The 72089-nt window shown below is 40.5% G+C and overlaps 1 protein-coding gene across 2 annotated transcripts; it reads right to left on the bottom strand.

Moving 5' to 3' along the window:
• Positions 1-19324: 19324 nt before the first annotated feature.
• CASR (calcium sensing receptor) lies at positions 19325-46307 on the bottom strand (the record flags this gene model as incomplete). 2 transcript variants are annotated; one of them, XM_084230984.1, is made up of 6 exons in its annotated part: positions 46073-46307; positions 43263-43569; positions 39272-40150; positions 24144-24378; positions 22355-22504; positions 19325-20820 (listed from the first exon to the last, which is right to left on the bottom strand). In XM_084230984.1, exons 1-6 carry the CDS (start codon positions 46255-46257, stop codon positions 19325-19327), a joined length of 3252 nt encoding a protein of 1083 aa, XP_084087110.1. In that variant the 5' UTR covers positions 46258-46307. The 2 variants fall into 2 exon arrangements, with proteins under 2 accessions (XP_084087110.1, XP_084087111.1); XM_084230985.1 differs by having other exon boundaries at positions 22355-22478; positions 24148-24378.
• Between the last annotated feature and the right edge of the window lie 25782 nt (positions 46308-72089).

Raw genomic sequence — 72089 nt, 5'->3', positions numbered from 1 at the left:
TGGTGAAAAGAGGCACCTGCATAGTCACAGGTGGGCAGAGGGAGTGCTGCTCTGTGTTTCTTTAAGTGTCATTTAATCTTTCCCATTCATGTATCTTCTTTGGTGACTGATCTATTTAAACAGTTTGCCCATTTTTGAGGGGAGATCTTTTTATTTTCTTACCAGTAAATTTTGAGAGTTTTTAAAATATATTTTGAAATATATTATGGATACAAGTCTGTCAGATATATGATTTACAAATATTTTCTCTCAGAAAAAATTCTAAGACAAGACAAAAAAAAAAAAAAGTCTGGCCACAGAAGTCTCTGTCTTTCCATTGAGGGTGGTTTCCAGTAATGGGTGGAGTGAGATCCCAAATAGATCCCCAAAAGATGAATGCTGAGCCTTCCTAAGTAAGAAGTTAGTACCATTTAGTGGGTTAGGGGTAGAGAGGCATTAAGGGGAAGAAAGACTAGGGTTCAGATGTGGGGTAATTGTTTAACTTATTCTTACTTCTATGGTCTTTGACTTGGCTAACTCAATGAGGCCTTGGAGATATGCTGAGACTGAAGGTGGGGACTAAAGTAGCTAAAGTCGATGAGTCTGGATACCTTGCCTGGCTGGGACACTTCTTTGTTGGCAGGAATCTAAGGGTGAGGGTGGGAGCATTGTAGAAAAAATGTAGAAAATATGCTGTTGTCAAGCAGTCTTCAAGAACAAAGCTTTCAGCAACATGTTTTTATTGCTTCAAAAATCCGTGGCAAATCAATAAAATCCTATTAAAAAGAAATGAAAGTGAATGTACGAGCAATCTTCTCCTCCTTCCTCACAGGATGAAGAAGCTATGATCTCAGTAACCCCAGAGGATTTGGGGACTCAGAACAACACAGAAAGCTAGTGTGACTGCACACATCACTCAAACTTTGACTCAGTAGGCTGATCTATGAATTGAATTTTTCTTTTTGCCCTTTGAGGGGAATAGGGAAGGAAGTTCCTGTCCTAGATACTCTTCAAGTAGCTTGGCCATATTGGAGTTGACGCAGTCAGTTTTTATGAGTAATCATAAATGCCAGTAATAATATGAAGTAATAGTATACAGTCAATATTACTGCACCTCCCCTAGGGAGAAAATTTGCCCCTGCTAACATTACCCACTGGGATCAGAGGCATCTCCCAGAATGACTTTGCCTCAGCTCAGGCCCTGTTCAAAGCAGACTTATTCACAAACACAGGCCATGCTCTCACAAGCTTCTTCTTTTTTTTTTTTTTTAAAGATTTATTTATTTATGAATACAACAGAGAGGGTATAGGCCAGAGATATTGGGGATGAGAGGATTCACCAGAGACAGAGTAGGGAATGGAACAGGCAGACTGACTGAAATATACTGCTGAGGGGAGCAGTGGGCGAGACAGGAGAGGGCTGCCTCACCGTGTGGGTTGCTCCCTGGCTGGCTGGGGATCGAATTCATGCTACAGAAGCTGTGGATTGCTCATAGTGAGGTGCTTAACCACTGTGCCACCAGGGAGGCCCTCACAAGCTTCTTGATAATGTTAACTTATGAGTTTAACTTTGGGATGGATTAATTGTGTTGCTGGATTCAACCTAAGCAGTGTTTCCCAACATATGATTAGGGAACCACATACACCAGAACACCCTGGGATGCGTGTTTAATGAAGATTCCTGACCCCCATCCCAATTTATTAAATTACAGTCCCATGGGGGTTAAGTCCTAGAATCTGCATTCAAAGAAAGCTCCCTAGGTGATTCTTGTGTGTATTAAAGTTGCTAATGTTGGAAAATTTTAATGTTGGCATCCTTTAATGTTGGCATCCTACGCTTACAGATGGAGTAAGGAGGTGAAAAGGTGGAAATCTGGAAGAGCTGTCCATTTCAGATGGAAACCATTTTCACAAAGAGAAAACAAATGGAAAGAACCCAAGGAAAGAGTTAAAGCAAATATTGGCAAAATGATACTCATATGACATTAGATGCAAGTCCATTCTGGGTTCATGTTATAGAACACCAGCAAGGGGCATGTTCTGAGCCTGTTAGAAGTATTTGCCTGGCCCAATGGCCTTACCCCCAGTCCTGCTGAGGACCCTGTGTCTAGGCAAGTGGAGCTCTGTAAGCTGCAGGGAATAGACAATGGTCACAGCATCATAGCAGCACCACACAGTCAATAAAAAAATCAAACTGATCACTATTTTCCACAACCAGTAGATTTCCTTGGTTTTCTGTGTCATTTGCATTTTAAACTTCCTAGTATTCTTTACCCCTGCACTGATCCAACCCTCTGGGAAGGAAGGGAAGGCAGAGTTAAACGTTAAATCTTCTCTTAATATACATTCATTGACATTTAAATGTAATGTATTCTTATAGAGACCTTTTAAAGACTGAAATAGAACATTAGCAACTCAAACTTTACATCAAATTGAATAAATGAGGTGTTGGCATAATACTTCTGAGATGCTGGAAATTCCAACTTAATGGTTCATTGCATAGAAACCCAGGAATAATATTACTAGGAATTACCCAAATATTCTGGCAATTATGATTCCACAAGGTGTCTCAAATTCTCCCCTTCTAACATGTTTTAGTATGTCACTCCATCAAAGTTTTCATCACCCCCTTACTGGATTCTTGCTGACACTTCCTTTCTGGGTCACTCTTCTTGTTTCTCCTGAAAATCAAACTCTTTCTTCCTCACCTTTAAAAAATATTTGCTTTGTAAGTTGGGAATTTCCTGTTATCTATCTAATCCATTCTAAAATCCTAAGAATTGCACTCAAGAATAGCAACCCAGCATGAGCTGGGCAGCAGGCCAGAACTGAGAAACCTGAGGAACAGCTGAAGCAGGTTTTGAAATTTCAAACTGATTATCATTTCTTACATATGTGGATTTAATAGAATTCACAACACCCTAATGACAATTTCTTGTCTAGAATTGATTATTTATTGCAATCATGCAATATTCTACAAAGGATTTGAGTCAGCATATCTAGGTGCTTAAAACACAGCAACAAGATAAACTTGTACTATATGTAGTCTGGGGAAATTAGGTATGAAAGACGAAAGAAAATAAGGGCAAGAAGAAAAAACACTGACGCCAAGGTGAGGTTATTCCAGTAAATGCTGGTTTTTCTAAGGTAGGGTTATTTGCCAGAGCCATCCTACAGATTTGGCTTTTAATGTTCTTGGATCCAAAGAAAAGAGAGGAAAAAAGTCAAGTTCACAATTCATAAAAAATAAATAAATAAAACTTGTTTCTTATTATAAGCAGAGCTACTTTCTAATTACAAGACTTGATGGACACTTCTCCCACAGTCCTGGAAAGAGGAGATACCCAAAGTAGTGAGGGCTGTCTTCAATACATCCCTATGCTCAATGCAAATCCCACAAGACTTAGAAATTCTGTTTCTTACATATGGGTTGGAGGCAGTTCAGAAAAAGCTGTTTAGAGTAGCAAAATGATGACTGTGAAAATCCCTTGAACTAGCTTAGTCCAAAGATAAAAGTATCTAGAGTATCTAGATACTAGTATCTAGATAAAAGTATCTAAAGTTTTTAGAAAAATGGATTCATTGGATCTCCTTTAGGCAGTCTTCCATAAATATCTCACAGGTAGGCAGCCAAGAGTTCAAGATTATACCTACTAGTGAATCAGGGGCCTTCTGGTTTTCTGCAGTAGATCTGCTGGCCAAGGGCTAGTCCAGATGGCTTGGCAGTTTGATCTGTCATTCATCTGATCTGTTCTTATAAACTGTTGTTTGGCAGTCTGTATGCTTTGTCCGAATTGAAATAGTTTGATCCAAGCCAGTGCAGAGCCGAGGCTAGAGGCACAGTTCCAGGGGTTATCATTCATGCTGCAGTCTGCAATGAGCTCAGGTAAAGATTTTTAAAGATTTATTTTATTTGTTTATACATATAAAACCTGGGGTGTAGGCCAGTGGCTCAGGAGGTGAGAGGATTCACCCGAGACAGAATGGGGAGCAAACAGGCAGATCTACTGAAATACACTGTTGAGGGGAGCAGCGGGCCAGTCAGGGCACAGCAGCGGTTGTGCCATGTGTGTTAGCTTCTTGGCTGGGGATCTAACTGGTGCTGCAGTGACTGGGGATATCTTCACAGTGCTGAGACTTAACCCCTTGCGCCACCAGGGCGGCCCCTACATGTCTGTACAAAGCATACTGTCTTACTTTTCAGAAAAAGTATATGTGAAGGGCAAGAAATCTTTTATGAGTTAGACTGAAATTCATCCTAGTTCTCAAAGGAGGACTCACTGCAGATACAATAGCACAGAGATTAATATAGTGGGTTTTGGAGTCAGAGGTGGTTGGAATTAAGAATCTATGTGGTTCTGTGATCTCAGGTAAATGACTTCATCTTTCTGAGCATTAACTCCTTATCTGTTAAATGTAAATAATAATAAGTACCTCACAGGGTTGTGAGGATTTTTTAAAAAAAAAAATGTAGATAGAAGATTCACCTCAGTTTCTGGCATGTACATTGATAAAGTTTCACAAATGGAAGTTAGCTGCATTTTGATTTCCAGACATCATTACATTTTGCATCCACAGCTGCATCTTGAAAGAACTAGAAATGTTAAGAGAGAAGAGAGTAAAACAGGATAAAAGAATACATTTTAATTTTGGATTCATTTTTAAAATTTGAAATAGATGGGGTTAAAAGTCTCAGAGATTATAAAGTCTCTGTTATAATCAAAGTAAGCTGGGCACTGGAGCACCTGAGTACTTTTTTTTCTTCATATGAGTGCGGACCTTAGTGGAGGTGTTGCATGGGTAATGCTGAATGGGTTACAGCACTTTGCTATGGTAGCTCTAACTGTTAAAAGGCCTAAGCCATTTGGACACCCTCCCCTCACTGCCCCTCCCCTATCTCTGCCTCTGCTGCATTTGCCTGTAGCACTTTATTATAATTTAATTTCTCTATCAGAGCTCTGTTTTTAAAAAATATTTTTATTGTTTATTTTGTATTTGCTTTTTGGTCTGTACTCCTATCTAAGGCCTAAGCTTCAAAGGCAAGGCCTGTGTCTGTTTTGCTCATTGTTTCATTCAGTGGTAATTAAGGGAAAATGAGTGGCTCACGTGGTGCCTTGCACATTCCAGGCATTCAAATAATAGTTGAATGAATTGAGAATATCTAAAATCCTAGAAGTTAAACTGATGTTCATCAAAATTCACCTATATCTCGAGACCCAGGATGTACTTTTGAGGCTTTCTCTAAAGAGTCAGGGTCAAGAAATAAGTTAAAAGAACATTAACAAGGTTATGGTTCTCAGCACCAGTGATAGAAATCATCCCCTTTCTACCACTGGTTGTACACTAACCCTAAAACCAAACAGAAGAAAGCAGAGGATGGCATTGATCTACTTTATAAATGGAGCAAAAGATAAATAATTCAGATAAAGAAGAAAAATAAAGTGGTTATAGGTAAAGGCAGGCTGAGCTCCAGATGAAATCATACTCTTCACAGCCATATTTCTTCTCTAGAGTGCTGGGAAGTGCCATTCTACCTTCTGAGAACCATTGCTCTTCATTCAGCCTGTAAACCTATGAGAAGGTGGGGCTGTCAGACAGAGAAGAGTCTGGAGACAGAGGGTAGAGTCAGGAATTATGAAATCCAAGACAAGTAGTCAGACCAGGTTTTGATCCAACAGGTTCTCAATGACTCACTTAACCTCTGAATCAGGATATTTATAACCTGCAAGATTGTACAGGCTTTTCCTGGTTCTTCAATCACCTATTGGGAAACTCTGCAATCTAGTACAGCTCTTCTTTGGATCAGCAGTTAGTGAATATGTGATTTGCAAAATGCTTTTATTAAGACATTATTATCTGCAAATTTTAAAAAAGCACATTTTTTTACTATGGGACAGCCAAGAAATTTAATTAGCACAAAAGGTTTTTTGGTGAGCAATGAAGACCAACCAGGACTAAGACTATCTCGAGACATTTTTTCTTTTCCTTTCTTATTCTTATTGATGAAGGTCCTTGCTCTTGTTTATTTTCCAAAAAACTTTTATTGTGATATAGCACATACATGATACGCAAATCACAAGCTCAATAAATGTGTGTTGCTTTTCAATAGCATTACTTTATTTCTCTGTTTATGAAAACAAGATATGTGTATTGTAGAAATATTTGAAAATATGGAAAGAAAAGTGATCTCATTCGTAAACTCACCACACAGAGATCCATTTTAATATTCTGCTAAGGAAATTTCCAGCCTTTTCCTATAGGCTCTATTGAAGTATATACTTTAGAAAATTGTGATTGTACAATTCAAAGCTGCTTTTATTAATTTTATGGTGAATATTTTCCTATATTATCAATATTCTACAACTTAATGTTTAACAGTTTGACATAGAATTCAACCAATTCTTATTATTGAAATCTGTTTCTAATGTCCTGCCAATATAAATAATACTGCTTAAACATGATTTAAACTCCTATTCACATGTTTATTAGAGGATATTAGCATTTCAGTTTCTTCAGTGAAGATGATTGGATACCCTGATTTTTTTAGGTCAGGTTTAATTTATGTAGTGATGGGAATTTTGTTGCCCCTTTGTAGCAGGAATGCAATGAGGGACACAGCAGTCGTGGAGCAGGTTTGCAAGGCAAGACTCTGCTACTTGAGCAGAAGTTCTTGTGCCATTTATTGAAAGCGTACAGGCTGGTAAAAGCTGATCATACAACAATGGTATGAGGAATTAGGTCTGGAGGATGGGGTAGGAATGGGGACAAAGTTTTACCAGGGACAGGGAAGGAGACATCGTGACCATTCGTTAAGAGAAGTTTGCATCAGCAAAGTATTTGATGTTACCAAGGGCCAAGTTATCCCAAGACCACCATGAAGATAGTCACATAATCAGGTCTAGGCTTCCCAGGCCTGCCTCATGATGCAGCTATACTCCCTAGGTAGTCAAGGAATGCTCTGCTGTGATTTGCAGATAGCAAATAGATCACAGTTGCCCATGAGTGGCCAGCTTGTAGCCAGCTCATAGGAACCCACAAATTTATGCTTGTAAGACCCAGGATTCTTGGTATTGTGGTATTATGGCCAGAGTAGGGAGAAATACTGAATTGAGAAAAATGGGATTAGAAGTAGAAAGCAAGGGCCTCCCTAGTGGTGCAAGGGGTTAAGCATCAGCACTATGAAGCTATTGGCAGCTACTGAAGCACAAGTTCCATCCCCAGCCAGGGAGCTACCCATCTGTTGCAGCAGACCTCTCCTGTCTTGCCTGCTGCGCCCCTCAGCAGTGTATTTCAGTCAGTCTGCCTGTTCTGTTCCCCACTCTGTCTCTGGTGAATCCTCTCACCACCACCACCCCTACCCCCCCGGCTCATACCTCTGGCCTGTACCCGAGCTCTTCTATGCATAAATAAATAAATCTTTTTTAAAAAAAAGAAGTAGAAAGTGAATTTACCAACTTATTTTAGTAGAGATGATAAGAGGTACAAAATTGTGTGAGCCAGGCATCTAAGGACCAATGAAAATGCTGCAAAATAAAAGTGTGATCAGATAATATTTCAGATATTTACCTATATTTTTGCTCTTCCTAATATCTCACCTGCCCATTCAAGTCACTGGACACCCTGTCCTCACTGTCTCAGAGACAGAGAGGACTGTTACATGTTAGAAAGAGAAGTCTGTAAGACTTCTAGGAGGTTAAATTTTAGAGAAAGGGGAGGCTGGACTAGGTATCTGAAATAAAAGTGAGAATTTTTTCCTGGCTACAGGGAAGGGAAGTGTTGAATGAGCAAAGACCTCTGGATCTAAGCAAAATGGGTGGTAGCAAAACCCTGAAAAAAAAGTAGCCTCAAGAAGTAGCACTCAGGCATGTGGGATGCCAGGCAACATGCAAAGATCCCACAGGATCTAACACTCATCTAATTTTATCCATTTTTCTATGAGGAGTGTTCTGTTTAAATTTTTTGGTCTCTATTGTAGTCAATTTTTTTTTTTTAATGGAGGCATGTTTTATTTATTTATTTATTTATTTGTTTGTTTGTTCATGCACTGGGTACAGTCAGAAGCGCAGGAGGGTGAGAGAATTCACCAGAGCCAGAGCGGGGAGCAGAGCAGGCAGAAGGACCGAAGGACACTGCTGAGGGGAGCAGCGGGCGGCAGGAGAGGTCTGCGAGCCATGCGGGACCCTCCTCTGGTGGCCGGGAAGCAGCCGGGAATCGAACCGGCTCTGCAGAGGTCTCGGGCAGCCTCGCAACCCAGCGCTCAACCGCTGCGCCGCCGGGGAGGCCTTCTATTGTAGTCAATTTTGATAGACACGAGTTTAGGAGGAGATAATCCATTTCATGCGACTTTACAAATGTATTTGAATAGAGAGGTATAAAGCAGTTGCTTATGATTTAAAAAAACAATTTTCTGCTTTGATGGTTATTTCCCTTTAGTAATTTATTATTTTGTTTTATTTCTGTTAGTTTTTCAGAAGACCAGAATTTTGATTTTTGAATTAGTTCTCCCTTGCCAACTCTCCTCAGGTTTTTCCTGTAATTCAGTAGTGCCCCACTAGGTGGTAGCAGATATCTTGACTGTGCCATTAATGAGCTCAAATTATAAATTTTTTTACTTAAATTCCACTGTAGATGAAAATAAATTCTGGTTTATTTTATTTTTTAATTTATTTACTTGCTATTTGGAAGTGCTATTTGAAAATACAAATTGTATTTTATAAACTAATTTCTGGCCTCTGGTGCTCAGCTTTTTAATTCATGGCACCAGGCCCTGACATTGTCCAGGTGAAGCAGGTTGACCAGTGCTATTTTCCAGAGCTATGGAAGCATCAGCATCTTCTGAAGTTTTGTTGTCATTGTCATTTTCCTGTGCTGTCTTTGGTTTACAAAAAGCTTTGTCCTCTTTCACACATCTTTTTGCTGGTCTACTTTGTTGAGATTCTTTTATAGTTAATGTCCTTTCACTCAAAGTCCTCTCTCTACTGACACATGTCTTGTTGGGAAGATTTTCTTCCCCAACTTTGTGGAGTTCCACTCCTTGCCTTTTGAATTCTCCATACTCAGAAAAGAAGTTGAGGCTAATATAAACTTCTCAGTTCTGAAATGACCAATGAATGGCCCAAGATGGTTCTTTAAAAGCCTCCTCATTTTCAAATAAAAATGAACTTTATTTTAGTAAAAAAACCTTAAATTATTAAGTATTGCTTTAACATAATTAGAATCAGTATTAACCAATCATAGGTTTTTTTAAAAAAAAGGCTAATGGGCAAACTGTTCAAAATTATTTTTCATGTTTTAACTAGTTAATCCTGTTTTTATGTCTCAACTGATTACAATGCTATTCCTAATTCTGATGTTCTCTTACAGTACTCTGTCAGTAAGAAATGGCTGACACAGCTCTGGGATCCCAGTTTAACTGGGTAACACAAACTTTCTGCAGTTTCTTCCTGTGGCCGGTTCTAGGATATTGGGGTTTAGGGGATAACTTTTTTTTAAAAAAGATTTATTTATGCATACAAGAGCTGGGGTACAGGCCAGAGGTGTGGGAGGTGAGAGGATTCACCAGAGACAGAGTGGGGAACAGAACAGGCAGATCAATAGAAATACACTGCTGAGGGGAGCAGCGGGTGAGCCAGGAGAGGTCTGCTGCACCATGTGGGTAGCTACCAGGCCAGCCAGGGGATCAAACTCGTGCTGCAGAGGCTGCAGACAGCTTCATAGGTTGCATCTTAGCCCCTTGAGCCACCAGGGAGGCCTGGGAAGAACTTCTTTTGTTTACCTTCTTTTACTTGTCTATAAGTTTCCATTTCTCAGTTTTAGAACTTTGCTTTGATCCTTTCTACTGACAAAAATCAAGAAATGAAAATCTTCAATCTTTTGTGACCAAAAATCCCCATTCCACCAGGTTACTTTCTTCAATTAGAAGGCAGTAATTTTCCACTGATTCACAGAATGACATCACTTTCTTTCCCACCAGCTTTCTCACTGAAAACTCACTTAAGACTATTTTACATGTAATAGCACATATCTTGCTACATCTTACCTGCAAATCTGAGTTGCTACAAAAAATTTTCAGAAAGTTCTATACAAAGAGAGCATTTTAAGCCAAAATACAAAAGTTCCTGAGCAATAGTTCAACAAACATTTATAAACAGTTTTTAAAAAATAATTCCCTAACTTTATTATAAAATGTCTAAACATTCAGATAGTGGAATAAGCCCTCCTATACCACCACTCAGATTAAACAATTAATATTTTGCTATCTATTCTAATATAAATCTATATATTCTTGTGAAACATTTAAAAGTATATTGTAGATATTGTGACCTTTTAAAGTAAGGACATTCTCCTATATAACCACATTATTATCCTTAAGAAAATTAACAGTGCTTCCTTAATTTTATTTAATAATCAGTCCATATTCATATTACTCCAATTTTCCTCATATTCAAGTTTTACACATTTCTTTTGGTTGCTATTTAGAATTTTAGAATCTAAAAAGGCCTATTAAAAATATATTGACTTTTTGAATAAACCAGAACAGGTGTCTAACTTTTTCTGGCAGTTTCATTTAATTCTAACAGCATGTTGTCAAATTAATTTTATGACAACCAACTGCTATTCTTTTTGCAAATTTTTCAGAAGTTGTAGTGACTTGAAGCACAAGTCTTGGTCTGACTAATTCTCAGTTCAGGAAGAACTGCAACTATAGAAAGTCAAGAACAGGAACACCTGCTCCCCACTGACATATCAGAAAGGGGTAATTTTAACAGCTTCCTATTGTTGCTGTAACAGGTTGTGCCAAACACAATGGTAGAAAACAGTAAGAGGTTTTGCCAATCACAGTGGTAGAAAACAGCACAAATTTGTTATCTTATAGTTCTGGAGGTCAGAATTCCAAAAAAGGCCTCCCTGGGCTAGAACCAAAGTGATGTCAAGGCTGTGTTCCTTTCTGGACACTAAGCAGAAACTGTTCTGTGCTTTTCCCAGCTTCTAGAGACCTCCTGCTGTCCTTGGTTTGGGGTCCCTTTCACTGTCTTCAAAGCTAAGAGTGCAGGTTTTCAAATATCTGATTCTGACCCTGAATTTCCTGTTTCCCTCTTCCACTTAAGGACTCTTGTGATTACATTGGGCCCACCTGAATAATCCAGGATAGGTCCCTATCTCAAGGTCTGTTGATTAGCAATCTTAATTACATATATTTAAATACATATACAACTTAACTCTTCCTTGCTGTGTACATAACATCACAGGTTCTGGGGACTAGGGTGTAGACTTCTTGGGGTTATTATTCTGCCTACTACAGGAAGTGACCTGATAGAGATTTGTAAGTTACTCACAAGAGTACTTTCTGCAACTTTGTTTGTTTGTTTTGCATTAGAATTCTGTAAAAGTTGATGCTATGTTGAATTCTATTTGAGTCTGATAAAAGAGATGTTAGAAGGCTTTTCTTATAAAATTACATTCTCAAGTGGATCTACAAATTGGTTCTGGAGGATAGATTTGTACATGATTTATCTGAAGTCAAATTTTTCACTTGTCAGTTTTGTTTCATTTTGATAAAATAGTTAAGTGCTCAGGCCTCTCTGGTGGCGCAAGGGGTTAAGACACAACCTATGAAGCTACCAGCAGCCACTGCAACATGAGTTCGATCCCCGGCCAGGGAGAAACCCACATGACACAGCAGACCTCTCCTGACTTGCCTGCTGCTCCCCTCAGCAGTGTATTTCCATTGATCTGCCTGTTCTGTTCCCCACTCTGTCTCTGGTGAATCCTCTCACCCACCACACCTTTGGCCTGGACCCCAGTTCTTGTATGCATAAATAAATAAATCTTAAAAAAAATAGTTAAGTGCTCTCTGTGACACTCAATAGAGAATCCAAATGGCTTAAATCTTATTGAATTCACTTTAACTCAGCACTTTAAATTCTAGTTCTCTTCTTCTATCATTTCAAAATATAGTAGAAGAGTCCAAAAATGTAGGTGGGGTCATGTACATCTCCTCCTGGGTTCAAATCTGATCAGAGGTGGATCATCCTGCTGACAACCCAGGTTCATGTTGTATGACCTTGGCCCACTCAGTGCCCAAAGGGATCACAGGAGGTCCTCTAATTTTTATAACTGTTAATGCAAAAGAAAATTTTGTTTCTGTTTCAAATATTTTGATCAGCTTTAAGAAAAATCAGACTCTGATGTCTCATTAAATACAATAAAATCTGTCCCACTAATGCTGGTGGCCTTTTTTGATGTAGTTAAGTGAAAATTTGGGGGTATTATTGATCAGGTAGGGAATCTAGTTTATTGACAAAGGGAGATTAAGTGGTTTTAGTTAGCAGAAGGGAAATACTTTAAGTTAGTGAATACAGAGGGGTTATTGGGAGTCAGAAAGTATAAGAGACTCCAGAATCTTACACAGCAGGGAGCTGAACTGAGAAAATAGAGTTGAACCAGGTGGATTTTAGTTCAGTTCTACTTCAAAATCTCCATTGTTGAGTGCCTGAGTACGAGGCCTACTCTACATTATGACAGCATGGAAAGGAAAAAGCCACACTGTAGGGTAAAGAAAATGTCAGGCTTTTCTGCCCTTCCGCCATCAGGATAGATGATGGATCCTTGAGGTCCTGAATGCATGCCTGATGGCGGGCACCTGGAGTAGGGTGTGGGCATACGTAGATGGGATTCACCTGGGCTAAGACTGTGCTTTTAAGGGCGGCGTCACGGGGACGCCAGCAGAAGCTGAGACAGCAGCAGTAGTGATCGACAGGGCTAGGGGGCAGTTGTAGCAGGAACAACCCCATATGTCATGTGCAAAGTTCCAGTTCTCCAGGCCAGAAACCCCAGCCACACAGCCCCCCTACTTGGCTGGCAACCGCAGGGGGTACGTGGACTCGGCACAGGGACGAGGCTAGGCCCAGAGACAGGTGACGCGGCCACCCAGCCCGCCAGGCCACCCCATCACCCAGTGGCAGCAGAAGCCGAAGAGAAGCCAAGAGAGAAGCAAAGAAGCAGAAGCAGAGAACGCCAGAGAGCCCAGATAGAGTGAGGATTTGCTGGGGGCTGGGAGGACTGCCTGCCTCCCGGCCCCCCAGCACCCCTGCCTGCCATGTGCCTGGTGAACCCCAATAAAAGACCTGCAAAAAACCCACGGAGGACTCTGATTCCTCCTTTACCCGGTCTGCATGAGATCAGAAAACCTGCACCGTGTCCAGTCCTGCCCCTTACACACACCTTTTATGGGAAGCCTGGAAGGAGACGGGGCGGTGGGTGGGGGTGTGTGGCTTTTGCTGTGGACCAACCGGGTGATCTTAAGGGTAAATAAAGGTGATTATGTTACTGGCAATAGGCCAGGGGTCTGCTGCATGTCTCTACCAAAAAGCCAACAAGCAGAGATGGAACTGAATCTCTAAGTGCTTTTATTTTTCAGAATCGCTGACCATTGATCTGAGATAACACAGGGACCGTTCTGCCATGTCATCGTGAGCTGGCCTTTCTACAATGACTTAAACAGAAACACTCATAAGCAAACAGCCCATCAGAACAGCCCATCATAGTAGATGTTCTTGGTATACTTCACTTTCTGCTTCCAGAACTTGTAATCAACCTCCAGGTTATCTTGATCCTGCTACATGGGTGGTATCCACATCTGGTTCTCATTCAGCATCATCAGGGCAGGAATTTCAGTTTTACAGCAAGAGTTTTAATTTAAAGATCATTACTCATATAGTGTATACGTGCAGTCTGTGTCGTGTGTGCAGATTCCTACACTAGGTATGGTGCCTTCCCTTCCTCCTTAGCCCCTGTCACAATCACTAGTATGCATTTGTCTCCAGGCTATTAAACAGGCATAAATACTCCCCTCCACCCCCGCCCCATACACACACAAACAAGCATATGCATACCATGTAAAAAGTCCAGTAGTACTAATGGGCTTATAACAAAACACGGGTTCCTGTCCTCCCATCCCCTAAACCACTTGCCCCTGTTTGCTTTCTTCTCTGCCAGCAGGCTATCTCTCCTGGCAAAATGCCAGCTGCAGCTGTGTTTTCAGCATACTAGCCTTCTGATTCAGCATAGTATCTTTCTGATCTACCACAGTTGTTAAGATGAAAGGACATCCTTTTGTTTCTTTTTCTCTGGGGAAAGTTTTTTATTTTGTGTTTGATCTTAAAAATACTTTGTGGGTGGTGCATGTTCAGATTGGCTTATTCATCACCTCCATTGACCCTCCAGCATGTCTTCCTATTCTATAGAGGCAGGAAGCAAAAGCCACACTTCCAGACTCCCTGATAGTTAAGGGTCCGCGAGTGACTGATGTGAAACTTGGAAGGTGGAGTGAGGAGAGCGAAGCACAATGGCAGGGGCTTTGGTTCTCTAGCTACAAAGGTTTTGGTGTCTAGTTCTTTGTGTCATGGGTGCTAAGTGGAAGGCAGGGGACATAGTGAGGTTTTTGCCAGAATGAGCCCATGATTATGCATTTCTCTTGGCTGTTGTTTCTGATTGTGTAGCATCCGCCCTTGTGTCATGGGATATTCATAGTCTTCCTAATTCCCTATAATAAATCCTTTTCTGTTAAATGAGCCAGTGGATTCTATTATTTCCAAATAAGAAACTCTATAGCAGAAATCACTGAACTCTACGATAATTCTCAAGTATTCAAAAGCAAACCCTCTACCTTTCACTCCACTGTGGTTTTAATGATCATCCATATTTTATCTATGGTCCTAAAGGTGATATTTTCACATAAATTATTTTTGTTTTCAAATAACTATAGTTGATAATTATGTCAGATAATATTATAGTTACATTATATAAGAAACTGAAACAAAGAACTCGAATACCTTGGGGGGAAGCTGCCTTTGCTGGCCTGCAAGAGACACAACTGCATAGGCACAGGTGGGCAGAGGGACTGCTGCCCTTGCCAGTGCAGAAATTACACTGATACAGTCTTCTTTCTTCGGGAGGGGCTAATTCCTTCGTGGAGTCGTTAACTTCTGTTAATCTAATTACTTCTAGGGTGTGACTGGGTTGATTTGTAAGGACCATTCATTCATTCTCTACAATGGCACTCCATCTCCCCACCTCTGCCCTGCGCCTGCCTCATCCTACTTTCTGTAGCACCCTGATATTTCCTCTAACAGTTGGCGCCTAAGGGGCTTTAGTTTCTATAACTGGGTTAATAGTTTTCATTTCCACAGCTGGTTTAATGACTATGTTAATCACTTCTACCCCCACCACCAGCTTTTGGACTTATGTGACCCACGTTTCTGTCTTGTGATGCCTCCTTTCCCAATTTTCTATTCTTAACCTCTATCACTTCGATACACAGGCCTCCCAGAGGCCCCACCTGAAAATGTACCACACTGGTGATTTGTATCTTGGTATTGGCATTTGAGCGCTGTTGGTGCTCGTGATGTATACACATGGTTTCCTGAATAGACTTGCTCACACATTACAGCCACAACTAAACTGTAAACTTTCAAGAGTCATGAAGCCTGTGATCCTTCAAGAAGGTGAGTGTAGTCATTATTTGGAACCAACAGTAATTGTAGTAAAAGAAGATGGTGGGTGTAAGGGGCTCAGGTGTGCTGTGCCTGCTTTTGTTACAGGGAGCGAGAGGGGCACCCCAAACCCCGCAAACCTGCCTGCTCTAAATAGGTTCTGCCATCCTCTGTATCAACACAAAACATATGAGACTTTAATGGGAAGGAACTTTAATATAATTAGGAAACAATACAGGAAAGGCAAAGAATCTAGTTTCTAAATCAAGTACCCAAAGTTACCCATCCCCTCGTGGGTAAAAGTTCACCCAAGCAGTATTGGCCCAGAACAAGGCCCCAAAGCCTGCCCTAAGTCTAAAGCATTTTTTAGTGGGGACCCACAGAAAAGGATCAGAAACAACCAGACAAGTCTGGAAGGAAAAGAGCAAAATAAAAATCAAGACAAAAACCGCCATTGTCACCTCCCCACGGGTCTCTCACCCACATCTGTGTCACCCAACCCACAACAAAAAGGCCAGTGTAGTTTCTTCACGTATCTTTCAGATCCACATGCCTCCTCCAGGTTTCCTTCTGGCTCTCCATCCTGCTTCCTTCCCAGTCTCCTCTGCAGCTTCTTCTCTGCTCAGCTCCACCCTCCTTTTCGGTGGGGCAAGAAACCTGGAACCTCCCCCTTTCCTGGGGACCACCCTGTTACACTTTCTCTATTGTACTGATACTAAGTGTAGGTCTGGGGGAACAACATCAGCACAAACAGGGAACTTGTTAAAGATGCCAATTCATGGGTCTTGCTCCACACCTGCAGATTTACTTTTGTTTTATGAAGCCTGGAACACAAAATAATTTCTATACGCATTAAAAGTTGAAACACAAACTTATATTAGTGATCTCAGTCCTGACTTACAATAAAGAGCAGATAGTGAGTTTTAAGAATGACCATCACTTATGCCCTCCCTCGCCAATTCTGTTTTGGTCTGGGTAGGAGCAAATGTCATTCAGTGTTACAGGTGGAGATTTTAAGTGAGTATGGGTTAAGCCCTTCATATCTTTCCATCCACTTTAACTCACTGTGCCCATTGTGTTCCCCAGCCTCTCTCTTACCCTGCGCCACTTTCCCTTCTGGTTGAAGCACTAAATTAACCTGGGATTCCATTCACAGCCAGGCATCCCCCTTCCATCCCTATGATTTTTTTAAAAAAGATTTATTTATTTATGCATACAAGAACTGGGGTGTAAGCCAGAGGTGTGAGGGGTGAGAGGATTCACCAGAGACAGATTTGGGAGCAGAACAGGCAGAGTGACTGAAATACACTGCTGAGGGGAGCTGAGGGCAAGACAGGAGAGGTCTGCTGAACCAAGTGGGTAGCTCCCTGGCCGGCTGGGATTGAACTTGTGCTGCAGTGGCTGCAGACAGCTTCACAATGCTGTGCTCAACCCCTTACGCCACCTGGGAGGACCCCTAATGATTCTTCATCCTTACAGATGTTAAAATTGCTGGGCCTTGTAACCAAACTTGCCTGAGAGTTGTGCTGCTACATATACCTGAGGACAATGATGTCAAGGCCACCTTTCTGACGGGATTATTGGGAGAGACTACTTTTATTTGCAAACACTCAGTGAAGTTGAGTTTAATGTAAGTGTATTTTCCTGGGCCAGCTTCCTTCTCTAGATCAGCTCCATGGGGGAGCAACACACAGGAGCAGCACTTGGGACAGTTGAGGGTATGACATTTTGCACAGCTAAATAGGTATTTCCATAGAGCTATTTTGACACATAAAAGCCAATCCATAAAACTTTCATGTTTTTGTTCTTTTTTTTCCAAAAGGTCACGTAAAATGTTAGATATAATTCTTCACTCAGCTCTGCTGCCTTGCTCAGAGGCATGACCAGGGTGGCAGAGGCAGGCTGGGCCTGGCTGGACCTGGCAGCCCCTCCTGCCCTGGAGAAGCAGATGCCCCTCCAGGATCTTCCTGTGGGAGACTGTGTCTCACATGGCACCCTCTGCTGCCTTTTCATCTAAATGAACAACCAACACACAAAAAAGTTACAGCAAAAATCATGGAAAGGCAGCCCTTTGGAAGAAAGTGCTCAGAGGAAGAAGTCACGAGGAACTGCATATTCTGAGGCCTCACACAGATTTAATTACCACAGTTTGGCCTCCACTTAAAAGCATCATTTAGAGTGATCTGAGAAACTACCATGAGACGGGTGACAGTGTTCTTTGGTGATGGAGACGTGGGTGTGGACACCATGGACGCGTGGAGCATGCGGCCTTCGGGGGACTGATTTTCTGACTTCTTCACCATGAGAAATGTCACTAGGACTGACCCCCGTATCCCAGAATTCTTGGGTTTATTATGGAGAAATGTATTGCCATCTGTGGGCTTGTCATTAAAATCTGAATGGTAAATAAGCTTAGTACTCTAAACAAGTGAAAAACAATAATTACAACATTAGTAGTAATCGTAACTAATATTTATTGAGTGCTTACTATGTGCTAGGCACCATGCTAAAGTACTTTACATACATTATCTCTTTTAATCCACATAAGAGCTCTGAGGGAAAAGAATGATTACCTCCATTTAAGAGACGAAGAATCTGGAGCTGAGTGAGGTTAAGGTTCCTGGCTGTGGTCACCCAATTTGTCAGAAAGAACCCAGATCCCTCTGACTCCAGAGCCTGGATGCTCAGCAGTATGGCACTCAAGCCTTTTAACCACCCTGGGACATGCTCTGCTGGCGGCAATGTAGTTATGGCACTTGGGGGTGAAGCGCTGGGTGACTGGCCTGTGAGAGCTCTCTTGGAACCACATATTCTTACCCCAACAACTAGCAGGGGGCCATGGACTGAGAGCTTATTCTTGTGAAGTCAAGGACAGGTGTAGATCTGGCTACCAGAAGCCTTGCAGTCAGGGGTGGGGGAGCCTCTGGACCACTGGGGTTCACAGAGGGCTTAGTTCATGGATGGAGGGTGGGGGGCAGGGAGAATGGAGCTCAATAATACTGCCTCATATAAACCAGACCGTGACATTTTTTGCAGTTTATAGTGTCCATGGATTATTATAACAGAAACATTTTTAAAAGGATAAAGCTACATACAGCAATATTAATTAAAGATACAGCTCATTGGATTCGTGTAGTCCCGCCCCAACAATTTGAGGTGATTCTTGTGATCCTGCAATCTAAACACGGCATCACTATCACATTCTGGACAACAGCAGGTGCTCTGATACAGAAGGGACGCTAATCTAGATGTCACATGATAGCAGCAGCAAGTAAGAAACCAAGTATCTATGGTCTTCATAAATAGGAGGGGACACACAGCCTTAAGATCTTGAACATTCATTCTGTTGTCAAGGTGTTGGGCAGCATTGGTGACAGTCTATCTTTTGGTGTCTCAACTTAAGTGGGGAGCAGACCTGGCATCCTGCCCCTCTGCACATGTTTGTTTCTGGGCCAGGCTGTCCACAGCTTCAGGGCAGGTATTTCAATATGAAACAGGGAGGGGCTAGGCAGGCAGCCTAAAGCCTTGGTTTCATCACTGGGCCGTTGGGTGGGAAACACAGAGGAAGAGAACAGAGGAAGAAACATAAACAGCAAATCTGTCTATGGTGTTTTCACCTCCCTTACAAACCTGACCACAGAAGCACAAGGCTCTTCTTTTTATTTTAAACTTTAAAGGGAACATTAGTCAACTCACTGTCATTTAAAGCAGTGCAACTATGCTTAGGTCGTTTGGCTGTCTATCATCGCTCCTTCCCCTGAGGAAAGGAGTCTGGCGCAATTCTTCACTCTGGTTGGAGAGGGTGATACCAGGAAACTTCTTGGATTCTTCTGGATTCGCCTTTGTCTAGATTACGAATGCAGTATGTTTTCTGTGACAGTGCTGCCTCCGCCGCTGATGACAAAGCTCTGTGAACTGGACACAACTAGTGCCGGGGACATATCGTCAGGGTCCTTCATCTCTGGTTGACAGTCCCCACCTACAGGTCCTGGGAGGCCTGGCTCCTGGGGGCTCGGTTCTGAGTCTACCTCCCCACACTGCAGTGGGAGCAACGCCTGGTGTTTGGTAAAGGTATCGTTGCTTTTCTGGGCCTCTAGGGAGTTCTGGTGTGTGGAATTCCCATGAGCCATGGCGCTCTTCTGAGGCTCATCAAAGCTCAGCGAGAAGGTGACTGTGCCACTGCCGAAGATGACCTTCTGCTTGCATCTGGGCTGCTCCTGCTGCTGGAGGGTCAAGGGCTGCTGTGGCTGCGGCTCTTGCTGGGTCAGGGCGAGAGGCTGCTGCTGTTTCTGCCTCTCGGGCGGTGGGAAGGGGTCTTCGCTGTTGCTCTTGCTGCTGATGGAGGAGGAGGGTGTGGATCCCGTGGAGCCCCCCAGGCTGCTGGACCGCTTGCGGGAGACGTTGCTGCGGCGCAGTGTGGCCCGGGCTGCCACCTTGAAAGCGTGAGCAGCGGTGCTGCAGCGCACCTCCTCGATGGTGTTACGGGATGGCTTGAAGAGAATGATGTAGACCTTGTTGAAGAAGATGCAGGCCAACAAGCCAAAGCTGGCTGCCAAGATGGCGATCACCTCCACAGCAGAGACAAACTTGCCATAGGTGCTGGCGTAGGCAGGAATGAAGGAGATCCAGACGATGAAGAAGATAAGCATGCTAAAGGTGATGAACTTGGCTTCGTTGAAGTTCTCTGGCAGCTTCCGGGACTTGAAGGCAAAAAAGAAGCAGATGGCAGCCAGCAGGCAGGTGTAGCCAATCAGGAAGCCCAGGGCCATGAGGGAGCCCTCGTGGCATGTGATGAAGATGATCTCGTCCTCCAGCTCATGGTTGCGGTAGCTGGAAGGGGGCGCAGTGTAGAGCCAGATCACACAGATGACGATCTGCATGAAAGTGCAGAGGAAGACCAGCAGGAACTGCAGGTTGAGCCCCCACCACTTGCGGTGGAAGCTGGTGGGGATCTTGGCCTCAAACACCAGGAGAACACGGTTGGTTTTCACCAGGATGCACGAGATGCAGAGCACAAAGCTGATGCCAAAGGCTGGCTGGCGCAGGCGGCACGTCCAGTCCTGAGGCTCACCGATGAAGAACAGGGAGCTGGAGAAACAGCAGAGCAGGGAGAAGAGGAGGAGGTAGGAGAGCTCCCGGTTGGTGGCCTTGACAATGGGCGTGTTGCGGAACTTGATGAAAACACCCAGCACGAAGGCTGTCAGTAAAATGCCCAGCACTGCAAAAAGGGTGAGTGCAATGCCAAAAGGCTCCGTCCACGACAGAAACTCAATCTCCTTGGCGATACAAGAAGTGTGGTTCTCATTGGACCAGAAGTCACTAGGGCACTTGTCACAGGCACTTGCATCTATAAAATGTCCCAGTGAAGAATTAGTTACTGTGTGGACTAGAGTAACCTCTGTTAGTGAGGATGTGGTGGTTGAGTGTACACAGGCTGTTGGATGCAGTCACCTTAAATTTCTTTATTGATAAAATAATTATTATTTCTTTACATTATCAAATAATATATTAAGGCCTGACTTATGTTTATTAATATACTTAGTTAATTTTAATTTTCCCCTTTGTCCAAGAGGTGAGGGCAGAGAGCTAGCAGGTTTCTTTTAGTACTACCTGCATATGATCAATTTTGCTGGAAAGGAGGCTGTCTGAATACCAAAGATCTGGCATAGTCCATGCACTTTCATAGTGATTCAGGCTCAGTTTGGGTTATTCTGGATATAGGGATGGAATTTGTAGTAGTAGACATGCCAGAGCAGACGTCCTTTTAATCAAGGGAATACATCCTCCACAGATGACCTGTGCCAACCTCATTCCACATCCGTGGTTTTCCAGTGAGGAAGGCTTCAGACACAGTCAATGAACACTTATTAAGTCTGCTATGTCCCAGAGAGCATGCGTGCCTGGGTGTGAAAGAGGCATGGTTTTGTGGTCCGAGATCTGGATGGGAATCCTGTGGCTTTGGTCAAGCTCCTTAACCTCTCTGAGCCCCAGTTTCCTCAGGTGTGAAATGGAAGCAATCATAACCCCATCATTGTGATGAGAATGAAATAATGATAGTAATAATAACTATAGGTAATTTCTATGGAATGCTTCTAATATGGCAGTTGAGGTTTTTATTTAATAAATATTTGTCTAGAATTTACTATATGCTTCACTAATATTAACTAATTTAATCCCCAAACTCTATAAGATAGAGTCATTATTATTCCTACTTTATAGAAGAAGAAATTGAGGCATAGGAATAAACATAAGATAGCAAGTGAAGTGCCCACCACCCAGCAGGCAATCACAGCCTAGTAACTCTGGAGGCTGGAATAGACAGAACCTTGCTTATACAGAGCCACTGAGCTATAAGAAAAGGAAATCAATATGGGGAGCATCATGACAGTGAAAGAAAGATGTAGAACAGATGTGTTTATAAGCTCTTATACAAAAGGACTATTCCTTTTTTTTTTAAAGATTTATTTATTTGTGCATACAAGAGCTGGGGTGCAGGCCAGAGGTGTGTGGGGGGGATGTGTGTGAGAGGATTCACCAGAGACAGAGTGGGGAGCAGAACAGGCAGAGTGACTGAAGTACACTGCTGGGGGGAGCAGCGGGCCAGTCAGGAGAGGTCTGCTGCGCCATGTGGGTTGCTCTCTGGCCGGCCAGGAATCGAACTTGTGCTGCAGAGGCTGCAGACAGCTTCATAGGTTGAATCTTAACCCCTTGCACTACCAGAGAGGCCCTTTTTGATCCCCTATCTGTGCCAGCCCAGCATGATCCATGGGCTTGGCCTGTCAAATGAACATCAACTCAGTTTCGTCCTTCTAGGGACTTTACTGACCCCATGACCCCAAAGTGGAACAATCCCTGAAAGGATTCATGGGCTGTTCCTTTACCTGTCTCATCACTGTACTCCCCATCTGGACACGCTACACATTCAAAGCAGCAGGTGGGCTCCCCCTCAATGATTCCTTTCCTGGTCCCTGCCAGGCAGTCTCTGCTGCAGTTGGAGAAAGGCACCTGAAGGACAGAGAGCACACAAGTGAGTGTTTGCAGTTTTGGGGTGAGTCTTACAGTTCTTTTGACATATATAGCAGGGATTTGTTGGGCACAAGGACCAGGATGGAAGATTTGAGTTCCTTCCAGGCAGTTCTTACTTTTGTTGTTTATGAAGGAAGGGGAATGCCTATGGGCAAGTGCATGCACGTGCATGTGCATGTGTGCACGCGTGCGCACACACACACACATTCACACTCACACTCCTTACTCACATCCATGAGATGCTAGGAAGATTACTTGTTGGGAATCTACAGAATGACCCAAATTCTCTTTAAATACTCTCTCCTTTTATGCCTTTCAGGTCCCAGAATGAGACACCCAGTCACTCTCCATGGAAGTAGTGGGCAGAAGAATACACTCGCTGGTATCCCCAAATCTTTGGAAAATGTCTTGGTGTTTATATTTGAGATTTTACCCTCTGAGGCAGAAGCTAATGAAGACTTACTGGAACAAGTAAGTCCTGTGTGGGTGAGTTTCACTATCTATAGACTCTCACTCACTTGGGTAATCTCTCCTATATGTTGAGAAACAATGAAATTGTATCATCTTATCAGAAACCCATCAACCTAAAAAGTATTTGGTAAAAAAATGAAATTGAGTTTAGACATGTTATAAAAGAATAGTCTAAAATTAGCAGCTCCAAAGAAATCATTTAAGGTAAAAGCAAAGCAAAATGTAATCAGTCTCATGCAGTCTTCTTGGGACAGTTAAAAATAGATGACTTTTTCAGGGACCATTCCCACAGAAAATCTGACTACCAGGCAGCCTACTGCATTCTAAGACACAGCCATTACAGAACGGCCATTGATTCAGCATAGTGTGTCTTTTCCCGAAGTGCAAATTCATGAGGTTATGGGTTTCTCATTGTTAATCAGGCATCTAGCTTCAGTGATATTCAGGGAAGGGGGTTCCTGATCATGGTCATAAGCATCATCCTATTTTTTTTTAAAGATTTTATTTTTGCATAGAAGAACTGGGGTGTAGGCCAGAGGTGCAGGTAGAAAAGAGGATTCACCATACAGAGCGGGGAGCCGAGCAGGCAGATTTACTGAAATACACTGCTAAGGGGAGCAGCAGGCAAGACAGGAAAGGTCTGCTGCACCATATGTGGGTTAGCTCCCTGGACGGGGATCGAACTCAATCGGTGGAGGTGACAGTGCTGAGACTTAAGCTCCTAGGCCACCAGGGAGGCCCCATCATCCTATTTGTTACAGATCTCCCATAGTAGGAAAATAAATTGTCCTTTGATTTACAACGTAGCCCTACGCCTTTTGGATGATAGGGAATGACCTCATGTGAATTATCAAGGCCCTCCCTCGAGTAATGTTTATGTTTGCTTAAATAATTTGCTGTTGTTGGAAAAAGTTTTAGCCAAGGAAACTGTTACTAACCAGAGAGTCATATTTGTAAAGAGTAAAACAGTTTTAGTCTTGGGGCTCAGATTCCAAGGAATCTGTACACTAAACACTCATGGATTCCACAAGGAGCCCTGGAAATGTGGAGTTAATGTGTTGCAGGAAATGGACTTATCATTTTGGAAGTCCAGTCGTGAAACTCAAAGCCCTCCCAAAGGCCCAGCAGTCTCCTGTGCACAGTGGTGGCATCTGGCGTTCTCATGGACAGCACATACCTCCCTGGAGAACCCACTCCACAAGATTTTCTCCTCATTGATGAAGAGCCTTTCTCCCTTCTTTGCATAAACGTTGTAATATCCGACCTCCTTAAACACAATGGAACCATCCTCGGGGGAGAGGTGCCAGTTGATGATGGAGTAGTTCCCCATCAGGTCACCACACTCATCGAAAGTCACTTGTTCTCCCATGTTGTTGGTAAAGTTTAGGTGCCGAAGGTGCTTCAGGACCTAAAGAGGAGCAAAGTGGATGTTCTGAGGATAAGCCACAAGGCTGCCAAGTATAGTTACACAGGTTGTGTACTGCACAAGGACAATAAACAATCTTGTTCTAAAAAAGTGGAAGGAACATGACTTGAAGAAGAGGTGTCTTTTTCTAATTAACTAAGGATTTGCCTGTGTAAGTAGCAACCCTGGCAAACCATGGACTTTACTTACCTTGGCCATTGGCCAAATTAAGGCTTCTGCAGGTGCACCATCACCTGGTGATGCCTTAGGATGCCAGGATGGGTGGGGTTTGTAAGCCAGAGTCCATTCCTGGCATCTTCTGAGATGAGCTTTGGGGAAGGGCTGAAGGTGCTAAGTACTCTATGACCTGCACTGTCCTTCCCTATGATACTGCTTCTGTGGAAGTGTCTTGCTGCCCGAAATCACAAAGAAGGGAATGGAAGGAAGAAAGAGATGAGGCTATGGGTAGAGCCCTGACAATCACTATTGCAATGGTCATGACTCATTCCTTAATTTTTACATGGTTTTTATGAGTCACAACACCCTTGTATGAAACAAATAATGATAATCATCGCTAAATTTTACTACTAGTCATTTTACTCACTTTGAGGCACAATGCAAATATTCACCACCTAATCTAATCCTCACAACAAATAGTACTATTACCCCATTTTATTGATGGGGAAACTGAGGCATAGAAAATGGAAGCCTTGCCTAGGTTCACACAGCTAACAAGTGGTGCAAAACTTGTGTTCACAGCTGTTCTCTAAGGCAGTATCCACTGGCTCCTGGCTCTCCATGCCAGCCACTCACAGGGGTCAAGAGGAGGCTGTGGGCACTCAGCAGGTTGTATTTTATATGGGACCTGTTAGGATCAAGGGGTCATGGAGGCGCAGAGAGAGAGAGAGAGAGAGAGAGACAGGGACATGGTCGACCTTGTGATTGTGGGGGCGTTTGCACTTCACCTCCTGAGTTACCAAGGCTCAGCACTCTGGCTCTCAGCAGAGTGCAATGGGCCAGAGAGGCTATAGGCTATAGAAGCTCTAGTACTTTTAGAGATTCTAGAATGTCTCTCTGTTTTGTGGTTTGGAAGCCCCAGGAGTACATATAGAGGCATCCTCTTCCTCTTGTCAGATTCATTATATTTAAGGTACCTAAAAATCTGACATCTAATTTGACCCTGGGGGAAAGCTTTCGTGGAGTCCAGCTGCTGGGTGGCCTCCCTGGGCCTCTCTGAGGCTCAGCCCCAGCTCCTATTATCCACACTGATCTAATGCCCATGACAAACTGACTGAGCTAAAACTCCAAGGGCACTTTTCATGCTCCACTTGACTCTGGAGTTGCCACTGCTTTTTGGCAATTTGCATCTATATTGATTTTATTTTTAAATAAACATTTATATAAGGAAAATTACTTAATGGAGGAGTCACCTGAATTTGCCCATGAACACCTCTGGAATGAGATGGGGGAGGAGTCTGTGGCAGACAAGACATGGGTGCCTCACACTGTTGCATTGGGCAACACCACACTGACAAAGTAACGGGAGTTGGGGAGCAGGCCACATAATGCAGGATGCTGCCGAAGAGCAAGATCCTGGCCTTTTTATTGATAGAAGAATTTTACAGCATCAGTTGAAAGGAAGGAGGACATAGAGAAAAGGGAGGGGTGAAACTAGAAAAGGTGCTCTGTCATCTATAGTATCAGGGGTCATGAGTCTGTCCTCCCTGCGGCACCTGTCAGCTGCTTGATGACTTGGTATTGTAATTGAGATTAAGTGCTATTTCCCCAGCCATGGTTTCAATCTTATCAACAAGGCTTTCCACTAATCAGCTTCTGGGGTTCCTTGTATACATCAGACCTTGGCCCCACTGGGCGTTCATACCCCTTGATGCATAGCCTTCCCAGCGTAATCCAACTTCGTGCTCTTGATTGATTCGAAAGCACCTTGCAGGGTTGGGCTCCTGTACCTAACTGACTGGGCCCTTCTGACATTGCTTAGGATTTAGAACGTAGGTAACAAAATGGTGGCCAAACTGGCCACTTAGGATTAGCAGACCCACATCACATCACTGTGTAGAGTTTATTCTTTCAGTGTCCTCACTGCTACCCTGGCTGCCCTGGCTTTTGTTCCAGCCTACAAAGGACTAGGGTCCCTCAGTTCCTGTTACCAGGTTCTTCTGTTTTGCAACCAGAGTTGCCAAAGCATCCTCAAAAAGGGTGGTGAATGCATCCTACTGGGCTGGCTGTGTTCTTCAGATCTTCCTTGATAGTCATCAATATCATATTTTTTCCTTAATTTTTACTGAATCCTTGGGTTCACTTGGCTTCCTCCTGTTTTGTTCTCCTCTTTTCTCTGCCCCAACACATCCCTGTCCTGTCATATCCTTCTTTCCCTTAGAGAAGTGCACAGCCTTTGTGCTCTATGAGACAGACCCTCTCTTGTAGCACTTAGTACCTCACTTCTCCCACCTACTCTGGGACCTGTTTGCACAGCCAATGGTGCTTCTCCCTGCCAAAGTCATACCCTCCCACTTCCTGCTGGGGACCTACCATAGTTCAAATGACATAAGCTTCAAATTTCTCTAGGTATCTTCCAAAGACTCCCATATTTGGGGTCCACATACCTACCATGACTTGTCAGTGCAATTATTTTTTTAAATCATTATTCCACTATCCTTTCCACAATTATGCTAACTCTGTTTTTTCTCTGATATGTGTAAAATGACATGAGAAGAGTGGCAAGGAGAGGTGATACATCTTATTTGCAATTCCTGTGTGCCAGTCACTATACGAATGCTTTACTACACTATTCCATTCAGTTCTCACAGCTCTGTGGATAGGAACTATTATCATCTTCATTTTGTAGTTGAAGAAACAAAGGCATAGCGATGTCAAGAAACTTACCACCATCACAGAACTATTAAGTGCTGGCTGGAGTTGTGATGTAAGCCTGGTGTCTCTGTGACACCGTTAGCTTCCAATATAAATTGTTTAGAGTGCCCATGGCAAGTGCTTGTCAAAGGTCAGTAATTTTCCCTCTCTCGCTGTCTTGGCATACACACACACACACACACACACATTTAAAGTTTTCTTCAAATAAAAGTGAATTTATACAAGCATCACTTTTATTTGTGGGCATATGTACAGTAAAAAGCATATACAGTAGAATTTGAGTATTAGCATAAAATTCCTTCCTCCTTAGTTCTTTGTTTCTTAAGGTATCTAGTAACACAGGTATCTCTCCACAGGTTCTCTGCAATGAAACTCTCCAGACACAATGGGTGTATAGGGAGGGGACCTGAAATTAGATATTTTCATAATTTTCCATAGTGATCAGACTAAAAAGATAGGTATCTTAAAGATCATCACTGACTATAAATATTATGCCTTGCTATTGGCATGGACTGGAGATTTCCCCATAATCCTGCTATGAAAGAAAGAACCAATAACAAATCATTTTCTTAAAGTTAAAAAGAAGACCATAATATAAGGTTAGTACATGGTATACTGTTGGAATCAATCAATAAGCAAATATTTATGCATGTTCTTAACTTGGCTGCAGAAGAACAAAACAGAGTAATATAGTTTTCATGGCATTTACATATGAACTAGTGTGATAAGATATGACATAAATATTGACCGAAATAGCAAATAGTGCAATAGAAAATATAGTCAAGGATTAACTTAAGGGATCTCAATTCTAAGGACAGAAATTCAGAGGAGATAGAGATTAAAAAGGGCTGAAATAGTCAATGCAGGCTTAAGGCTTAAAACATGGAAGAAACTTGGACTAGCAAAGGACAGAAAGGTGTTTAAAACAGTGGAAACAGCATGGGAAAGACATCAAATTAGAAGTGAGTGATGTACTGTGAGGATAGAAAAGACACTTCTCAAAAATTACATGGGTTCTAGAGAACAGGGAGAAAAGCAGTACACAGGTAAAAAGAAACAAAATCAACAGAATCAACAAAGATATAAAAGACCTGAATAATACTATCAACCAACTTGTCTTTATATACAACACTCAACCTCACAGTAACAGAAAATACATTCCTTTCAAGGGCACACAGAATATTTACCAAGATAAGTCAAATTCCAGTTCATAAAACACGGTTAAATAAATTTAAAGAATATTCAAACTAAGTATGTTCTTTGCCTCCAATGGAATGAAATTAGAAATCATTTTGGTGAATCCTCTCACCCCCCAGCACCTCTGGCTTACACCCCAGCTCTTGTATGCATAAATAAATCTTTTTTTAAAAAAAGAAATCATTAACAGAAAGATAATTGGAAAATTTCTAGATACTTGAAAAACCAAATAACACACTTCTAAATAACCCATGGGGCATCCCTGGTGGCGCAAGGGGTTAAGACGCAACCTATGAAGCTTTCCACAGCCTCTGCAGCACGAGTTCGATTCCCCAGCCAGCCAGGGAGCAACCCACATGGTGCGGAAGACCTCTCCTGACTCACCTGCTGCTCCCCTCAGCAGTGTATTTCCATCGATCTGCCTGTTCTGTTCCCCACTCTGTGTCTGGTGAATCATCTCACCCCCCACACCTCTGGCTTGTACCCCAGCTCTTGTCTGCATAAGTAAATAAATCTTTAAAAAAAAAAATAACCTGTGGGTTAAAGAAGAAATAGAAAGGGAAGTTAGAATGTATTTTGAACTGAATGAAAATAAAAACACAGAAAGCAACATTTAGAGGGAAGTTTACAGTACCAGGTGTGTATATTAGGAGAGACGGTCACAAAACAATGACCTCAGTTTCCAGGTTCAGAAACAGATAAAGAAGAATAAATAAAACTCAAGGCAGCAGAAAGAAAATAATACATATTAGAACTGAAATCACTGAAATAGAAAACAGAAAAATAATAGTGATAATTGCTAAAACTGAAGGTTACTTATTTGGTAATGTCAATAAAATTAATGAACTGTTAGATTGATGAGAAAAAGTGGGAAGTTGCATATTTCCAATATGAGGAATGAGGTAGGTGACACCACCACGGATCTTGTTATAAAGCCTTATAACAAGACATTATAAGGATGATCTGATTATACTGTAGATAACTTAATTAACAATATTCTAAGCAAATTTTTTTTCCAGTAAATTTGATGACTTAGACAGTGTGGACAAACTATCAAAGCTGCTTCACAGATAACTGGAATAGTCCCATGTCTATTAAAGTAAGGAATCTGCAGTTCAGAGTTTCCCACCAAGAAAAGAAATTAAAGGTACCTTCATTGATGAATTTTGCCAAACATTTAAGAAAGAAGAAATACCAATTCTACACAAACTCTTCTAGAATGTCAAAAGAAAAGCAATACTACCCTACTCATTCTAGAAAGTCAGCATTAGATACCAAACCCAGATAATGACATTACAAAATTTCTTAACCAAATTTAAGTAAATCAAATCCAGCTATCAATAAAAAGGAAAATACACAGTGACCAACTAGAGTTTACCTTCGGGAATGTAAGATTAGTTTAACAATCGACTATATTAACATACTACAAAAGAGAAATCATATGATTATCTTAATAGACATAGAAAAAGCATCTTTTCTGATAATATTGAATTTCTGTTCCTGATAGAAAGTCTATATAATCTAGAAATAAAATAGAAGTTCCTTAACCCTATAAAGGGAAGAGCATCTATCAAAAACCTACAATTGACACCAAAGTTAATAGCGAAAGACTGAATGCTTTCCCCCTAAGACAAGGAATAAGACAAAAATGCCCATCACTATATGACTTTGTTCTGGAGATTCTAGCCAATGCAGTTAGGCTGAATCAGGCTGATTCAGAGTGAAAATATAAAGATCTAAACTCTATACTCAAAAAGACATAAATAAGCAAACAAACAAAATAACTTTTAGATAAAATGAAAAAGCTAACTTTTTGAAAAAGTTACCATTTGAGAACCAAAAAAATTAAGGCTTATAAATATATAATTAAATGAAACTTAAAATTATATATTAAAAAACAAAATACTTAAAATTACACTAAGGAATAAATGCAATTTTTCCCTTTGAAGTTTAACTGTACCTTATTTTTTTTTTTTTCTGATTTGAAAAGAAACCCTCTAGAAAAGCAAACAGGCAAACAAGTGAGCAGGGAAATATTAGCAGAATGTTTTGAAATGTGCTAAAAGATTTTATTTAAGAGTGGTATGGTAGACATATCAGAAGAATTGTTGTTTTCATAAGGTAGAATGTCAATTTTCTCTTCATAAAGGAAAAAAGAGGAGCTTTGGATTTTTCTGGGAAAATAATTCCTTTGTTATATGTTTTTTTTTTTTTTTTAGAAAGGTCAGCTAAATATATTTTGCATGTCACAGTTTTGGTTATAGGCATACATTTAATTCTCAGTAAATATTCAAAACATGGAATGAACTGATGATAATACTTCCTCTAATTTGTTGAGGAAAAGAGAAGTTGGACTCACCATAGTAAGAGAATGTTGGAGTAATGGCTAAGAATTGCCTAAGAGAAGGGTGTTTCCAAAAAACAACTGTTCTATGTAAGAATGATGACAGGAATACTCCAGAAAATGAAGGGAGCAATCAGCACCTGAAATCTAGAACTGAAGTCTCTTAACATAGAGAGAAAACAAAATTATTCAATTAGCTATAATAAATTAATTCAGACCAGTTACAGGAAAAACCAGCCCTAAATTTTTAAATGAAAAAGGCCAAAATAGATTTAAAACATTTTCTTTTCTGTTTATAGGTGTGTTTATAAGGAAAAATTAAGTCAACAAATTGTTCCTGATAAAGATTCAATGTAAAAATTAAGCATATTTTCAAATAATTATAAAATTAAATTAAGTTTAATCTAAGGGTTTCTCTCAAACTGAATTGGGAAAAAGACAAATCTTGCAAGTTGACCATATAGCTGAGGCATATAGCAGGGGAGGGGGAGGGAGAGGAGCCAAAACAGGGGAGGGAAGAGCACAAGGGTTTATGGTGATGGATCATGGGGGTGATGATGGAGGGAAAATTATGGGGACTACACCTGAAGGGAGAAATCAAATATTTTCAAAAATTAACAATGATTTAAGAAAATAATAGGATTTTTTTTGCATTTTTTTATTTTATATAATTCTTACATCATTTTTCATTTTTGCACAATGTATGCATTTTCATTTTGGTTATTTTTTAAAAATTAATGGTTTTCAGTCTTTATGTCTATCTCAATAGACTTGCTTATACTCTTTTTTTTTATTTTTCATTTTTTCATTTTTTTAGATTTATTTATTTATACAAGCACTGGGTACAGTCAGAAGCGCAGGAGGGTGAGAGAATTCACCAGAGCCAGAGCGGGGAGCAGAGCAGGCAGAAGGACCATAGCACACTGCTGAGGGGAGCAGCGGGCAGCAGGAGAGATCTGCGGGCCATGTGGGACCCTCCTCTGGTGGCCGGGGAGCAGCCGGGGATAGAACTGGCGCTGCAGAGGCTGCGGGCAGCTTCGCAACTCAGCGCTCAACTGCTGCGCCACCAGGGAGGCCCGACTTGCTTATACTCTTTACATTCTTACCAGTGATATTTCTCTCTTTCATTTACTTCATTGGTAGTGAAGAGGTAAGTTTCAGTCCATATTCATGAAGCCAGAAGTACTGGGGTTTTATCGCATGGGAGTTTTCTCAGAGAAGCACGCTCACCTCCTTTATCTATGCCTGTATCCATGTACTATCCACGTAAGCCATCTTCTCAGTATTTACCTCTGCCTCTTTCTCTTCCTTTAGTTATGTGTTCATTCAACAAGCATTTATTAAACAATCAATATGGCCCTAGCAGGCACTTTTATTAGGGACAAGAGATACAAAAGTATTCAAGATGGACACAGAGAGATGTTCAATATAATCTAACTCAGTCAGTTGTGCCCATTGTCACCTACTGCTTTCTCTTTGTGTCTGTGTATGATCAGAGTTTTGGGACCATCAGTGACCTCTAATGAACATCCAGAGTTTTAGGCTATGAACCGGGGTCTTCACTCTGAAAGCACTGGCCGACCTGACCACCTCTGGGGAGCTAGAAAGCTTATGTCCAGAGCGACAAACTGGATACCTGATCCCTTTACCAGTAACCTTGGCTCCATCAAGGAACAGATAACCTCTGGCAGAGGTAGGCTTTCTTACTCGCTAAATATATGAACATAGGCAAATCATTATTTGCTTCTCTGGATCTTACTTTCCTCACCAAAGAAAGAATACTCAGGACTAACATTTACTGAATATGTGTTATGTATATCATAAACACTATACATAGTAATTACTAGCATCTTCATAATTGACTTATAAGTTTCATTATCTCCATTTTTCAGGTGAGGAAAGTGAGGCCCGGGCACATTAAATGACCACACAAGGCCTTCAAGCTGTTAGGCATCAACTGGGATTTAAATCCAGTTGGTCTGGCTCTAGAGTTCAAACTCTGTCATTTCACTATATACCATGGACCCTGATGCAGAAGTATGATCAGATAGTCTCTCTCTAGTTACAACAGGGTAAATATTATAAAATTTAGGTTGAGAAGATGGACATAACTTGCAGATGAGACAGTGGGGAGATGAATAATACTTATAGCAACACAAGAGGTTGTGATTAGAAAAGTGGTCCGAATCAAATAACATCCTGATCTCCATGCATGCATGGCCTGTACTGTTCCACAGGGACTTTGCCAATGCTTTCTAATTTAATCAGTTTTATTGTGGTATAGTTTACATAGGATAAAATGTACCCATTTTAAGAGTATAGTTCTGAACTTTGGCAAATGTGTATGCTTGGGTAAATACCACTACCATCACCCCAATGGGTTCTGTGATGTTCCTTCTGAACCAATCCCCATCCCACTTGCAGCCCTAGGCACCACTGATCTATTTTCTTTTTATCATTAGAGATAAAACTTACATGAATAAGTCATACCGTATGTACTTTTTGTGTGTGTAGGATGTTTTTGTGATTCATTTATGTTGTATATGTTGCCTTCACATTTGACAGTTCCTGCAAGGAATCACACACACCTAGATGGTCACATATTATCTTGTACGTGGTAATATTTCCATCTAGTGGCTTCTTATGGTATTTCCTCTAAAGGGTTTTAAAGTTAAAAATTGTTACTCATTGTAAGCATACGTGGCAATCACCTCTTGGCTTATACGCAATTTAATTAAGTCAAAGACTAGAGCTCAGAAAGAAATTCCACTGGAGCCCAGAATTCTCCACTCTTACACTCTTACACATGGCATCACTTCACAGCACCCCATTCACACTGATAAAGTTCCCCACAGATGAGGACTGTATTGCTTTTTGTGCTATATCACTTAATGTGCTATGAGTGTAGGGAAGACACAGGACAAATTCCCTTTTCTAACCTCACTAATTTTTTCTTCTTTCTCTTCCATCTGTTCTGGCTCTTATCCCAATAATCAGAAAGTGTGTGTGGGAGTATGATTTGAAAAGACTTCAAGGACAAAGTAAATTTTGAAAGTGATTTAAAAGTTTGTGGTGGATAATGACAAAGGAGACAAAAACTGATAACCTTTCTAGTGCAGGATACTATCTAAGAAAATATGCTATGCCAAAAGCTAGTAAGTGATTGGTGGGGTGGTGCCAGGCAGATTGGCTTACAAGAGAATAATTGAGAGAAGGTAGAGTGAAAATCCAGGCTAAAATGCGTGGATTAGATTGTACAGGTAATAGGTTTCCATGTAGATCTTGAGTGAATTATTGACAGCTCATTTCTTGATCAATAGAGACATGATCAATATCTTAATTCCAGAATGCCCACTCAACTGTCTGGCTTTCTGAGGCTCTCATGAGATTTACAGCAAGTACACAGGACATTCTGGGAAATGTCCATATGTTATTCCTCACTAGAGCTCTGACTCCCTGTTCTTTCTGTTTCCTCTCCTGGATGGACAGTGCGGGACAGTGCCTTATGTGAGCCAGGAGGACATATCTTTACTTGTATTAGGGTCAGCTGAAGGGTCCATGTAGTAGATACTTTTTATTTTGGCCTCTTTTCTTCTCTTTCTTTTTAAAAATTTTTTTTTTTCATTGAGGTAACTGGTTTGAACACTAAATGTCATTTGGAAGTATGGGTTCATGTCTCTTCTGATGTATGTTACCACATCCACCGCCAAAGCAGATTGGTATGCTTCTGTTTTGTTTTTAATTTTGGGCAATTCCCAAATGGTATCTCAAAGATACCACTCTCAAGGAGATGGTATCTCATTGTGGTTTTGATTTGCATTTCCCTGGTGATAAGTGATGATGAGAATTTATTTTTGTGCCTATGAATTTCTATGTATGTCTTCTTTGGAGAAACGTCTAGCTTTCCTGTCCATTTTTTAAAAAATATTTATTTATTTATGCATACAAGAACTGTAATGTAAGCCAGAGGTGTGTGTGTGGGGGTGAAAGGGTTCACCAGAGATAGTGGGGAGCAGAACAGGCAGATCTACTGACATACACTGCTAAGGGGAGCAGTGGGCGAGACAGGAGAGGTCTGTTGCGCCACGTGGGTTGCTCTCTGGCTGGCTGGGGATAGAACTCGTGCTTCAGTGGCTGGCAACAGCTTGATATTGCTGTCTTTAGCTCCTGAGCCACCAGGGAGGCCTGCTTTTCTGTCCATTTTTAATTGGGTTGTTTTCTTTTAGTGGAGTTATATGAGTTCCTTGTAATCTTGGCTATTAGTCCCTAGTCAGATGTCTGATGTGCAAATATATTCTGTCATTCAGTAAGGCTTCTTTTTATTTTAATGGTAATTTCTTTTGCTGTGCAGAAGTTTTTCAGCTTGATAAAGTCCAATTTGTTTAATTTTGGCTTTCTCATGCTGCAGGAGTGGAGGGAACTAAGATATCTCTGAAGCCAAAGTTGTGCAGTTTTGCCTATGTTTTCTTCTATGTACTTTATAGTTTCAAATCTTACTTTTAAGTCTTCAATTCATTTTGAGTTAGGTTTTGTGTACAGATTAAGACAGTGATCCAGTTTCATTCTTTACATATGACTGCCAGTTTTCCCAACACCATTTGTAGAACAGACTTTCCTTTATCCATTTTATACTCTTGACTCCTTTGTCGTAAATTAACTGTCCATGTAAGTATGGGCTTATTTTTGGCCTCTCCATTCTATTCTGTTATACTGCAGAATAGTATAACTTTGTAGTATAATTTTGTAGTATAATTTGTAGTATAATTATAGTATATACTATACTTTGTAGTATAATTTGAAGCTTAGGCATGTGATACCTCCATTCTTGTCAGGATTGTTTTTACTACCTAGGGTCTTCTGTGGTTTCATAGAAATTTTAATAATGTTTGCCCTATTTCTTTGAAGAATCCCATTAAAACATTGATAGGAATTACATTGAATCTGTATATTGCCACGAATTAGCATCAGTAAAATGCTAATTCAACCAATCCATGAGCAGGGAATACCTTTCTATTTCTTTGTGTCATCTATTTTTTTTAAAACAATATCTTATGGTTTTCATTGTATAGTTTTTTTTGGTCTACTTTGTTAAGTTTATTCCTGGGTATTTAATTCTTTTTTTGATGAGATTATAAATGTGCTTTCTTTATTTCTTTCACTTCTAGTTTTTTGTTTGTATATAAGAATGCAACTGATTTTTGTATATTGATTTTGTAGCCTGACACTTCACTAATTTATTGTTTCTAATAGTTTTTAATGGAGTCTTTCTATGTAAGTTATCATGTCATCTGCAAATAATGATAGTTAACTTCTTTTTCCATTTAGATTTTTTTAATATCTTCCTCTTTCCTAATAGCTCCAGCTAGGACTTCCAATACTATGTAGAACAGTAGTGTTGAATGTGGACATCCTTGTCTTGTTCCTGATCTGTGAGGAAAAGCTTTCAGTTTTTCACAATTGAGTATGATGTTATCTGTGGGTTTATCATATTTTCTTTACCCACATTTTTGAGTGTTTTCATCATAAATGGATGTTGGATCTTGTCAGATGCTTTCTCTGATTCTCTTGATATGGTCATGATTTTATCTTTCTTTTGGTGATGTGGTGAATGTGTCATGGTCTAGATCTCATTGCGTTTAGATAATCAGGTTTTCCTTAAGCTTCATGGACTTGTACACTTCCTTCTGGTTTGGAGGTTTTACACTATTATTTCCTTGAATAAATTATTTGTTCTACCTTCTCTCTCTTTGTCTCTCTCCCCCTTCTGTGATACTCATGATCTTTATATTGCCTTACCTAATAGAGTGGACAATTCTCAAAGAGTTTCTTCATTTTTTTTTCTTTGTAATTCTGTCTCTTTCAGTTGGTTCCTTTGTGTATAACTTTCCTCAAGCTTTTTGATGCCATCCTCAATTTGATCTACTCTGCTTCCAAAGTTTTCTCTAGAATTTTAAAATCTTATCTATTGAATTTTTTACATCCACATCTCTGTTGTTTTCTTAGTAAAAGCTTCCATTTCTATTTTCTATTCATTAATTTGATTTTTCATTTAATTATTTTTTAAAAATTTTTTGAACTCAGCTTTTCTGAGTTCTTTTCTTCTATTTGACTTCTCTTTCTGCATTTTCCTCCACATCTTTGATTTTTTTATTATGGCAATTTGAACTCTTTGTTAGATAAAAATATTCCATGTCTTTGTGATTAGATTCTGGAGGGTTATTCTTTCTCTTGATGTTATATATTTGATGTCTCAGTGTGCCATATATTTTTTTTGTTTGCCCATTTTGGTGCTTTAAATTTCCCTATCTTTTAAAAATATCTATAGCAGTAACTTACATCATTGAAATACTTTTACTTTTCCAGCTGGTGGCGCTGTGGTTTTGTTTTAGTATTTTGGCCTTTGTTGGCTTCCATATGTACTAAACCATTTTTGCAGTTGCTTAGTCACAGGATGAGGCAGAAGCTTGGTGGTGACCATTCTCTGGTGTAAATGTCAGGAAGAGCGGTCTCTACTCCTAGCTTCAGGGATGGATATGTGACCTTATACTAGTCAACCAATATGGTTTCTGGAACTTTCTTAGAGATACTGGGAAGAAAGAAGACCCTTGCAGTGATGATTCTATGAACCTGAAGTTCTAATCTGAGTCTGAAAATGATTAAATTCAAAGAATAAGCAAGAAAAAGATGGAGATGAAATCATTGAGTTGTACCTGAAATATTTCTGAGATTTTCAGTACTATGAGTTACTAACGAGTGCCTTCTTTTACTTAAGCCAGTTTTGTTTGGGTTGTGTATTATATGTAAGTAGAAGTCTCAATCTTGGCGATAGCCTGATTCTTAGCTTCTTTCTCATATGCCCAAGCTTTGGTCTTTACCAGCTGGGTCTTATTTTCTTGTTTGAAAGAGAAGTCTTTGAAGAGCTGAACTGTAAAACTACCCACATGAAACCTCTTTTCTCTTCAAACCCAAGCTGTCCTACAGACTTTTTAAGAGATTGGGGTGGGGGGCTTCTCCTTCCATGGGACATGTAAGGAAAGGGAGGAAAGACAATAGTTTTTACTTCTCAGAGATTGTCCCTTTTTCCCTCTTTCAACAATGATGTCAGAGAGATTCTGCCCCATCTTCATCCCTTCCCTGCCCCTCTCCCCCCACCCACACACAAAGGGCTAAGAACTTGTAGGTCCTGGCTCATTCTACCAGTCTAAACAGTCACTCCTCATGTCTAAAAATGACTGACATAGGATATATATTCTTTGTTTCTTGTTATCTTTTCCCAAGGGTCAGTTGTGGTTGGGATCTTTGTATAAAGTGGTTTCAGTTGTTATTTTTTTGTCTAACAAACTAATTAGAGGCCTACTGAAATCTTGCTATTAATACTCACCATCTGTTTAGAGGTTGAAATATCTACAAATTGCTTTCACATGTATCATTTCATTTTGTAAACAAACAAAAAGAAACAGGTAGAAAGTAGGTTAGATATTAAGGCCATTTTACAGATGAATAGAATGTGACTGAGAGCAAAAGTTTGGTTAAGATAACGCAGCTAGTAAATCAGAGAACTACAGCTAAACTTGGAAGCTAGGTCATTCAACTCATTCCGGGAGCCCCCAGCACCCCATTCTATCTGATAAGTCAGTAGTCTGAAACTGAAGAGTGCAAAGCGAGGTCTGATTTAAATATTAAGGTATATATGCATGACATGAATAGCTATGTAGCATATAGTCAGATCATACTTTTATCTTCATGTTCTATGAAAGATGTTCTATGAAAAGAAAAAGATTATGAAGTTACTCTTAGTATAATTGCAAAATACAGAATAAGACTAAATTATAAAATGAGTGTAGGAATTCCACGTTAGTTCTAATGATTTTCAATGATAACTATTTCAGTGCTTTTTTTAAACATCCACAATAAAATTGTTTTAAGAAAAATTTTTATGTACCTTTGATTTCCTTATATCCTAAGTTTAGCTGGCCTGTTGGGTGGTCTAGCACAGTGTGTAACACAATGGCAAAAGTATGGTTAATCACAATAATGCTAGTTTTATGTCCTATAGGAAATGGAATGTAATAGTATATGAAAGTAACAAATCCTTATTTACTTATAGGGAGACTCAGAAAAAGATAGCATTAGATAGCAAAAGATAGCATTAGAAAAAGATACTTCACTCAGTATTACATCTGTTTTAGGGTATTTAAAAACTTTTAGGGGCCATTCTCTAGAATTTTGACCCACTGGACTAAAGAACAGTTGAGATTTTAAACAGATAATCAAAATAAATTACTATTAATGTTGCAGAAATCAGTTGCTCAGATGTTTGAAAACACAATTTGAATATAAAACTACACTTAGTAAGCTCACTTAGATATTGCCTTTTTTGGGTAACCATTTTATCTGTCTCTCTTGGATCATCCCAACTCAGTTTTATCATACAATGAACTGTTATGTATGTAAAGGATGTACCTGCCAAGCCTCCACCTTCTTTATGTCTGCACAGGAACCATTGGTGAAGAGCCCTCTCCCAGGCAAACAAGTATATATATCTTGCAAGGCATGAGCAATAGAGTAGACAGCTAAGTAGACATTGTAGGATATCCGTAAATGTGTATAATCCATGTAAGGGGTCTCAACACTGCTGATGTTCTCATCTCCTGTACAGAGAGGTCGGAAGGCAGTGGAACTGTTGTTTATTCTGCCGCCACCTTCTTCTCTCAGGAAGGTGTCCATGGGTAACGGTCCTTTAGCACCTTCTTGGAGGTGGCAGTTAAATGTTTCTTCCCAAAATTCCTTGGCAAAACCATTGTGGATAGACTTCCTGGGATGAACTTTCTGCAGGAATTCCCGGAAACCTGGGATCTGGCCGGCCTTCAGAGCAAATCCAATGGTGCCTCCGACCACATGGAAGTACTCGGGCATAGCGATCAGGGAAGAACTGGCCCATGCCTCGCTGGCTAGCCAGATCCTGCCTGTGATATTGCGCCGGACAATTTCCTTGATGAGGGGTTCAAGGTCTGGACCACTGGAGAAAACTACGATGACTTTAGCTGTGGAATTCTGGATCACCTCCACCACTTGCTGGATCTCTTCCTCATCAGAGTACTGGGAGATGAGCTCACTGAAGTCAATACAGATGTCCCGCTCTTCAGCTTCCTCTCGAAACTTCTCAATCCCCGGCCGGCCATAGTCATCATCAGCAGCAATTGTGCCCACCCAGTTCCAGCGGAAATATTCGATAATGTCTGCCATGGCAGTGGCCTGGTGTTCATCATTGGGGATGGTACGGAGGAAGGACTTGAATTGATTCTTGTTGCTGAGTAGTCTACTGGAGGAGGCATAGCTAACCTGGAAAGAATCAAAACCAGAGTGAATGAGGTGCCAGGTGGGTGTTAAAGCTGTATGTGGATGGCTTTCTGAGTTTTCATTAATTCTCATTTACTTTATTTTTTTATATTTTATTTTATATTTTTTACATCATTTTCCATTTTTGCACAATGTATGCATTTTCATCTTGGTTATATTCCCTGTTCAATTCCCACCTCCCTTATTTTCACCCTAATCCCTTCTCCCTTCCCCCCTCATTTACTTTAGTACTTAAGATAAAAGTACTCTTCATTGCAGTCATTTCTAAGAACTGTTTATCATTTAGGCTCAATTAGTCACTTGGGTTCATTAGGCTTACTTCCTCTGCACTGCAATAACAATGATGTATGTCATCTAATGTAGTAAAAAAAAAAATCCTTTCTTCTGGCTTCACAATGAATTCAAGCACCACCCAGAGCTCTTTCCTCTGTTCTTTTTTCAGGTGATGCCTGAGGCTACTTTAATAGGCTTTTGCTGTGGGTTTCCAAAACCTAGAGAGGCTGAAAAGGAAGCCTGGAGAAGTTGCCTTGGTTATTTCCATTTTCTAAGATATAGCCAGTTCTTCATCTGAGCATGGGTATGGGGCACCAAGGGAAGAGAGCCTTTAATGGTGAAAGATCGTTGTCTGAAGAATACTCAAAATCATGCAAAGCATCCCTTAGTGCAGAGCTTCCACTTATTTTCACATTACAGCAAACAGAAGATGGAATGAATCTAAGAGGCTGACCCAACCTGGCAGGGAGTGCGCTCACCACTGTAGGCCCCACTAGCCAGCCCAGAGGACCACATCTTGGTCGTCTCTGGCCCATCAGCCACTCTCTGGTGTGTCCTGGATCACCAGTTAGGAAGCTCCAAGTTACTGGAAGATTTTTTTCACAAGTGGAATGCATTTTTACACTTTATAGAATTTTTTCTTGTTAGAGAATGAGTGTTTGCTATCTCTTGTTCTATAGTTTCCTAGAGATAGGTTAAGTCTAAAGAATTTGAGGGAATGCCTTTTTAATATTTCTCACCATTGAAATAATTACTTCATATGTTCAGCATTTCAAATGATTTTCCCCCATATATTCCTTCTTATCAATAAATACTTTCTACTTCAAAAAACTTAATAATTACTGTGCTTAAAAGAACTGGGCCAACTTTAAGAGTGGACTTGACTTTTCTGACGAGAACATTGTGAAATTAATCTTTTTTCTCTTATCAGAATGAGCCCCTTCTCATTCCCACTCTACTGTGGGAGCTCACAAGGTAGGTAGTTTATTTTGAAAAATGGGCAAAAAAGAGCTTAAAAGGATAAATCACAAAACAAATATATCCCTATGGGTATTTTTCTCACAGAGAATGTATTTATAGTACTTGTCCAGTTTTTAAAAAGCAAATTAGGAAATTGGGGGTAAGTACCACTTTGTACCCCTCAAAAAACCCCTTAAAAACACACAAAACTTTTTTTATTATAAGCGGGGAGAATTTCATGAATGACTCAGAAAACTGTTTCAACCACAACTTGCTCTACCTGGTCTGTTCGTTCCATCCACTTGGTGGCATGTGTCTCCCGAGAGATGCCACTGGGCTCTGCCCCCATGCTGCAGAGCTGCACTTTACAATAGCTTGGGACACTTCCAAAACTCCTGCTGCTCAGGTTGCATTTTACATCAACTAAACCAGGATTTCTGGGGGATGTGTGTGAGACCCAGGTATCCATATTTTAAAAGTCCCCCAAATGATTCCAATGTGCAGCCAAGGCAGAGAACCACTGCAGATACAATCTTGGTTCAGAGTGGTAATCATGAATATCTCGGCATTTTTATAATTCAAATTCAGCCTAATTGTTTATCCAAACCACAAAGAAACCTTTCCTTTCAGGTTCTTTGTTTGATGGCAATTACATCGTATATCTATTGGCCATGACAATTTAATTATGTATTAAAATAATACCGCACAATACTTAAAAGATGCTTGTTTTCATATTGCCCACCACATTTAATGATGTGTGCCTTCTTTGATCATTTTGAGACAAAAGTTGCAGAGCCAGGGCTTCCCCATGGGAAGCACCTTTAATTCTCTGAAGTAAGGATTTGAGAAGTGATGACAAGACTTTTTCAGTTGCCATGTGTATATAAAGGGATAATGGCTATCACCAAGGACAGACTCCCAAGCTAGAAATGTTGAATTTATCTAAGGTACTCTTACAAATTTCAAATCTTAAACATTGAAATGTAAATTTAAAGTGTGATTGATAATTTAACTTGAAATTTGATGTAAGGAATGCCTCACAATTAAGCTGTTTCTCCTATCTACAAATATCTAGGTTGGCTCCAATTTTGCAATATTATAAAATAATGCTATAGATCTATAAATATTAGTATAAAAAGGTTTTTTTCTATAATGTTAAGGGAAAAATAAAATGGAACTTAGAATTTGCTGTCTTTTTGCTTTGGTGAAAAAATTTTTAACAAAATTGTTCATAAATAACTTGTTTCAGTGAATTGTCAATATTTGAAAATGGAGATATCTTTTCACCGAGACTGAGTTTCTGAGGAGTGGAGGCTGCTTATTCATATACACTCTATAAATATCTACTGAATGAAATACAATATTTTCCAATTCTAGAAAGTGCATGACAATATTTGCATATTTTTTGTTAGAAATTGGACTGTTTCCTTATGGTTGAACTAAATTTTCAGTCAAACAGTAGAGAGGCAGAGACTTAAGGAAGTAGGGTTAAGGATAAATGTTTTGGGTTTGAAAGGTATGATTTATATTATATAACTTCATCCCTTTTAGTAAAGGCCAAACAAAGGCCACTTATTAAAGGAATTTAATGGAAAATAAATAAACAATTTGGTGAAAAAAACAAGTTTTATACAAGGTATATTTAAAGGAATTTTGGAAGATTCCCAAAGATCTAGTTGACATTGTAATCTCAGAATCCTAAATGGTCATAATATAGTGCCCTGGGGACTTACAAGTTTCTTTTATGCCATGGTAAAATCAGATATAGGAAATTAGCTAACTGCAAGGCCACTGGGCATGGCACTACTTGGAGCGCGTTTCCTGACTCCTGCCCACAAAGCCCATCTAGGAGGCACAGTACCTGGGGAATGTAGAAGAGCCCCAGCAAGTTCGCCACTGCAGTGGAGATGCCAGAGCCAGTGGCTCCCACCACGGCGATAGTGGAGGGAATGTGCTCTGAGCAGTTGCAGAACTCATCAAGGTTCAAAGAATCGATTTTGTTCTGGGCCACAAAACTCAGCGTGGCCTCCAAAGCTTTAGAAACAGTGTTGCAAGTGTCAAATATCCTGTATCCCAGAGTCATATTAGGTAGAAGCGCAGGGCTGCTGTTTATTTCCTCTATGGCAAATATCATAGCTTGTAACCAGCGAAATCCTCGGAAATTGTACCTGGAAGAAAGAAGGAATAGGAAATAGAGATTTTCTGTTCTATTGCATTAAATGCAGATTGGACAAAGCTGGGCTTGGCGCTTGTCTTTGTTAGCTTTGGTTTCATGACATGGTGTTCCTTGAGACTCAGTCCTCACTGTAAAATGGGGAGCACACCTACCTCACAGGGTGGCTGTGAACTTGAGATAATTATGCACAATTGTCAGCCTGGGCCTTAACAGAGCTAGGGCACAATAATAATGAAGACTGTTATTAGTAATAGAATGAGTAATTTCTATCTGCCTCATCTGGCAAAGAATTCAAAGTAGCTGATGTGAGCTACTTTACTGAAGTAATATATAGAGACTTAGGAAGAAAAAGAGCCAGATTAAGGTTTTAATACATGGAGCTTAAATAACCTCAGAATGCAGAGTAAAAAAATCTAGACTATGACAATCCTGGAGGCCAAAGGGAAAGAAAGGGCAATGAGTGGTTGTATTTTTGAAAAAGAAAGATCAAACGTAGGAAGGCTGTACATACACAGTGGTTATTTCTGGGTTGTGAAATAATAAGTTTAATACATGTGCTTTTAGCATGTTTATACTATTTTAAAAATGAAGATATTTTTAAAGAAGAAAATTATTTTAAGTAAAAATCAAGCCAATTAACAAAGAAAAATAGGGCCAGAGACATAGCTTTTGTTCTTTTAAGACTTAACTCTGAGTGAGGGCTTGACAATTATGAAACACTCATGTATCTGTGACCAAAAGAAAAAATAAAAAACTTTGCAGTTTCTTTATGTGGTGGGTGTCACCACTTGAACTAAATGACTAGAAGAAAGAAATGATCTTTTACACTCCATAGTACTGTTTAGGTTCCTAAGAGTGCTGCATAATTTTTTTTTTAAAGATTTTATTTATTTATACAAGCACTGGGTACAGTCAGAAGCGCGGGAGGGTGAGAGAATTCACCAGAGCCAGAGCGGGGAGCAGAGCAGGCAGAAGGACCGAAGTACACTGCTGAGGGGAGCAGCGGGCGGCAGGAGAGGTCTGCGCGCCATGTGGGACCCTCCTCCGGTGGCCGGGGAACAGCCGGGGATCGAACCGGCACTGCAGAGGCTGCGGGCAGCTTCGCAACCCAGCGCTCAACCGCTGCGCCACCGGGGAGGCCCAAGTGCTGCATAATTTTTAATGCAACGGCTTCTCTTAGTCATTTTCTTGTTTCCTTCATTTATTTGTTTCATTCTTTCTTTCAAACCCACATAAAACATCTATACTGCCAAGCTGATTTTATTACCTTTAATCTAATTAAGAAAATAACCTATTTCAGGGCAATCTTCTTTCTTGATTTTTGGGTAAATACGTGGCACATGCACAACTCTATCCAGCAGGTTACAAAAAAGAGGACATTTGTCCACACGGGTTATGTTAAGGATGTAATCAGCTTCAGTGAAATTCTGCTTCGTTTTTTGCATTCATAAATGTGAAAAGGTTACCTATTATTTTGTGAGATCACACTAGAATATGAACACAAACCCAGTTTTATTGCAACAATTCTAGTTTTCCTTTTCATTTTCCAGTTACCAGAGATATTAGTGAAAAGTGCTGGATCCTTCTGGAAGTGGCAAGTCTCAGAGAGAAAGTGCTAGTCTCTCTCAGAATGTGGGTTAAGATTTGTGGTGCAGTAGTGTTCTCCAGATTAAGGGAAGTGACATATTGAAAATTGTCCTCTGCAAAATCAGATCCCATTTGAAGGAACTGGGCCTAGTTTTAGATGCCGTATTCTAAAAATATCATGATAATTAGTGAGCAGCAGATAGAGGGCAACTAACAGTAGTTGAGGGGTCTGGAAAACTTGTCATGGAGGAACTGGTGAAAAAACTGAGGCTATTTGGCCTGGAAGAGAAACAATTTAAGGAGATATGTTATCTGTCTTCCAGTGAGAGAGTGAGATGTAACTGTGTTAGGGGCAGGTTGGTGGGTGTAGGGGTGGGGAATGGGGTGGGGTTTGTGCTCAGATTCTCTAAGGAAGACTCTCTATTGGGAGTGATTCCAGCATGCTATGGGCTGCATTTTGAAGCTGCCTGGGTAGTGTGGACCACTGAGTGCCTTACACTATAAAATCCTTAAAAAAAAAAAAAAAAAAAGACTGGGACAGCCCACTCTTATTTAAGTATTAGTGACAGTGGGGTATGTAAGGCCAATGGGAAATTTTACAACTCAAGTTTGCAAATTAATTTCTTCTCGGTATTTATCTCCCATTAGGCAACACTTGCTGCCAGGTAAACAGGAATATGCTCTGACAGGACATAGGGGTTTTTATTCAGAATCTCTGACATTTTGTATTTGGAATTTCTTTTAGAAAAGGGGAGAGGGAAATAGTAAGCTTTTAAGCATGATTTTAATCACCATTTTTTTTTTTTTTTGAAAAGAGAGAACAAGTTTGGAAAAATAATTTGGGTTTGTTTGGTACAGCATTTCTCCAATCGCCCAAAAAAGGCTCTCTGACCCACCTCTTCCCTTACCTGATACATTCCACAGACTCTGGCCTTGATTTGAGATCTTGATCTTTGGCTGCTACTCCAAAATGAATAGGAAAGAGTCCCCCAAGGATAATGTCCCCTTTCTTCTGGGCTCGCTGATCAGGCCCATAAGCAGAAGCATGCCAGGTGAATGCCCAGAGGATCAAACAGCAGCTATAAAATGCCATAGTTCTGCTTTGTCTCCAGGGGGAGAGACAAAAATACTTGTGGTTTGGGGGCCCTAAGAACTTTCCCCCTTGGTGCAGTTTACTCCTTGTGGTGGGGAAACATGTCTATATAGCTATGAATATCAAAATGGAAGCTTTGATGTTTGAATTTCCATTTTTGTCTTCTCTACTGCAAACTGGCAATTTAGGTAGTTCTTGAGTTTTTAAAAGCCACATCATGCAGAGGCCATCTTTGATGCTTCCTAAAAGGAAAGAGATACAATGAATTTAACTGACCCTAAATCCCATCTTGTTTTGATGACTGCCACAGAGGTGGCTCAGAATTTCCATTTAGAGAGGCTGAAGCTCTTAACCATTACCATATGTTGCTCCTTGTCCCTTAGGGACCCACTTCCTTTTCTTTTTCTTTTTTTTTTAAAGATTTATTTATTTATGCATACAGGAGCTGGGGTACAGGCCTGAGGTGTGGGGGTTGAAAGGATTCACCAGACACAGAGTGGGGAAAGAGAACAGGTAGACAGACTGAAATACACTGCTGAGGGGAGCGGTGGGCGGGACAGGAGAGGTCTGCTGGTCCATGTGGGTTGCTCCTTGGCCGGCCGGGGATCGAACTCATGCCTCAGAGGCTGCGGGTTGCTTCACAGTGTGCTGCTTAACCCCTTGCGCCACCAGGGAGGCCCCTGGACCCACTTCCTTTTCAACAGTGATTCCAGTGGAGGGTATGGGGCCGCCCCATTTTGAAGGAGTATCCCAGCAGACACTCAACATTCTTGGAATTATCTCTGATAATGTCTAAACATCCACAACCATTCTGATTCTCTGACTCTAGTCCTGCTTTTGGATTTTTGGCTGCATTCTTTGGCCCTTGGTTATATATTCATCCATACATTTAATATGTACATGTGTGAAAGCCTGGGACTATAATGGTAACAAACACATATCCCCCTTCCTCAGTAACTCTGAATCTAGGGGCAGGCACACTAGTGATGAGGATTAGAATTTAACTCAACATTCGAAAGTGAAAAAAATATTGTAATTTTTTGTTTTCTATGACTTAAGTTCAACTTAGCAGCGCGTGGAATAGTAACAACTGAATGTTTGTTGGATGAATGCATAAAAAAGAAAGTACTTTGAAAGAAGATAGAAACTAGCATTTATTGAACCAGGCATTGTATCAGATCTCCAAATATTCTATGTATTTGAAACCCCACAGTTGTAAGAGGGCAGTAACAACTCCATTTTGTAGATGAGAGAATAGATTGTCCATATATTCTGCTTACTCAAGTGAAAAATTCTAGCACTTCAATTAAGAATGCCTCAAGAACTCAGAATTTAAAGGAGTTTCATGTAGTGTACTGAATTAAGAGAGGGGACATTACAACTGGTTAGGGTGAGTCATTAAGATCTGTTAAGTTTTTCCTGTGAAAAATTAACTACTTGGAGAAATTTATTAACTTCATTAGTCCATTTAATAGAATATTTAAGGCAAGAAGTAATAGATGAGAGATTTCTGGTCAATTTACAGCAATTAACTCTACCAGTCTAATTGTAGTCTCCAAACCACCAGTTTTAGCCTAATTACCAGAGTCTAACTGAGATTCATTCTAGATCCTCCCTTTCCTTTTCCTCCAACATCTATCACCCTGTTGATAGATGGTAGATCTCCCTGGAGGAGATCAAACTTGTGCTGCAGTGGCTGCAGATAGTTTCATAGGTTGAATCTTAACCCCTTGTGCCACCAGGGAGGCCCGCTATCTGTAGTTCTTTAAATGCTACAGTAAAAATAATTTTAGCTGGCAAGTTGTTGTCCAAAATAAAGCCCTCTTTCCCCAACTTTATAAAACGTGTGGTCATGTGACTAAGTGCTGGCCAATGGGATTTAAGGTGAAGTGCTCTGTGGCTGCTTCCAGGAGCATTAAGTAAGAAGGAAGAGCTGTTCTATCATCTCTCTCCATTTTCACTTCCCTATTCCATTCCTGTTGCCACTGCCTTAGTCAGCCTTCCATTGTGGCACCATCAATCCCACCTCACCCCCAACTTCCCTGTTGCAAACGCTTTCTCTTCTGTGTCCTTACTCCGTCCATCCTCCACCTACATATCAACAACCAGAGGAGTACCAAGCATGATCGTAGCACAATGGATTAACAACTGGAATTCATACCTGTGACTTCCGTTGGCATTAATTAGAACACAAAAGTTCTCATATAATCACTAACACTTCAGTTTTAGTGTGGTGGAGTCTTTTAACTGTATCCCTTCTATCTGTAGTTCTCTTAAATATTTTTTAAGATGTATTTATTTAAGCTAAGCTAAGGAAGCAACCCAAATGCCCAAAAACAGATGAGTGGATCAAGAAGATTTTGTACATATACACTCAGCAATCAAAAAAGATAAACACATGCAGTTTGCAGCAACATGGATGGAGCTGGAAGGGATCATGCTCAGCGAAATAAGTCAGAAAGAAAAAGAAAAATACCGGATGGTCTCACTCATAGCAGGAATTTAGAAAACCTAAATAAGAGACCAGGAAAAAGACTAATCATTACAAAGTAAAAATCAAAATCTACAAGCAACTATAAACCAGAGACACACTACGGAGGGTGGGGTGAGGGAACGGAGGGGCAGGGAAAGGAAGGACTAGTGTCAAAATAAGGGGGGGGGGTGCAATTGTATGGGGAATATAGCCAAAATGAAAATGCATACATTGTGCAAAGATGAAAAAAGATATAAGAATTACATAAAATAAAATATTTAATTAAAAAATAAAATAATAATAATAATAATAACAAAAGATGTATTTATGTACACAAGAACTGGGGTACAGGCCAGAGTATTGTGTGTGGGGGGTGAGAGAATTCACCAGAGTGGGGAACAGAACAGGTAGACTGACTGAAATACACTCCTGAGGGGAGCAGTGGGCGAGGCAGGAGAGGTCTGCTGCACCAAGTGAGTTGCTCCCCGGGCGGGGATCAAACTTTTGCTGCAGTGGCTGCAGACAGCTTCATAGGTTGAATCTTAACCTCTTGCACCACCAGGGAGGCCTGCTATCTGTAGTTCTTTTAATGCTACAATAAAAATAATTTTAACTGGCAAGTTGTTGTCCAAAATAAAGCCCTCTTTCCCCAACTTTATAAAATGTGTGGTCATGTGACTAAGTGTTGGCCAATGGGATTTAAGGTGAAGTGCTCTGTGGCTGCTTCCAGGAGCATCAAGTAAGAAGGAAGAGCTGATGTGTGCCTTGTGTCTCTTCAAGGCCCCTTCCTCCATTCTGCTGCACGGAGGTGGACACGAAAGTTGGAGCCCATCCCATGAGCTACATCCCAGGCAATGACACTGCCAACAGCTGAAGATTCATGGGGCACAACCACAATTTCAGGTTATTCCTGGACTTTAATATGAAAGAGGAAAAGAAGCTTCTGGTTTGTTTAAACCATTTGTTTAAGTATTTTTTCATACAGCATTATATTAGCAGTATCTATCTGAGAAGTACAAATAAGCTCATTTGTTCTCTTTATTTAAGCTTATTTGATTTAAATCATATGTAATCATGTTTGCCTTCCTGCAAAAAAAAAGATTGCAAATGAAAGACAAAGCAAGTATTTGTTCTTTTCCTCTATGGCAGATATATTCTGGAAGAAGAAATGACCCATAGGACCAGATGGTTTCATGTTTAAAAGGTCCTTGAAATCATGAGGAGTGTTTCAGTCCTGACAGATGATTACTCATTCAGTTCACCACCCAAGAGACATGAGCTGGAAGATCAGGCCAGACTGGACCATGATTCCATAGGTTCATAAACTTGTAAATTCATGCAGTTGTTTATTCATTCAAAATACATTAACCTGACTGCGCGGACACTACAGAGCACAAAGCTCTTGGGGAAAGAAAGCTGAAATTCCTGCCTTCAAAGTGCTCATGCTTTAAAAGGAGACAGAAAAATGTATTATAATCACAGTGATGATGGGCCTCCCCGGTGGCTCAGGGGGTTGAGCGCAGTGCTGTAAGGCTGTCTACAGCCTCTGCAGTGCAGGTTCGATTCCCGGCTGGCCAGGGAGATACCCACATGGTGCGGCAGACCTCTCCTGTCTTGCCCGCTGCTCCACTCAGCAGTGTGTTTCAGTCAATCTGCCTGTTCGGCTCCCCGCTCTGACTCCGGTGAATTCTCCCACCCTCCCACGCCTCTGACTATACCCCAGTTCTTGTATAAATAAATGAATGTTAAACAAACAAACAAATAAATAAATAAAGTGTGCTATGGTTTAAAAAAAATAATCACTGTGATGCAAATGTTCTGGAGGGGCATGAATGAAATGTTGAAGGAGCACAAATGGGTGAGTGATTTTCTTTATGGTAACTGCCAAGAGAGCGAATTAAGTCAAGGTGGGGACTGGAAGTTTCATGAGGATGTGCTCTGTCTCTTCCTCAACATTGTAACCTGCCACCAAGCAAAGTGCCTGGAACCTAGTAGATGCTCCACAAATACTAGCTGAATGAGTGAATGTAGCATAACCAGTAAAACCAGGAGCTGGTGGAACAATTTTAGGATAGAACTTTCCTCTAAGACTGAAGATTCTCAAGGGCAGGGGCTTCATCATGATCACACTTGTATCTCTAGTCTGGAGCTTGGATGGCTCAGGCCATCCAAGTTCCATAGCTCATCCAAGTTCCAGGCTCAAGGACAAATTAAAAGAGGACAACGAGGTAAGTTTAGGAGTCAACATCCCAACTTTTCAATTTCATGAAAGTAAAAACCACATCTGGCTCTTAACATTTCAGAGATCTGGTAACTCTGGAAAATGATTTTGTCCATATTTCAGCTAGGAAAACAGAGTTGAACATAAAGCCATTCAATAGAGGTACTACAAACTCAAAAGCTACAGTTTCTTACTTCCTGAAAGGCAGAAAAAAATTTCTAGGTTATCAAAAGAAAGTAAGGTTATGAAACCAAAATCAATTTCCAGTAGATAGTTAATACACTGATGTGCCTCTGGCCTACTGTATGGTGATCTTTACCTTCTTGTCACTAATTGTAAGGTGTGAAGCCACCAGTGCAGAAAGGTGAAATGTGCATGTTTTAATGTAGATAAATAGGGAAAAATCTGAGCAAGTTCAACCAATAATCACAAACCCTGTGTACCTGACTCTGGTTACAGCTTTCTTTACCTCTTGCTGAGGACAGATCCACAATGTGGGTTTTTAAACACGCCAGGTACACATTTGCCAAAGAATTAGGGACATCTTATCTGTCATCACCATTGTGACCAAACTCAATTCTATGTCAGACTTCATTTCTCCTGTATTAAAGTAAAAGACATTTTGCTTTAAAATGAGGGCCCTCTTTCAGCACCGGGGGAACACAAACTGCCTGGTCACACTCGGCTGCCTCCCTCCACCCTGCTTGTCGTCCACCTGCCAGCTGCACGCGCTCTTACCCTCCATCTCCCTGACAACAAGTGTGACTTTTGGAGAGTCCATGCCTCATTTAGCTCTGGTAATGGCTTAATTGAGTCGGAAAAATGCAAGGACAGGAGCGTGATAAAAACCAGCTGAGCTGGGTTCCTGTTAGTCATTGGAAAAAGCTATTGGGGAAGAGAGAAGAAAGGATGAATAAGAGTTGGGAGGGGCAGCATGGCGCATGGGGCAAAGTGGGAAGAAAGAGCCCAGACAGAGCAAATAGAGATGATAAATGAGAGGAAACAAACAGGCTTTAATGTGCTGGGAGCTCCTTGACGACAGGGCCTGGCCTGTCCTGCTCCTGGTGGGGCACACAGAGGGCTTCAAAATGATGGTGAGTGAGGAATTGAGTACATGTGTACAGGGCCCATGGCATGATAAACTCTGTCTTAGCAATATAAGAAGCTGTCTCAAGAGAGAAAATGACAGAAGGAAAAAGGAGATAGAGAGGGAGTTGAGGAGGTGGTAAATTCAAGGTTTAAAAATGATGAGAAATGCCAATCTTCTTTAGGGCAATCACATGATATAGTTGTGAACATAGTGGACTTCAAAACACTTCCCACTTTAACTAAAGGAGATTAAGAAACTTGATGCAATCAAAAGCAATAATCTCTCTGATATACTCTACTCTCACATTGAGACCAAAGAGAAATTTACTTCAGTTTCTTTATCTGCAAATGGGTTTCTGACCTCTCTCAAGGATTTTCAAGGTACAACTGATAAAGGTTACGATGAATCATTCATTGCTAGGAAAAGAATAGAAGTTTCAAAAATTTTTTTTGTTGCCTCTACTTGGAAAATGCTTTGTTTTATAGAGTCCATAAGATGCTATTGATGTTCAAAAATTTCAAAAGGTGCAAAATCATTAAAAAGGGTTTTTTAAAATTCTGTTTAATTTGATTGTAAGATTTTTTTATTCTTTTAAAATTATATATATATATTTTACACCATTCTTCCTTTTTGTGCAATGTATGCTTTCTCCTCTCAGGAGTAGTCTCCGTAGAGTTCTCACCACCAATTCACCTGTGCACTGTCACCATAGTCCCTTGTGCTTTTCCCTCCCGTTTTGACCCCGCTCCCTCTCCCAACCCTGCAGAGTTTCTCTGATTTATAGTTGCCTGTTAATTTTGTTTTTTGATTATTATTTTTTTCCTGGCCCCTTATTTGTTTTCTCTACATTCCCCCTATAAGTGAAACCATCCAATATTTTTCTTTTTCCGTCTGGCTTATTTCACTGAACATATTCCCTTCTAGCTCCATCCATGTTGCTTCGAATGGCATGAGTTTATCTTTTTTGATTTCTCAGTAATATTCCATTGTGTAAGATACCATGTCTTATTGATCAAGTCATCTATTTTTGGGCATTTGGGTTGTTTCCATAGCTTACCTATTATAAATAGTGCTGCAATAAACCTAGGGGTGCAGGTATCCTTTGAATTAATGTTTTTGTGTCCTTTGGGTAGATTCCTAGGAGTGGAATTGCTGGGTCATATGGAAGCTCCATTTTTAGTAGTTTGATGAGCCTCCACACAGCCTTCAGTAGTGGTTGGACCAGTCTGCATTCCCACCAGCAGTGCAGGAGAGTTCCTTTTTCTCTACATCCTTGCCAACACTTGTTGTTTCCTGTTTTTTTAACATGTGTCATTCTCACTGGTGTACCATGGTATGTCATTGTGGTTTTTGATTTGCATTTCCCTAATTACAAGTGATGTTGAACATAAAAAGAAAGAACTTTAAAGAAGACAGTTTTCACTCTTCCTAATATGTTTCACTGGTGACAGTCATGATAATATTTCCATATGTAACACAGTGACAATTGGAAAAAAATAAGATTATAAATAACAGTTTCTTAATTGTAAAAAGTGATTAAATAGCTAATTATGAAATAATGTAATTACTATTACAGAGCCACTATCTGATCCTTATTCTGCTAAGAATATCCATGTCTTACTGCTTCATGCTCATCCTGGGGTCCAGCCCAGTGCTGAAAACACCACATTCTCTCACGCTCCATCTTTTCTCCTCAAGTCTCAGCCCAAACTTTGCTTCCTCTGTGTAGTCTTCTTTTTTTTTTTTTTAAAGATTTATTTATTTATTTATACATGCACTGGGTACAGTCAGAAGTGCGGGAGGGTGAGAGAACTCACCAGAGCCAGAGTAGGGAGCATACCAGGCAGACTGACGAAGTACACTGCTGAGGGGAGCAGCGGGCACAGCAGGAGATCGAACCAGCACTGCAGAGACTGCAGGTAGCTTCGCAACCCAGCGCTCAACCACTGTGCCAAGGGGAAGGCCCCTGTGTGTAGTCTTTTTGACACTTCAGTTTCTTTATTGGCATATGGGTTTCTGACCTCTCTCAAGGATTTTTAAGGCACAACTGTTAAAGGCTATGATGAATTATTCATTGCTAGGAAAATAACAGAAGGTTCCACAGAGGTGCCCCCTCCCCCCACCCCTATCCTCCAGGGCTCCCATAGCGCTTTGTGTATACTGCTATCCTAGCGTTTATTTCCCAGGGTCTTGTAATGTTTGTTTCCTCCACTTGACAATGAGCACCTTGAGGCCAAGGATAATCTTTGATTCCTCATTATATCCTTAATAAATGTTTGTTCAACTAAAAGAAGGAGTGAAAGAGAGAGAACGTGCATGCACAAGAGCAAGCAATGCTTCTTTGTCCATAATCTTGTGAATCAAAAATGTATGCTGTTGGGTTTTGGCATTGCCAACACCTGGTGTTGCATGACAGGACTGGGTTCTTGGTGACACAGACTGTGAGTTAAGAAGTATCTCATACACCAAGATTGAAATCATACCAAGCATCTTTTCTGACCATGAAGGCATCAAACTAGAAATAAACCATAAAAAGAAGGCAAGGAACTCTCCTACCTCATGAAGATTGAAACCCACACTACTGGAAGACCACTGGACTAATGAGGAGATCAAAGAAGAAATTAAAAAATTCTTTGAATTGAATGACAAGGAGGACACCAATTTCCTAAATGTATGGGATGCAGCAAAAGCAGTAATAAGAGGAAAATATATAGCAATAGAGGCGCACATCAAGAAACAAGAAAGAACTCAAAGAAACAACCTAATCTTGAAGTTCAAAGAACTAGAAAAAGAACAACAAAAAAACCCCAAAACCAGTAGAAGAAAAGAAATAATAAAAACCAAAGCAGAAATAAATTAAATAGAAACTAAAAAAATCCAAAAGATCAATGAAACCAAGAGCTGGTTCTTCGAAAAAATAAATACAATAGACAAACCCCTAGCCAGGCTCACAAAGGAAAAAAGGGAGAAAGCACAAACAAACAGGATCACAAATTAAAGAGGAGAAATCACAACGGACACAGCAGAAATCAAAAGAATAATCAGAAACTACTATGAACAGTTATATGGAAACAAGTTCAACAATCTAGAGGAGATGGACAAATTCCTACAACTCTACAATCAACCAAAGCTAGATAAAGAAGAAAGAGAACACCTAAACAGACCAATTACAAGCAGCGAAATTGAAATGGTAATCAAAAACCTCCCCAAAAACAAAAGCCCAGAACCTGATGGATTTACAAATGAATTCTACCAAACGTTCAGAAATGAATTAGTGCCTATCCTTCACAAACTCTTCCAAAATTGAGAAGGAAGGGATAACACCAAACACATTCTATGAAGCCAACATTACACTAATACCAAAACCGAACAAGGACAACACAAAAAAAGAAAACTACAGGCCAATCTCCCTAATGAATACTGATGCAAAAATTCTCAATAAAATTTTAGCTATCAGAATCCAACAATGTATCCATAAGATAATTCACCACGACCAAGTAGGATTCATTCCAGGGACACAAGGATGGTTCAACATCCGAAAATCAATCCACGTTATCCAACACACCAACAAAAAGAAATATAAAACCATATGATAATATCAATAGATGCCAAGAAAGTTTTCGACAAAGTGCAACACCCATTCATGATAAAAACCCTTGAAATTCTTGGGATACAAGGAACATACCTCAACATCATAAAGGCCATATATGACAAGCCAACAGCCAGTAGCATTCTCAATGGTGAAAAGCTGAAAGCATTTCCATTAAGATCTGGAACAAGATAAGGATGTCCACTCTCACCATTGCTTTTCAATATAATACTGGAAGTCCTAGCCAGAGCAATAAGACAAGAGAAAGACATACAAGGAATCCAAATAGGAAAAGAAGAAGTCAAACTATCACTATTTGCAGATGATATGATAATATACAAAGAGAATCCCAAAAACTCCACAGAAAAACTAATTCAACTCATCAATCAGTTCAGTAAAGTGGCAGGATACAAAATCAACACACAAAAGTCAGTAGCATTCCTATACACAAACAATAAATCTGAAGAAGAAGAAATCAAAAAAACCATCCCTTTTATTATTGAAACAAAAAAAAATCAAATACTTGGGAATAAATCTAACAAAAGAGGTAAAGGACCTATACAAAGAAAACTATAAAACACTGTTAAAAGAAATAGAAGAAGACACAAAGAAATGGAAAGACATCCCCTGCTCATGGATTGGAAGACTAAACATTATTAAAATGGCCATCCTACCAAAAGCAATATACAGATTCAATGCTATTCCAATAAAAATTTCAATGTCATTCTTCAAAGAAATAGAAAAATTATTGATGAAATTCATATGGAATCACCAAAAACCCCAAATAGCCAAAGCTCTCCTGAAAAAAAAAGAAGGGGATGGAGGCATCACACTCCCAGACTTCAAACTATACTACAAAGCCATAATCATCAAAACTGCATGGTATTTGCACAAGAACAGGCACACAGAACAAAGGAATTGAATAGAAAATCCAGAAATAAACCCACAGATTTATGGTCAACTAATCTTCAACAAAGTAGCAAAGACTATGCATTGGAGCAAAGAAAGTTTGTTCAATAAATGGTGCTGGGAAAACTGGGTCACTACATGCAAAAGAATGAAGCTTGACTACTACCTCACACCATGCACAAAAACCAACTCAAAATGGATTAAAGAACTAGACATAAGACCTGAAACCATAAAATACGTAGAAGGAAATATAGGCGAAACACTACATGATATGCACATCAAAGACATCTTTACAGACACATCACCCAAAGCAGTGATAGTGAAGGCAAAGATAAACAGCTGGGACTACATCAAATTAAAGAGCTTCTGCACAGCAAAAGAGACAATAACAAAAACAAAGAGAAACCCCACCGACTGGGAGAACATTTTTGCACACAACACTAATGATAAAGGACTGATCACAAAAATCTGCAAAGAGCTGATGAGACTCAACAACAACAAAGAAAATAATCCAGTCAAAAATGGGCAGGAGAGCTAAAAAGAAACTTCTCTGAAGAGGAAATGCGAATGGCCAACAGGCATATGAAAAAATGTTCAACATCACTTGTAATCAAGGAAATGCAAATCAAAACTACCATGAGATACCATCTTACACCAGTGAGAATGGCACATATTAAAAAAACTAGCAACAACAAATGTTGGCGAGGTTGTGGAGAAAAAGGAACTCTCCTGCACTGTTGGTGGGAGCGCAAATGGTCCAACCACTATGCAGAGCTGTGTGGAGATTTCTTGACCTACTGAACATAGAGCTTCCATATGATCCAGCAATTCCACTCCTAGGCATTTACCCAAAGGACACAGAAACATCAATTCCAAAGAGCACCTGTACCCCTATGTTTATAGCAGCACTATTTACAATAGCTAAGCTTTGGAAACAACCCAAATGCCCAAAAATAGATGACTGGATCAAGAAGATGTGGTACATATATACCATGGAATATTACTCAGCATTCAAAAAAGATAAACACATGCAATTTGCAGCAACATGGATGGAGCTGGAAGGGATCATGCTCAGCGAAATAAGCCAGAAAGAAAAAGAAAAATACCGGATGGTCTTACTCATAGCAGGAATCTAGGGACCAGGAAAAAAGCATAAATAAGGGACCAGGAAAAAGAATAACTATAAGAAAGTAAATTTCAAAATCAACAAACAACTATGAACCAGAGACACTCTATGGGGCCTGGGGAAAGAGGGATTGGGGTCAAAATAAGGGAGTTGTAATTGTATGGGGAATATAAAAATAAAATTTAAATAAAAAACAAAATAAAAATAAAATAACTCATTAAGCTGTATGTTTTGGGGCTTTTGCCTGTACTTAGATCTTATTTTACAATAAAATGGCAAAAAAAAAGAAGTATCTCATACTGAAATGTTCCCTTCATTCCTTAAGTAAGCTCTGCTGATGGATGTGAAGATAACCACAGGCTCAATGAAACGGTTAGAGTAAAAAGCAAAGACAAACAAGTCATGATTTCATTAAAAAATAAAAGAAAAAAAGCAAGAGTTTCAAGTCCTACATGAAAGAAGTATTTCTGTGGAATCCTGATGTTGCCTTTCAAAATTGCAAAGAACACTGACTACCCAGGTAGTGGTTTGTTTTTTCAGTCTTGTGTCCTACGATGTGCCATCACTAAGTGTTCCAGGGTAAAAGAAGTTCTGGGTTTGGTGTGCATTCTGTACCACAAGGGCACATTCACCTCCCAAGGAAGTGAGAAGTCCTGCAGTAAGGAGACCTGCTGAACTCTAATCCATTCACTCCCCACTTATCTGCCATCTACCACTTGTTAGCATGCTGTGAAACACAGGCTTTGAGAAGGGCTGAGTAGTGGAAAAGTATAAACTTCTTCATCGGCACCTCTCCCCATCGCTATGGATGCATTTTTTGAGTGGGGAGATAGATCTGCCCCTCACTGGACATAGCATTTTTTGTTACATTAGGTATGAAATGCCTGGGTAGTATTGGTAAGGTAGTCCTGGTAAGGAGGGTTGAATGAGCAAGGCAGATTCAGAATGCTGATGCGGAGACTCCTGTCATTCTCTAGCCAGGGCATATGTTCCTGCACTCTGCTCCTGAGAGAGGTGCCTGCTGCACACTGAGCCTTGCTCCCCCTGCTTGCAGCAACTCTGGACTTGCATAGTGCCTCTCTACAAGACCACTGGATCATGCAGTGTTGTGCTGGTAAACTGGCTCTCTGTAGACAAAAAGGTTTTTTTTTTTTTTTAAAAAAAAGGGAAGTAAAGAAGGAAGGAAGGGAATAAGGCCCTGATTTATAGTGTTCGCGAAATATTTCCTGTGGTTGATTTCAAGCTAACAATGGTTTAATACTCATCTTGCAAAAATTCTTGATAGTTAACCACTGTCTCTCACGAGCTGGTAGAAGCCTGCTCCAGCATGCCACTTGGATATATCTTTAAGCAAACAGAAACACTGGTCTTCTTTGGAAAAATTATTTTATGGTCCAAATTATTTTATGCACATTGTGAATTTCCATCTCCTCCTTTTTTCCTCTTTGCTTTATTAGGAAGCTGCAAACCATATTTGGGGCCCAGATTTAGCAAGATAAACCAAAAGCATGCATTTTTCTGTTATTATTCATGGTCTTACTTTTTTCTCCTGCTCTTATTTCATCCCAATTTCCTTGCCATCAGACATTTCAGTTTTTTTTTTTAATTGAGGTAATGCTGGCTTGCAACACTGTATATGATTTAGAAGTACAGGATTACACCGCTTAGGATATGACTTACCTACCACACCTGGACCATCACCCAAGCACCCATAATCCTCCATCACAGTCCTTGGGGTCCCCTCCACTCTTTACTCCTATCATCCCTCCCTCTAGTAACCTCAGTTTTATAGACACAATCCAAGGATTTGTTTTGGTTTGGTTTTGCCTGTCCCTCTGCTTTATATTATTATATTCTACTTGAGTGAGTGAAATCATCTGTATTTGTCTTTCTCCTTCTAACTTATTTCTGCTCAATGTAATCCCCTAAAATTCTACCCATGTTGTTGCAAATGGCAAGATTTTTTTCATAGTTGAATAGTATTCCACTGTGTATATCTGCCACAACTTCTTTATCCCCTTATCCGCTGATTGGCATTTAGGTTGTTTCCACATCTTGACTATTGTTCTTCCAACAGGCCAGTTCTTTATTGTCTCTGGCACTTCTCTCAGCTGCCCCCTCTGCTTGGAATGCTACTCCTGCACCTCTTGCTCACTTCATTCCTACTTACACTGTAGGGATTGGCTCAATTCCCAATTCTCCAGGAAGCCCCTCCTGACTGCAGGTTCACCCTGAAAGTGTTCTGTGTATCTTCTGAGCACTTCCCTGCCAGTGTCTCCATGCAGTCAGGGATCTGTCTATAACATTCAGGCTGTGTGGCCAGGGTACGGCAGACACACAATCAGGAATGCATACTTTTCCCCAAGACTAGTGGAGTTTCCACAACTAGAATTTTTTTTATAGTCCAAAAAAATTATACTGAAATCTTTTCTTGTAGTCTCTCTATAAACTTAGAATCTGGTTGTTAGTTAAGAAAACAACAGGCTAAAGCAAAAATGCTGAGTTGCTGTAAGTAGGTCAAGGATGAAGTTGATGATCCCATACCAATGCCATCCTTCCTGTGATTGCTATCTGGGCATGCGGGTGTACTGGAAAGGCCGTTGTGCAGCCAGGAGCCCTTCACACCAGAGAGAGGTCCCAGAGTCTGAACCTACTATTGCCTCATTATTTTAAATGTTAGAAGAGGGTGTAGACGACTTAAGATGAAAAAGGTAATCCTACCAACCTTAAATTGAGGATTCTTATGTAACTACATTGGGAGTAAGGGGGAAGGGGTATAAGGTATATAAATATCTCCAAGATGCTGATGAAAACTCTGGCTGCTCTTCCCATGAAAAAAAAAAAAAGCACTACTGTGCAAAATTTTATTGATTTCAGATATTTCATATCTGAAAAGTAAAGTTCTCTGATTTGCCCAGAGATAGAGCAAGAATGGGAAGCCAGACTTCCTTATTCACCTTCTAGTATCCTCCCCCTTACAGTAAAATATTTATTCCATCAGAAGTGGCAACAGAGCATAGCAGTTGAAGACCCAGATTCTGGATGAATCTGGGGCTTACCTCTCTGCTTCTATAACTATTAGTTGGGGACTTGGAGCAAGTTGTTTAATTTCTGTGCTCCTTGTTTCTCACTTGTAACACAGGAATAACAATATCAAGCTTCCTGAAAGAATTATATGAAAATACTTTATATGAAAATACCTAGCACTTAGTAAATGTTCAATAAACACTCGTTAATACAACCATAGTAAGCCTACCTCCTCTTCCCCACTTGAACGGAACAGTCATTTTGTGTCTCCTTCTGAACCCCAGAAAGTACCTGATTTAGCTCACCCAGGACATGGGTACCATCTTAAGAAACAAATGTATCAAATAGGACTGGACAAAAAGCCAGACAAACTCTCCACAGCTACACTGGAGAAAAGGTCCCCTTTGAGATGCAGTTAGCATCCTGTCCACAGGGTGGATGAGATTAGCTATGTAACATCCTACAACAGATGGTGATCAGGACTTTTCCCAAGTTCTCCAAGGTGACCACAAGCCTGATGATGACACTCATAAACCTACAGAAAGTCTGACCTGATGGCAAGCCGAATACCTTCTGCTGTAGATTCCACAGAGAGGGATTTCAGCTCCAAATGAGCAAATCTCGCACCATCCTTCATGTATTACTCTAAGAGGTCAAGGTCACCGTTTGCAGCAATGAAAGCAGAGGACTAGGCATAGAAGGGGCAATTCTGCCTGTCCCCTCCCTCGCTCGAGGTCTCCCTCCTCCCTTAACCCCACGGGCCACCCCCCGCTGGGGTCTCAGCGACCGCGATGAGGCTGGAAGAGGGCGCGGGGAGAAGGGGAAGCGGGATCTTTCTCCCGCGTCAGCAGCCCCCGCCAGCCGGTCCCGCGCAGCCTGCGCAGTTCCGCCCGCGCGTCCACGCGCCCGCATCCGCCCGGGCCGGCTGTGCTGGAGCAGAACGATCGGAGATCGATTTTCAACCCCAGCGGGGCTGTGGCGTCAGCAGGGAGAGAGGTTGTTTTGACTTATAATGCCTGAAGCTCTGTGGCCGAGGGCAGCCACACCCGTGGCGAGGGGACCCGGCCTTTGAGATCTCCCGGTGGAAGGGGACCTCGATGGCGACCCTCGCGCGCCGCCCCTGGGCTTGGGGCCTCGGGTCCCAGTATCTAGACTCGCTGAGAAGTTACTGACAGCTTAAGACCAGAGACACAGGCTGAGCAAAAGAAAGACATAATTGGAATGCAATAATGCTCGGGCCTATAAGAAAGAAAAAATCAAAATCAACAAACAACTATGAACCAGAGACACACTATTGGGGGGGGGGCGGGAAAAGGAGGGATTGGGGTCAAAATAAGGGGGATCAATTGTATGGGGAATATAAAAATTAAAAAAAAATGGAAATATATATATATAAAAAAATTCTCGGGCCAGAAGGCATCTCAGAATATGTTCAGTCTAAATCATTAACAGGTAAACAGGTTCAGAGAAAAGAAGCGGCTTGCCAAAATCAATGGCCGGACTCCGCCAGGAGCAGGATGTGAATGTTGATTCTTTTGCTTCATTGAGCTAACTTAGGTAAAAAACGGAAGGGTTTTTACTTTTAATTTTCAGTCCGTAAACTTTTTACAAAACAAAGTAAACCACAATGGAAAGATCCATCTCTCTGGAACATTGCAATATAATGTCCAAAGGATATAGATTTTTAAATTTGGAGTCACCTCCGAAAAGAGGGCTTGTACAAGCTTACCCATTTCAGTTATGGACTGTGAAGTGACAGAAAAGAACACAGACCACGGGTTGTCTACTGCCACAGCAGTTACTACATCTACAAAGGAGCTCACCTTAATAGAAATGCAAATAAACTACACACACACACACACACACACACACACACACTTTAGTAGGAAAGTAGAAAATTTTGCTTCTAGCCTGTGCCGGGATTTTGAGGATGGAGTGGAGGTGTGAGGGAAAAGTACAGCCAGACCCAACTGAGAAGGATGTTTAGCAGACATAAAAATTGTATATTTTTAAATATAAGACTGTTTAGAACAAAATATACATGCAGCTTAGAGTATCTTCATGTTGTAGTGGTTTATTAAATGTTAAGCTTGAACATGTAGTTTTCTATCTCATGGGAAAGGCTGTATAAATCAACTGTGGTAACTCCTAAGAATCTGAGTTGGGTCATTGACAGTAAAGTGTTAACTGTCGTGAGCATCTGACAGATATATTTGGGAGGAATGAGGGTGTAGGGGGTGGAAGGAGAGAGGAGAGTCTACTTGGGAGGAAAAGGCATAGGAGGGAGGGTGGCACAGTGGGGGGTCCTGGTCCCCCTCTTAGTTTCCCCTCTCAACTTAGTCCTTTATTTAGTTCAGTTCTTGCTAAAACAAATATAATGAGGATAACCCTTCCCTTCATTGGGTTACTGTTTTAACACAAACAAAATTGTCTCATCAGTCCCAATAAACAAATGCAGCTCCTGCCCTGTTTTACTTAGGCACTTTTTCTTTTCTAAGAAACCAGCTCTCAGTCCTTTCTGTTTGAGGGACTCCTGATTCTAGCCTGAGATAGGTGGGGCTATGTAAAAAAAAAAACACAAGGGGTGTTTTTCTCTGATCTAACAACACTATTTCTAACCGCAAATAATGGAGCTCCATGTCTAACAAGTCAGTATTGGCATGAAAAGATGGTATAATCTTAGAACTGAAGGTTGTACAGTCCTTAAAAATATAATAAAAAATATAATAAAACAAACTTATGGAACTTCTACAGTGAAAACAATTTTTTTTAAAATATGAATAGATGCAGGAAGAAAAATGGAGCATTACTAAACACCTGCTGAGCTAGACAGGAAAGAGATTAACTAGCGTTATCCCCCAAGGTGCTGAAAACAAGCAACATCAACAACAAAATTTCATGAGATGCAGGGGCATTAAGTGACTAGTTCAAAACAGGCACACCACAGAGATACTGTGGTTTTGTTTCAGATAACTGCAAAAAAGGGAGTAGCTCAATAACAAGAATCACATGATTTTTTTGGGTTCCTATTGCATATAAAAGTTATGTTTATACTATACTGTAATCTATTACGTGTGCAATGTACATGTACACTGCACATACCTTAATTTAAAAATACTATATTGCTAAGGATTGCTAACCATTATCTGAACTTTCAGGGAGTTGTAATCTTTTTCCTGGGGGGAGGATGGGTGACTTGCCTAGATGTTGATGACTGCTGACTATTAGTGAGGTTTGCTGAAATTTGGAGTGGTTTGGCAATTTCTGAAAATAAGACAACAATGAAGTTTGTCTAATCTATTGACTCTTGTTTTCACAAAATATTTTTCTACAGTGGGTAATATTGTCTGATGGCATTTTACCCACAGCAGAACTTTTTTCAAAATTGGAGTGAGTCTTCTCCAACCCTGCCACTGATTTATCAATTAAGTTTATGTAATATTCTCAATTACATAACAAGTTCTCTTGTTATTTCTACCACATCTCTAGTTACTTCCTCCACTGAAGTCTTGAACTCCTTAATCATCCATGAGGGTTGGAATCAACTTCTTCCAAACTCCTATTAATGTTGGTATTTTATGAATCATGAATGTTTTTTTTTTTTTTAATGAGGCATGTTTTTTTTTTTAATTTATTTGTTTGTTTGTTTGTTTGTTTTGTTTATACATGCACTGGGTACAGTCAGAAGCGCGGGAGGGTGAGAGAATTCACCAGAGCCAGAGTGGGGAGCAGAGCAGGCAGAAGGACCGAAGTACACTGCTTAGGGGTGCAGCGGGCGGCAGGAGAGGTCTGCGCGCCAGGTGGGACCCTCCTCTGGTGGCCGGGGAGCAGCCGGGGATCGAACCAGCGCCGCAGAGGCCGTGGGCAGCCTCGCAACCCAGAGCTCAACCGCTGCACCACCGGGGAGGCCCGAATCATGAATGTTTTTAATGGAATTTAGAATGATGAATCCTTTCCAGAGGTTTTTAATTTACTTTGCCCCAGTCTATCAGAGGAAGCACTATCTATGGCAGCTATAGCCTTGTGAAATGTATTTCTCAAATCATAAGACCTGAAAGTCGAAATGACTCCTTGATCCAGGGCTGCAGAGTGCATGTTGTGTTAGCAAACATGAAAATGAATCTCCTATACATCATGAAGTTTTTGGGTGACCATGTGCATGGTCAATAAGAAGCAGTATTTTGAATAGGATCTTTCTTTTCAAAGACATAAATCTCAGTAGTGGGGCTTAAAATAGTCAGTAAACTATGCTGTAAATAGGTTTGCTGTCACCCAGGCTTGATTATTACAACACTAGCAGAGTAGATTTAGCATCATTCTTGAAAATCCTAGGATTTTCAAAAGCAAAAAATGAGCATTGGCACATTATCAAAAAACAAGCAACAACAAATGTTGGCGAGGATGCGGTGAAAAAGGAACTCTCCTACATTGCTGGTAGGAGTGCAAACTGGTCCAACCACTGTGGAAAGCTGTCTGGAGCTACTAAAAATGGAGCTACCATATGATCCAGCAATTCCACTACTAGGGATCTACACAAAGGACACAAAAACAGCGATTCAAAAGAACACCTGCACCCCTATGTTTATTGCAGCACTATTTACAATAGGTAAAACAATCCAAATTGGAAACAACCCAAATGCCCAAAAATGGATGACTGGATCAAGATGATGTGGTAAATATATATATACAATGGAATATTATTCAGCAATCAAAAAAGATAAACTCATGCCATTCGCAGCAACGTGGATGGAGCTAGAAGGAATTATGCTCAGTGAAAAAAGCCAGAAGGAAAAAGAAAAATATCAGATAGTTTCACTTATAACAGGAATATAGGGGAACCAAATAAGACATCAGTGTAAAAAAAATAATAACAGTACAAAACACAAGAAAGCAAAAACAGACAATTATAAACCAGAGACATACTGCAGGGGAGGAGGAGGGAGAGGGGTGAGAGGGAGGGAGTGAGGAGCACAGGGGACTGTGGTGATGGTGCATGGGTGCCTTGGGGAAGGAAATTCTAGGGGGACTCAATCTGAGGGGGTCAGGGGAAGCAAATATTGTCTAAAAAATGTAAAAAAATGATAAATGTTAAAATAAAATTAAAAAAGAGAAAAAAATGAGCATTGGCTTGAACATAGTTGCCAGCTGTATTAGTTCCTAATGAAAGAGTCAGCCTGTCCTTTGAAACTTTCAAGTCAGGCTTTGACTTCTCTCTAGTGCAAACATCCTAGACAGCATCTTCCAATGGAAGGCTGTTTCATCTACACTTAAACTGTGTTGTTTGGTGTAGCTACCGTCATAAATGATCTTAGTTAGATCTTCTGGATAAGTTTACGGAGATGAAGGCAAAGGCTGTTGGGTTCACTGTTATATCTCCTGTGGATGGCACAATGTCTCATATATAGTACACAATAAAAGGAATTTGAATGAATGCAAATAAAAATGTTCCAAATGATGAAATTTTATTTATGCTATATATGAGTAAGGGTAGCTCATTGTTGATGGGGTGCTCTTTCATGAACCAAAAATCACCAACAGAGTATACACTGATATCTTTCTAACTTACAGTATCTTATAATTCTAATCTTTCATTAATAATACCAAAATCAGGGGCCTCCCCTGGTGGTGCAGTGGTTGAGTGTTGGGCTGCAAAGTTGCCAGCAACCTCTGCAGCACTGGTTCGATCCCCAGCAGCTGGCGAGGGTCCCACATGGCGCGCAGACCTCTCCTGCCGCACCTGCTGCTCCCCTCAGCAGTGTATTTTGTCAGTCTGCCTGTTGTGTTCCCCGCTCTGGCTCTGGTGAATTCTCTCACCCTCCCATGCTTCTGACTGTACCTAGTGCTGGTATAAATAAAATAAATAAATCTTAAAAAAAAATACTAAAAGCAACAGATAACATTTACTGAGCAATTTTTAGATGCCAGGCTATTGTGGTGCCTAAAATTTAGTACTCTAATCACTTACTAGGATGATATAGTTATTATTTCCACTTTTACAGATAACTATAAATTTAAATCTTTCTCTTTTCTTATGCATCATGGAAATTCCTCAGAAAGCTTTTAGAGCTCAGATTCCCTTGTTCTGTGAAAGATGAGTTAATGAATTTCAAACATTAAAAAGAACTTTTAGGCAAACAGTATATTGATCAAATTCTTTTAAAATTCCAAAATAAAGCATAATGGACTCTGGGGATGGACATTGGGCAACTGGTGGTGAGAGCACTATGGTGGTGATATCTGATTGGGGGGTAGTGGAGAATCCTAATATTACCTCAATTAAAAAATTTTTTAATTAAAAAAAATCCAAAAAGAAGGCCCAGGTTGAACTAATTCAGTGCCCCCCACCCCATGCCTCTGGTTACTGAAAGCTAGAAATGGTGTTTCAACCTGTGTCCCATCAGCCTTTACTGATTTCCCTTACCCACAATCAGATTCTGGATAAATCAGGTAAAATAATCATGAAGTCAAAGGCAAGGCAGCCTTGAAACATGCAGCCTGAGGAGAGCAAATGGGGACAGAATAATCTTGTCCACTTGTGTTTCGATGATGTGAATGTCCATGGAGTGAATAGGAGGTGTGCCCATCAAGAAACAAGATTAATTTGACTAACATACTTAAATAATAGTGCCTTACATTTATGTAGAGTTTGCTAGTCCACAAGAGAGCTTTAATGTGCAAGACCTAATTTGATTCTCATTACAGCTTGTGAAAAGTGGACATTATGAACATCCAATTAAAGATGAGCAAACAGAGGCTTTACAAAGTTAAGAACCTGACTGAGGCCCACAGCTCTCAAGGGGCAAAGCCCGAGCTCAATCGCAGAGGTTAAGGTTCCCAAGACTTCAGTTACGCCACGAACATGACCTTCAGAGAGAGTCATTCAGCGGGCAGTTCTTGTTGACTTAGAACACTTCTGACATGGCTGCCCCACTTAGAGTCAATTTCTGAGCTGTCCAAAAAAACCAATTACACCTGACTTGGCACCAAAATCTTGTTACTCAGTTTAATAATTACCTTATTTATCAGGCTTAGCTGGCTCCTGACAACTGTGACCTAATTTTCAAAATCAAATCTTCCCTTAAACATGGAAACTTTGCCAAAACTGATGCTATTCAAAAGAATGAGATACAGGGCCTCCCCTGGTGGTGCAGCGGTTGAGTGTTGGGCTGCGAAGCTGCCCACAGCTTCTGCAGCGCCAGTTCAATCCCTGGCCACCGTTGAGGGTCCCACATGGCGTGCAGACCTCTCCTGCTGCGCCCGCTGCTCCCCTCAGCAGTGTACTTCGTCAGTCTGCCTGTTTTGTTCCCTGCTCTGGCTCTGGTGAATCCTCTCACCCTCCTGCGCTTCTGACTGTACCCATGCTTGCATAAATAAATTAATTAATTAAAAAAATGAGATACATAGAGAAATGTCTGGGATAATTTTCAACAAATATTAATGATATTAAAAAAACCTTTAAGTCTTATTATTTTCTGCATTACTTGAAACTTCTACATGTCATATTTAATAGGAAGCAATAGAAATTTCTTAATAAAGAAAAATTTCTTAATAAAAAAAATGTTAATGCAGCTAATTCTGAGTTGTAGATTTAAATGGTGGTCGTGTGTGTGTGTGTGTGTGTGTGTGTGTTCACCTATTTCCCCAATAATCTTTTGAGCAACAGAAATATAATGGAAGAAATGGTAGGATTTTCAAGAGCCTTAACTTAAAAGGAGACCACACTCATTTCACTGTGTGCACACCAGTGTTTTGGTTTAAAATAAATTATTAAGCTATTTTATGCCTATTCATAGCCCAACCATCCCATTGTGCCAATGGCTCATTCCTGGAAGCTGAGGGCTATAATCAAAGCATGGCCCAACATTCTCAAAGGTATAGGCAGAAACTCTTTATCCAATCTATCATTCAGGGTGGTAGAGGCAGCCATGTTTGGGACAGTAGCAGAGGCAAGGATAAGCTTGCTCTCTCCTGTCTTCCAATCTCACCCTTGGAGGTTCAGAAAACTCTGGTTTATGTCCTTTCAAGTGGGATAGGTTAGTCTCTTGGTAATGCATTCTACACTCCTGAAGTTAATAAATGACTCTGAAGAAAAGCAAGTCATTTATCATGGGATTTTGCGTGACCCTCAGTCCAGTCAATGAAAAAATAATATGCTATGAGTGCTTTCAAACTAAGATTTGGTCTTACTGCCCCAGTGCCACGTGTCCCATTAGGGCACATGGTTTTTTCACTCCAAGGACTCCTTAGCAGTCAAGAGAGATTTTATTTGGCTAAATTCCATAGAGTCTAGACTGTCAAGCATGCCTGTAACAGTCTAAGTACAAAGTGAAGCACAGTGAATGTTACTACACCTTTCTCTGTTGAGCCAGAGTTGGGATGCAGATATGTTTAGCATGTGGCATAAGATGATTGCTGTGTTTGCAGTCCCCGGTATCCCCAGCTCTATGAGCTCCCTGAGGTTTATGAACATTGCATTAAAAGAAAATAGTAATATTGTGTCTATCTTCTTTCTGAGTCATACAAGTAAGATATAGGAGAACCAGGTTCTCTTACTGATCTGAAAATGCTTGTCTACATCCCTGCAAAATACCATAACGCTATTGCAGCATATTTTTAGATAAGTTTTGAAGAAAGTTTTTATTCTCTTTAAGTAGAGAGCACAACTAAAAGATTTTATTGGGTTAAATGGTTATTCTCCACTAAAGAATCTTCAAATACTCTTCAAATGGACACTGCAGGTAGCTAAAGAGAGAGCAGAGTAAAAATGTAGAATTAACAAGCCTAAGAGAGCCGATGACAGATTCTGGCAAAGGGATCAGTGGAATAAGAAAAGAGTATGCAACAACAACAAAACAGGCACTTCCAAAAGTCATTTTGGAGTTTTCAAGAAGGGGAGATGACACAGGGTGAAGAGTAGAGGTGTTAGATTTGCGTAGACAATCTATTGAAACAGTAGGACAATTGGCACAATCTGGTCTAGAGGAACAACCACTTGGAAGAAATTAGAAAGATATTTTCAATTAGAAGATATTTTCAGGGCCTCCCCGGTGGCGCAGTGGTTGAGCGTTGGGTTGTGAAGCTGCCCGCAGCCTCTGCAGCACCGGTTTCATCCCCGGCCACCAGGTGAAGGTCCCACATGGCGCGCAGACCTCTCCTGCTTGCCCGCTGCTCCCCTCAGCAGTGTACTTCAGTCTGTCTGCTCTGCTCCCCGCTCTGGCTCTGGTGAATTCTCTCACCCTCCCGCGCTTCTGACTGTACCCAGTGCTTGTATAAATAAATAAATAAATAAATAAATCTTTTTTAAAAAAAGATATTTTCAATTAGAAACCAAGCTGAAATAGTGGGGAACCAGCTTGAGCAAGCCACCCTACACCGTCTATACCATACTGTCTATAACCTCTCTTTGCAGCTTTTTCAAGATGGGGGGAAAAATAAACAACAGTGCTGGCTTTAGTCATTCTGATAAGTGTTATGATACTGGCTCAGCAACTGTACCTACATAGTAAGTAGAAGGGTCTATAATGCCTGTAAGCAAGAGATGAACAACAGGTGAGTGCTAAAGCTGTGGGTTGTTAACATGATCCAGGAGGATCAAGAGCCCTACTGTACTCAGCTGTGGCCTGGACTTCATATGTGGAATGATGTATAAGTATACATATTTTGGTCTTAGAGAAGGAGACTCTGACAAGTTGGTCTATGCCCAGGGAAAGCAAACAGAACAATGTGAGCTTGGAAACGATACCATGAAAAAATTTATGGGAACTAACCCTGAAAGCTTACTTGGAGAAAAGAAATTTTAGTGGGGAAATGACTGAGGTCTTCAAGATGAAGAATGTTTTAGATTTTTTCCTAGGTTGGTATGGAGTACAAGACTGGGCAGATAGACAGAAATTTCATAGAGACAGATTTTGGTGTGATGTAAGGAAGAATTTTCTCACCATAGAAACTGTACAGTAATGCACTGGGTTTCCAACACAATTGAGAAAAAAAAATTATCACAGTTAGGACAATGCCACATTGGGAATACATGTCTCCCAAAGTAGAGGGCGTTCAGAAAGAGGCTGGATGAGCAGGTGTGAAGGAAACTGACTGGGCATCTGGCCCTAGGTGAATGTGGAGCCAGATTCGCATGTCCTACTAGAAGAATCTGCATTTCCAATAACTATCTTGGATTTATATTGCATGTTTCTTTTTTCTTTTTTTTTAAAGATTTATTTATTTATTTGTTTGTTTGTTTGTTTGTTTATACAAGCACTGGCTACTGTCAGAAGCGCAGGAGGGTGAGAGAATTCACCAGAGCCAGAGCAGGGAGCAGACTGATGAAGTACACTGCTGAGGGGAGCAGTAGGCAGGGCAGGAGAGGTTTGCGCGCCATGTGGGACCCTCGCCACTGGTCGGGGATCGAACCGGCGCTGCAGAGGCTGTGGGCAGCTTCGCAGCTCAGCACTCAACCGCTGCACCACCAGGGGAGGCCCTATATTGCATGTTTCTTTCTTGGAATTTAAAATGCTTTTATTTTTATTCTCAACAGTGTCAGTGATTCACCAAATAATGAAGCAACTTTAAAAAAAAATCGTTTGTAGCTAATTTGAATCGAAACCCTTTCTAGGAAAATGTCTCATTGGTTCTATATTGGTTCACAAAGTTACTTGATTTATGTAGGCAAGATCCTACATAAATCCAAGGCAAGCATTTCAGATTTATCAGAGTAAATATGCAGGACTGATCTATATATTTTAATATTAGTCAACAAATGGAATCAAGAGATCCTGATGACAAATACACAAAATAAGTAAGTGCACTGTGGTTGACTTTCAGCAAATCACTCCTGCTTTATGGCTCACTGAGGATCATCTACGGTTCCTTGCATTTCTGACAGGTTACACTCTTAACTAATGAAACCAAAGGCATCTTTAAGACATGATATCCCTTGAGTGAGGCATGTAGACATATGGAGGTGTGACGCTGTATTCCCTGAATTATATAGTTAAGTAGTAAGTGGAAAACTGGTGACACTTAAGGGGCAAAACAAACAAAAAGGGGACCTGATGTAGGAGATAGTTGGCTAGCCCCTTACAGACAGGTGGCTGGCAGCAGATATGGAAGGGGAATGGAGAACTTATCCCTTCTATTTTAATAAATTGCTTATTCACACTGTTGGTAGGTAAAATCCCAGTATTGAAGGCTTCATATGAGTCCAGTCCTTGGGCAAACTTAGCCGCTGCTCTACTTGACACCTCTGGTATTGCTTTCCATCCAGCAGGGCAATGGCCCCAACCTCTTCTTCCTTGTGACTGTCCCATCAACCCTGCTTTTTCACTGGCACTGAGCCCAAGTCAAAGTGTGGCAAGGACTACAGCTCCTGAAGCGATTAATGTGATTTTAAATCCTGTTTGC

The sequence above is a fragment of the Talpa europaea genome (assembly GCF_964194135.1).
Source record: "Talpa europaea genome assembly, chromosome: 4".
Taxonomy (NCBI): domain Eukaryota; kingdom Metazoa; phylum Chordata; class Mammalia; order Eulipotyphla; family Talpidae; genus Talpa; species Talpa europaea.
This window is presented reverse-complemented; position numbering and strand designations above follow the sequence as displayed.